The 56,887-nt window shown below is 38.3% G+C and overlaps 5 protein-coding genes across 7 annotated transcripts; 2 read left to right on the forward strand and 3 right to left on the reverse strand.

The window, feature by feature from the left end:
- Window positions 1-18,534: 18,534 nt before the first annotated feature.
- Window positions 18,535-19,901, reverse strand: LOC121781085 (F-box only protein 13-like). Its single transcript, XM_042178779.1, has one exon. The coding sequence runs from the start codon at window positions 19,846-19,848 to the stop codon at window positions 18,727-18,729; it is 1,122 nt and encodes a 373-aa protein (XP_042034713.1). The 5' UTR covers window positions 19,849-19,901; the 3' UTR covers window positions 18,535-18,726.
- A 7,132-nt stretch (window positions 19,902-27,033) lies between these two features.
- Window positions 27,034-32,604, reverse strand: LOC121781173 (formin-like protein 18). Of its 3 annotated transcripts, none has more exons than XM_042178888.1 (18): window positions 32,454-32,604; window positions 32,167-32,261; window positions 31,303-32,003; window positions 31,007-31,228; window positions 29,796-30,937; window positions 29,581-29,695; window positions 29,405-29,476; window positions 29,160-29,258; window positions 29,050-29,091; window positions 28,887-28,967; window positions 28,750-28,800; window positions 28,594-28,675; window positions 28,423-28,517; window positions 28,191-28,262; window positions 27,982-28,098; window positions 27,734-27,802; window positions 27,598-27,664; window positions 27,034-27,520 (listed from the first exon to the last, which is right to left on the reverse strand). In XM_042178888.1, the coding sequence occupies exons 2-18, from the start codon at window positions 32,237-32,239 to the stop codon at window positions 27,333-27,335; spliced, it is 3,288 nt and encodes a 1,095-aa protein (XP_042034822.1). In that variant the 5' UTR covers window positions 32,240-32,261; window positions 32,454-32,604; the 3' UTR covers window positions 27,034-27,332. The 3 variants fall into 3 exon arrangements, with proteins under 3 accessions (XP_042034822.1, XP_042034824.1, XP_042034821.1); XM_042178890.1 differs by having other exon boundaries at window positions 32,383-32,604; XM_042178887.1 differs by having other exon boundaries at window positions 32,334-32,604.
- Window positions 32,605-33,199: 595 nt separating this feature from the next.
- Window positions 33,200-35,889, reverse strand: LOC121780621 (chorismate mutase 2). Its single transcript, XM_042178232.1, has 5 exons — window positions 35,495-35,889; window positions 34,638-34,724; window positions 34,407-34,553; window positions 34,239-34,331; window positions 33,200-33,546 (listed from the first exon to the last, which is right to left on the reverse strand). Exons 1-5 carry the CDS (start codon window positions 35,675-35,677, stop codon window positions 33,325-33,327), a joined length of 732 nt encoding a protein of 243 aa, XP_042034166.1. The 5' UTR covers window positions 35,678-35,889; the 3' UTR covers window positions 33,200-33,324.
- Window positions 35,890-43,471: 7,582 nt separating this feature from the next.
- Window positions 43,472-45,223, forward strand: LOC121781662 (zinc finger MYM-type protein 1-like). The gene is made up of 2 exons (XM_042179377.1): window positions 43,472-43,931; window positions 44,094-45,223. Exons 1-2 carry the CDS (start codon window positions 43,472-43,474, stop codon window positions 45,221-45,223), a joined length of 1,590 nt encoding a protein of 529 aa, XP_042035311.1.
- A 2,371-nt stretch (window positions 45,224-47,594) lies between these two features.
- Window positions 47,595-53,855, forward strand: LOC121782366 (pleiotropic drug resistance protein 1-like). Its single transcript, XM_042180164.1, has 20 exons — window positions 47,595-48,075; window positions 48,149-48,269; window positions 48,397-48,570; window positions 48,638-48,797; window positions 48,915-48,991; window positions 49,125-49,269; window positions 49,341-49,642; window positions 49,728-50,009; window positions 50,103-50,419; window positions 50,497-50,657; window positions 50,750-50,853; window positions 50,939-51,089; window positions 51,174-51,370; window positions 51,442-51,774; window positions 51,861-52,151; window positions 52,271-52,488; window positions 52,567-52,794; window positions 52,884-53,055; window positions 53,125-53,379; window positions 53,450-53,855. The coding sequence occupies exons 1-20, from the start codon at window positions 47,732-47,734 to the stop codon at window positions 53,705-53,707; spliced, it is 4,290 nt and encodes a 1,429-aa protein (XP_042036098.1). The 5' UTR covers window positions 47,595-47,731; the 3' UTR covers window positions 53,708-53,855.
- The last annotated feature ends 3,032 nt before the right edge of the window (window positions 53,856-56,887 follow it).

The following is a 56,887-nucleotide window of genomic DNA, read 5'->3' on the forward strand; positions in this document are numbered from 1 at the left end:
CCAAATCCCCAACATACCCTAAGCCAGAAGCTTTCCTTTACTCTTGCCTTCAGCAAGAGCTATATACTCTGCCTCCGTCGTCGATAGAGCCACCACGGATTGGAGATTAGACTTCCAGCTCACCGCGGAGCCGAACAAGGTAAATATACCCAGATTGTGAGCGCCTATTATCAAGGTTAGCTGCATAATCTGAATCGCAAAACCCAATAATGCTATCCTTATCTCCTTCATTCTCTGATTTGAACATTATTCCCAGATCACTACTTCCTTTAGATACTTGAGAATCCCTTTCAAAGCCAACCAGTGCTCTCTTCCCGGACAGGACATGTATCTGCTCACCACGCTTACCGCATGAGAAATATCAGGCCTGTGCATATCATCATATACATCACACTCCCAACTATGTTGGAAAGTACTGGTATCTCTCTCATCTCTCTTTCTTCTTGCTGATTTCTGGGACATTGTGATTTGGACAGCTTAGTCTGTTGTGATAGTGGAACTGAGGTTGTTCTACTCTTGTCAATCTGATATTGTGCAGTACTTTCTGAATGTAGCCTTCTTGGGACAACCACACACCCTCTTATTCTGCACTTCTGAATATATCCATTCCCAAAATCTTGCTAGCACTCCCCAGATCCTTGATTTCAAATCCCTTTTTCCATAGGCTTTCACCCTATCTAGCTCCTGTCTATCTGGTCCAGCAAGCAAGATGTCGTCTACATATAATAGCAAATACACAGCAGGTCCCTCAGACTTTGATTTGAAGTAGACACAACTATCATATCTGGAATTTATAAATCCCATACTCTGCATATGTTCAATCAAACTTGATATGCCATTGTCTACTTGCTTGCTTCAAACCGTATAGACTTTTCTTTAGTAGACAAACCTTATCTTCACTCCCATGTATCACAAATCCCTCTGGCTGATTCATGTATATAGTTTCCCTCAAGCTCTCATGAAGAAAGGCTGTCTTCACATCAAGTTGGTCCAAAAACCAACTTCTTTGAGTAACTATAGCTAGCAAAATTCTGATTGAGGCATGCTTATACCACTGGAGAAAATACTTCATTATAGTCTATTTCCCTCCTCTTGTGTGAACCCCCCGAGCTACAAGCCTAGCCTTGAACCTAATCTTGTTCCCAACCTCCAATTTTTCTTGTATATCCACTTACAAACTCACTGGGTTTTGTGTGGAAGGTCTCTTCTTCACAAGCACCCATGTCTTGTTTTTGATCAGGGACTTGTATTTCATCTATCATAGCCTCCATCCACTGCTTGCTCTCCTTAGAACTCATAGCTTCCTTGAAGCTTGAAGGCTCTGCATACTCTATGTTTTCTGCAACACATAGTGCATATAGCAAGTATTCTTCTCACTGTATCTTGTAGATGGTTAGGGATTCTTCTGACCCTATCTCTGGCTAGAACATAGTCACCCAAATCCTGCTGCTCAGGGTTCAACACATCAGCAACCTGCTTCTTTCTTGTTCACTAGGATTCCCATCTGCTGTTCAGGCTCAGCAGTTCTATCTGCTCAGAAAACCTCCACCTGAACTGATTCCTCAGCCTCCTCAGGTTCTGGAACACCCATCTCCACCCTCCTCTCAGGCTCTGGTTCTTTCTCAGAATGAGATGGCCTCTTGGCTCTCTTGAGCCTTTTCCAGAAATGGCATCCTACTTCTTTCTTTCAAATTGCACATCTCTAGAGATAATAACTTTTCTGATTTCCTGGCTCTATGCACCACAAGCCTGTAGCCCTTCACTCCCCTTTGGTATCCAATCATCACACATCTCAAGGCCTTGGCTCCAACTTACTTTGCCTGATGTGTGCATAAGCCATACAACCAAAAATCTCATATATTCGAATAATCCATGGCCTTTCCATACCATCTCTGATCAGGAGTGTCAAAAGCTATAGCTGAAGAAGGACTTCTATTGATGAGAACTGCTGCCATACTCACAGCCTCACCCCAGAATCTCTTAGCCATTCCAGAGCCAAAGAGCATACATCTAACTCGCTCTAGGATGGTTCTATTCATGCGCTCAGCGACCTCCATTCTGTTGGGGATTAGATGGAGATGTCCTATGCCTCTTCATACCTTTCTGCTTGCAGAAAGAATCAAACTCTCCCACTCAGAAACTCACAGCCCATTATCAGTTCTTAAACACTTCAAAGGAACAACCCTTTCTCCACCTCCACTTCCCTACACCCACTCCTTGAATTTCATGAATGTCCTCTGACTTTTCTTCAAGATAAACACCCATAATTTTCTAGAAAAATCATCAATAATGGATAGAAAGTATTACTACCTCCACCCAATGAAGCTGGTGTAGCTGGGGCCCCACAAGTCACTGTGGGCATAGTCTAGTGGTGACCTTGAGCTGTGAATTCCTCTCCCATAGGGCAGTTTCTTAACTCTTTCCGAGCACACATTGCTCACACAAACCCAACTGCTCATTGGGATTTTCCAGCTTAATCAGCTCCTTCTTGGCCAATTCTTTGATTCCATTTTTCTCCCAAGTGTCCGAGTCTGAGATGCCACATTCTTAAGTCTAATACCAGATTCACAGATCCAGTAACCACACTTGCCTTTAGATAGTATAGGCTTCTCTTTCTCTCAGCCATCATAACAACATCACCATTCTTGACGATGTTCATATCCCATCAGACAATATGCAATTATATCCTGCTGCATCCAACACTCCAATAGAGATCAAATTCCTCTTAATCTCTGGAATAAACCTCACACCAGTGAGTAACCTGATGGAGCCATCATGAAGTCTAAGCCTGATGGACCCAACTCCTCTGATTCTGCATATCTGGTCATTTCTCCTAACAAAACTGATCCAGCTGCATTCTTGATTTCCTCAAAATGACTTCTAGTTGGACACATGTGGAAAGCCTACATCCAGAATCCATGATCCATGGAAGTTTCTTCCATGTCCTCAGTCACACACAGAGCCTCCGGGACCACCAACTCTTCTGCAATATCAGCATTGTTCTTGCCATTCTCTTCCTCGGCCTGCTTCTTCTTCCAAACCCAACAATTCTTCTTTATGTGGCCTGGTTTCTTGCAGTGATGGCATGATCTGGTCTCTTTCCAGTCAGCTGTCTTGTTTTTCCATGGCTTCTTCTGTGACTTTCTTTTCACATTCTTCTTGTGATCAGTAACACTCAGACTCTAGACACCATTTCAGTGGACTTTGGATTAGATTTCTGGATTTCCTTGAGCTTTAGAGCAGAGTACACCTCTTCATATCCAATCTTGGACTCTCTACCAAGAAGTATAGCATCCTTGAAATGCTCATAACTTGGTGGCAAGGAATTCAACAACATCAGAGCCTTGTCCTCATCTTTAATCTCTTCATCAATGTTCTCAAGATCATCGATGCACTTCCCAAATTCTTCGAGCTGTTCCAACACACCTTTTCCATCAGCAAATCTTGAAAGTGAGAAGTTTCTTCTGGCTTCAGGTGCAGCCGATTTGCCAAAGATTTGGCCATGTATAATGACTCCAACTTGGACCAAACTCCAGCCGCTGTCTCCTCCTTTGAAACTTCTCTGAGGACTCTGTCATTGAGGTGAGTATCAAGGTACTATATGCCTTGTACTCTCCTGTCTTGAGCCTTTGCCTTCTCCTTTTCATCAGGCTCGGGCTTCTTCCCCCCTCATTAACTGCCTCCACCATTTAGGGTTTCCCATAAACCCTGTTGCATCAAGATTGCTTTCATCTTCAGCCTCCATAGACCAAAATCATTCGGCCTGTGAACTTTTCAACATCAAACCTTGCTTGCACCATTATTCAAACAGGTTGAGCGCCTTCTTGAGGACAAAGAAAGAACTCCCCAAAACTTTGTGCCTTCTCGATCAATTCAGTGGGTGAAGTTCCCACAGACGGCGCCACGTTGTGAAGAACGAACCTATGGTTGTGATGATCGAAAAGGAAATTAATGAAATGACAAGGATGCAAGGAAGAACACAAGCGAATTACGTGGTTCGGCGTAAGCCTACATCCCACGGGCAGAATCTGGTGTGTGTTTCTTTATGATCACTCGAGAGATTACAAACACAAGAGCACTCAAAACTCTCAAGGAATTTACAAGATGGAAAACCCTCAACTCGCCCGGAAAACTTCTTGCTTCGAGAGCTAAAAACGCACAGCTGAAAGATAACACTTCCTCTCTTGAATTCTCTCTCTATCACTTTTGATTTCTGTTGTTGTTCGTTCTGGAATGAATCGCAACTTCCTTAAGTAAGTACCGATCAAGAAAAACCGCCGAACAGTTTCCTTTGCCGAACAGCTTCTTTTCCGAACAGCTTCCTTTGCCGAACAGCTTCCTTTGCCGAACAGCTTTCCTTTGTCCGAACACCTTTTGGCGAACACCTTTTGGCGAACACCTTTTGCCGAACAACCTTCTGGCGAACACCTTTTGCCGAACACCTTCTGGCGGACACACCTTTGCCGAACACCTTCTGGCGAACACCTTTTGGCGAACAGCTTCCTTTTGCCGAAAACGGTTATAACCGTTTCCAACGGCTAGTTTCTGTTTCGGTTCCCAACGCTATTTCCTGACTTGATTCTTCCACCAGCTCAATCCGATCTTGATGAGCTCAAACACTAACAGGATTCTTGTTTTACTTTGTGCTTCAGTGATAATAGGACCTAGAGCTGTCAAAATGCTGCAAATGTCAACTCTACTTTGCATCAACTCCACTTCGACTTCAATGTTATGGAATAAATCTCAATAACATCAGTGAGTATATGTAACATCAATTTACTTAATTAGCCATACAAGTACATCAACACTATTCCTAAAGCAATGGCGTCAGACATATAGGGACGTAAGATTCAACTTGCATTTATGAGTTAAACCTGAATAAATAGAAAACAAAAAGTTAGGGTCAACTTTTCATAACTCGAAATCTTAACTAGGTTCTTGAGGCTGGACCAAACTGCGGAACTAGTCAGCGGGCTGATCTGGGTAGGTCGCGAGTGATTAGTTTAAAATCCGAAAAATTTAGGGTTAAAACAAAAAAATTCAATCCGAATAGCATGATCATCCGAGTGTCCGAGTAAGAAGAATAACATATTTCGAATCATAAGAGAAATGCCACAGATATCCAACTTGCTGTGTAAGTTTTCAACTCAAAACTCGAACATTTGACGTTGCAAAAATGTCTAGGGAAAGACTACGTACCAATTTGCTAAAAGATTGTTAATAAAATACTATCAAACCTTTTGTGACAAAGCTTAGTATGTTCCAATTTATGGTAGTGTAATATTTTGTATGCACAATGATGGGTGTGAATCAAGAAAGTCAAGCACCGATCAAATTTCAATTTTTAAGAATAATACTACTATCTTGTAGTATTACGTACCCATGTTTCTCAGACATTTAAAATGAATATAAACAAATTAAAAGTAGTATAAATCAGGATCTATCATGCAGAATTGGTATTGATGGAGTACGTACTAAACAAGCCCAACAGCAGTAAAGCCCATCAGCCTAAAGCCCAAGAAAGAGTATCAGGTTCGGCATACTAAAGAGTATCAGTCCGGCATGACTAAGAGTTCAGTTCGGCACAACCAAAGAGTTCGGCCCCAGCCTACAGCTCGGTAAAAGCCAACCAATACAAACTCTGCTCTCAGGTCGGCATCAAGCTCTACTCTCAGATCGGCAAAAGCTGCTCGGCAATAATTCAGCAGTTCGGTCTCAGTATTCGACCGAAAACTAGGAGATAGTGGACTCATGCAGATTTTCCACCTCCACTACACCCACGATCTATTTAGTGGTGTCAAGCAGTCATTAACTCATGCAGGATAGTGGACCCATGCAAGATCGCCACGATCTCCACGACATCCACTACCTAGTAAATGGTGCTGCATGCCACGATCTGTCCTTTGTATAAATAGAACCTAGATCAGATAGATAGGGTGAGACTCTCTCGCTCTCTAGAGATCAAATATAAAATAGCAAGTCTGTATTGTAAGCTGTAGAAAACAGATCAAGCAATACAACTCTGCCCTCTTTTCTTCCCGTGGACGTAGATTTACCTCAGTAAATCGAACCACGTAAATTCATTGTGTCGTGATCTTTATTCTCTACCAGCATTCATCACCATCAAAAATTCGCCGATTCATCACTGGCGCCGTCTGTGGGAAACAGAGAACCAAATTTGTGATAAAGCGAATTTTTGACCCTTTTTCCACCCCAAAAAAAAAAAAAAAAAAATGCATACCAGATCACATAACACCCATAATACCGTTCGTGATAACCGTGAGGAAGCTAGTCCAGCTCGCAGGTCTGAAAAACGGCCTCGGGAGACATCTACCTCCGGTTCTCACGAAGAAGGAACAAGCCATTCCAGGAGTCATCGCAACCGAGTCTTCCAGCAGCCCGATTTAAATGAAGCTGTCAAGCTGTTCTTGGCCGAGAAGCCAGGAGGAGTTCTTAACCTTCCTGCAGAAGAGCCAACAGCCGGAGAAGACAACGGCGGGTTCTCCCTCCTCATCCAGACATGAAAGTCACTACCCGCAGTAGTGACGTGTCTTCCAGGAGAAAGAAATCCTCAAACCCCGACATGTTCCTGTTCCTCCTCGGTACCGGAACCACAGGAGAACTCCATCTCCTCCGTACCGAAGAGATGTCGGGTTTCACCATGTCGGAGCATTAAAGACTCCGTTCTCGGACGATATCACCCCGAACTCCTTTGCCGCGGAACTACCGGACACCGTCAATGACTTATGACGGGTTGGTGGATCCTCATGACTTCCTGGGACGCTATCAGTATAATATGGCGAACCAGGGGTCTCAATGAGGTCCATATGTGCAAGCTGTTCCCCGAGCTGCTCATCGGGAACGCCAGAAGGTGGTTCGACAGCCTTCCTCAAGGCAGCATTAGATCCTACCGAGATCTAATGGATGCTTTCCACAGGAGGTTCTTTCAGAAAGCGGAAGCCCGGATCACTTCGGCTCAGCTGCTTTCTATAACGTCAGGGTCGCGACGAAAGATCAGCGACTTCATGACGAGATTCCACAAGGAATGCCTACAAGTAGATGATCTCAACGATCTACTTGTCATTTCAGCTTCCAAAATGGAATCCTGCCTGGAGCTCTCTACAGAAAGCTCGTGGAATGCAGTCCGCAAACAGCTCAAGAGATGTGGGACATTGCGGACCAGTCTCCCGTGCCGATGAGGCAGACCGTCGAAAACGGTCTTTAGACAGCTCATCTAGAGGAGACGAAAAGAAGCCCGATCATAGCGATCAGAGGCTTCCTCGCCGAACTCCTTTTGAAAGAATTCAAAGGGCAACCGGTACAAGGCAGATTGGGACCACGTCTCAATCCTGAGAAGCCGCCCGCTCAGTTCGTACCATTGAACAAGTCAAGAGCGGAAATTTTCGAACTGCATTCCGATATGTTCGAAAGCCAAGGCGGGATGACGGAATCGGCCGCGCGCCGACCTCAGGATCAATATTGCTCCTTCCATCAAGACTACGGTCACGATACCGAGGAGTGCCGACATTTGGCTGCAGGTATTGATGCCCTTGTGAAAGCAGGGACGTTAAGAAATACCAAAGCAAGCAGCCGAAAAGGAACAAAAGCAGGGAGGTGCGAACTGCGCTCCTCAGGATCCGAAAAGGCAGCCGGATCCCGAAGACGATGACGAGCCGCAATATGATGGAGTAATCCTAACTATTGACGCTCTCCCTGCCGGGAAGACTAAATCGTCTCTGAAGTCATAGAGCAGAAAAAGGCTTTTGACGAGCTCAAAAGTTATTTAGCCGAGCTTCCAATTCTCTCTGCTCCAACAGAGTCCGAAGTGATTTTCTTATACTTAGCGGCATCCGATCAAACCATTAGCGCGGTGCTTGTACGAGAAGAAGGCCTAAAGCAGTTTCCCATCTACTTTACAAGCCGAGCATTAAGAGGTCCAGAAACAAGGTATCAACCTCTGGAAAAAATTGCTCTGGCGTTAGTAAATGCAGCAAGGAGACTGCGGCCATACTTCTATGCTCACAAGGTATGCGTCTTAACCGATCTGCCTCTTCGGCAAGTTTTGACCAAGCCAGAAGCATCAGGCAGAATCGCCAAATGGGCCATAGAGCTGGGAGAACACTCAATCGAGTACCCTACCTCGGAAAGGCCATCAAGGGACAAGCCTTGGCAGATTTTCTTGCAGAGGCCAAGTTCGATCAAGCAATTTCCTGTTATTGCCGAACAGAAGAATTCTGCCAATGCCGAACTAGCACAGCCCTTGGAATCCGAAGTAGAGCCGCCTGACTGCTGGAGCGGATTCGTAGATGGAGCTTCAAACAAGATGGGAAGTGGAGTTGATATTTTACTTGTCGCTCCCGACGGACACGAGGTAACCTACTCACTTCGGTTCCTATTCCCCACTACTAATAATGAAGCCGAGTACGAAGCCCTCCTGGCCGGACTCCAGTTAGCGCAAAGTCTGCTCGTCAAATCTCTCAAAGTCCATTGTGATTCACAAGTCATAGTAAATCACATGTTGGGTACAAGTGAAGCTCGTGACGAGAGAATGAAGAAGTATTTGGACAAAGCGCAAAGCATCAGCCGAAGTTTCTCCTATTTTCGGATAATCCGCATTCCCAGAGCGGAAAATAGCCGAGCAGATACTTTAAGTAAGTTGGCCTCAGATCCGAGCTCAAAGGCGGAAGAATTAATGCATCGAAGCATTGATGAAGCCGAGGTACATTCAGTATCCAGCTCGCCGAACTGGATGACGCCGATCTTGCAGTATCTGGATCAAGGACAATTGCCCGAGGATAAGAGAGAAGCTCGGAAGATCACGTGCCGAGCACTTCGGTACGAACTTCATGAAGGAGTCCTCTTTAGAAAGTCTTACCTCCAGCCGTTATTGCGGTGCGTAGGGCCGGAAGAGACGGACTACATCCTCAGAGAAGTTCATGAAGGATCGTGCGGTAGCCACATCGGAGCCAGAGCTTTAGCTAAAAAAGTTCTGAGATGGGGATATTATTGGCCAACCATGGTACAAGAGGCAGTGCAGCTCGTCAAGACATGCCCGAAGTGCCAAATCCATGCAAATATCCCAAGGATGCCGCAGACCGATCTATCCACTATGCAAAGCCCTTGGCCTTTTATGCAATGGGGTATAGACATAGTAGGACCACTACCACAAGCTCCTCGGCAAATAAATTCCTAATCGTTGCCGTGGACTACTTTACGAAGTGGGTGGAAGCTGAACCATTAGCTACGATAACGAGCTCGAAGGCATTGGATTTCGTCTGGAAGAACATAGTGTGCCGATTTGGCATACCCCACATCCTCATTTCGGATAACGGGACTCAGTTCACCGACAAGACGTTCAAGAATTGGTTGCCAAGAGCTGAATATTCAACAGCGGTTCACTTCGGTCTCTCATCCACAAGCAAACGGACAAACGGAGGTAACAAATCGTATTCTGGTGAAAGGGTTTAAAAGCTCGGTTTAGAACAAGCCAAAGGACAATGGGTAGAAAATCTCCCTCAAGTCCTATGGTCCTACCGAACTACACCCACAACCTCCAACGGTGAAACTCCGTACAGTCTTGTGTACGGCACTGAAGCCGTGATTCCGGTGGAGATCGGCATACCCAGTCCCCGAACTCTAAATTTCTCAGCAGAAATGAACGACGACGGACTGAGAGCCGAGCTATATCTTGCCGAAGAAAGAAGAGAATTGGCATGCATAAAAGCAGCCAAGTACAAGGAGCAAGTAGCCCGGTATTACAACCAAAGGGTGAAGAAGCTGCAATTTCAAGTGGGAGATCTCGTCTTGAGAAACAACGAAGTAAGCCGAGCAGAAAAGCTGGGCAAGCTCGAACCCACATGGGAAGGTCCGTATCGGGTGTCAGAAGTCCTCGGCAAAGGGTCTTACAAATTGGCTCACATGTCAGGAGAACAGGTACCCCGAACATGGCACATTTCCAACCTCAAGAAGTTCCATTTGTAAGAGACAGTCCGGTCAGTCAGTCTTGAGTCCTGTTCGGTCAATGTGCTTTATTTGGTTTGCTTGGTCTTTGTTTGTCTCTGTGCGTTTTGTCTGTGTGTTTTGTCTGTCTCTGTGCGTGTCGTCTCTTACAAATGTTACTGAGGTATCTTGTTCTTCGAAGGCTGATCCCCTTCTTAGAACATATACAAGCCAACGATTGTGAGTCAAAGCTTCTAAAGAGGATACAAGACCACAATTCAGCTTAAACAAGCAGTTCGTCTGAAACGAGCTGCAATAAGCCAACGATTGTGAAGTCAAAGCTTCTAAAGAAGATACAAGGCCACAATTCAGCTTAAACAAGCAGTTCGTCTAAAACGAGCTGCAATAAGCCAACGATTGTGAGTCAAAGCTTCTACAGAGGATACAAGACCACAATTCAGCTTAAGAATCAAGCACTTCGTCTGAAACGAACTGCAACAAAAGTCCGGTTCTCGCGATAAAACTTGCCTGAATCAGGACAAGGGAAAGTCCGATCCACGCGATAAAACTCGCCGAATTAGGACAAGGGAAAGTCCGATCCCCAAATTAGGACAACGGAAAGTCCGATCCGAGCGATAAAACTCGCCAAATTAGGACACAAGCTTAGTCCGGTCAAAGATGTTTATTTCATCAGACCAAAGACGAGTCCGGTCAAAGATGTTTATTTCATCAACCCAAAGACGAGTCCGGTCAAAGATGTTTATTTCATCAGACCAAAGACGAGTCCGGTCAAAGATGTTTATTTCATCAGACCAAAGACGAGTCTGGTCAAAGATGTTTATTTCATCAGACCAAAGACGAGTCCGGTCAAAGATGTTTATTTCATCAGACCAAAGACGAGTCCGGTCAAAGATGTTTATTTCATCAACCCAAAGACGAGTCCGGTCAAAGATGTTTATTTCATCAGACCAAAGACGAGTCCGGTCAAAGATGTTTATTTCATCAGACCAAAGACGAGTCCGGTCAAAGATGTTTATTTCATCAGACCAAAGACGAGTCCGGTCAAAGATGTTTATTTCATCAGACCAAAGACGAGTCCGGTCAAAGAAGAGTTCACTTCATAGACCGAGGACAAACATCAACTTACCCCGTACCTTTATCCAGAATGCCGAAGTAATTCACTTCACTTTCCGGGGGGGGTAGTGATGGAGTACGTACTAAACAAGCCCAACAGCAGTAAAGCCCATCAGCCTAAAGCCCAAGAAAGAGTATCAGTTCGGCATGACTAAAGAGTATCAGTCCGGCATGACTAAAGAGTTCAGTTCGGCACAACCAAAGAGTTCGGCCCCAGCCTACAGCTCGGTAAAAGCCAACCAATCAAACTCTGCTCTCAGGTCGGCATCAAGCTCTACTCTCAGATCGGCAAAAGCTGCTCGGCAATAATTCAGCAGTTCGGTCTCAGTATTCGACCGAACTAGGAGATAGTGGACTCATGCAGGATTTCCACCTCCACTACACCCACGATCTATTTAGTGGTGTCAAGCAGTCATTAACTCATGCAGGATAGTGGACCCATGCAAGATCGCCACGATCTCCACGACATCCACTACCTAGTAAATGGTGCTGCATGCCACGATCTTGGTCCTTTGTATAAATAGAACCTAGATCAGATAGATAGGGTGAGACTCTCTCGCTCTCTAGAGATCAAATATAAAATAGCAAGTCTGTATTGTAAGCTGTAGAAAACAGATCAAGCAATACAACTCTGCCCTCTTTTCTTCCCGTGGACGTAGATTTACCTCAGTAAATCGAACCACGTAAATTCATTGTGTCGTGATCTTTATTCTCTACCAGCATTCATCACCATCAAAAATTCGCCGATTCATCAGGTATACAAATTAAAGTAAGTTGAAACTTGAGGAAATTGAGTCAGGATATAAAAATATGGATGCAACGAACAAAATTAAGAAATTGAAGACATTATGAATGGACATTGAAAGAGGGAGTCACTTTAAAATGACAAAATGTAAGGTCACTTTCCGGTATAAGTGGGAGTGTGACATTATAATTTAGGGGGACCATATAATAATAAATTACTAGTATTTCAGTTTTCCCCACTTACGAATTATACATCCCTGCACCGCCCTTGCCCGCCTTTCCTATTCACCTGTCTATTTAACCAACCAAAAACGGCCTTCTAGCTTCATCATAAAACTTTACTCTATTTTGTTACAACATTGCCAATTTATATTTTTTTGTTTTAATATATGAAAGTGGTGTTCAGTTCGATAAAAAAAAATAGTAAGATATGAAAATAATAAGAGTGTGTGTTGGGTTCTGGGATTACAAGAGATACAATCGGGCGTAATACAACTCAAAAGAAGGAATACAAATGAAAACTGAACTGAAATTACAACTGAAAATCGAAACAACTAAACCGTGAAATTTGTTAGCCGAGTCGAGGAGTCCTCTTTCCGCAAGACGAGATACGCCCCGGTAGTGCTCTTCGGATTGGCGTTTCGTCCTCAAAGATAAAACGGCTACGTCTCTGGTGAAGCAGCACCGCAATCAACAGAGCTCCGGCGAACTGGATAGAGGAGAGGGCAGAGCTTTCGACAGAAAAAACTATGCAGAGAGAGGGAGAGAGCTTATGATGCAAATGCTTGTCAATATTGTATTGTCTAATGCAGTGGAATGGCTAGCCTATTTATAGGCCAAGCCACCATGCAGGGTTAACCAAGTCATGAAGGCTCATCATGGCTGATTCGTAACCGTCGGCGGTTACAAGCGTGTGGCAGGAGTGTGCCTTTCGCGTGTGGATTTCTCACGTGGCAGCCTTGTAGGCTTTGACTGTGCCACGCTTGACGATGTGTCAAGCCACTTGGATTGCTGACTCAGCGGTGGTCTAAAAAGATTACTACGGGTCCAGACACAAGCCCAAAGACCACCCAAAGACCAATTGTCAAGATCCAAGTTCAAGATCGGGATCGGATTTAATTAAAAAGCTAATTATTCTCAGCTTTAATACTAGTTAATTATTCCCTAAGCTCAAACTCCAAGCTTTAATTAAAAAGCTAATTATGCCCAGCTTTAATCCACAATTTCTCACTCATCAGAAATCGGATTTGAGAAAGTGAATATACTACATTTATCTACGTAAAATGTAGATCGACGCTATATCATTTAATTTCACAAAATTAGATGTCTCGTCACATTTATTATTTGGTCAAAATTCATTGACCGGGCATATTTATTCCATGATTTCTACAAGTCGTCGAGGATTAAATTAATTACGTGATTGAATATGAAAATAATTACTCATGAGATACAATTTAATCTTGGCATTAGAGCATTTGAGCAATGGGGGAGGCTGCGACGCTTCGGGCAGCACGGTGTGGGGCTCTCCTATTGTAGAAGGAAGGCGGGCGGGCGGGAATGGGTAGGGGCTCAGCAGACGCGCGACACCCATTGTGGGTTGCGACACCGCGCCAGAAGGGGGTGGGTTAGGATTATTTTTTTTAATTCCAAATTCTATAAATACTCACCCTTCCACATTTATGGTTTAAGCAGTTGTAATTCCTTTTGATTTTCTATGAAGTCGTTTGAATTTATGTAGTGTTCCTGCATATCAATTTTAGAAGTAAACAACGAATAGTATAAATTATCATGGCCGAAATTTTAACAAATATTTATTGAACATTCCCCCGTCCCATAAGAATATGCTCTCTTTCCTTTTTAGTCCGTCCCACAAGAATATGCACTTTTTAATTTTGGAAAGTATTTTCTTTCTAATAAGGTGGGGTCCATTCTCTACTAACAATACTTTAATTACTTTTTCTCTCTATATCTCTCTAACTTTATCAACTTTATATTAAAACTCATGTCATCCCCAAAGTGTATATTATTTGAGGACGGATAGAGTATAACTTATTGAACATTTTAATATTTTATCATTCGAAACACGATACCGCTGGAATGGTCACCCAAAGAAGGCCCAATAGTGTAAACCCATTCTACGGCCTATACTCACTGTCCCAAGGTGGATGACTCTTCCTTGGAGGAACGAGATTTTATACTGTTTAATTTTGTGGATTAGGTGGAAAGAATATAGTAAGAAAAAGTGAATAAAGTAGAGATGAAGAAGTTTCCATTTTTAGTAATGAGTCATCTTGGGTGAGACAAAATAAAAGGAAAGTAGGTCATCTTCGATTGGATTGAAGGGTAGTATTTATTTTGTGTCCATCTAAGGTTTTTATAAGCATACATATAACATTTGCAATCCATGGGCGGATCTAGTAAGGTATAGGAGGGGCATTTGCCCCACCTCATATTTTCTACTCCATTTATATATTACTAATTACTAATTACTAATTATAAAATTTAATTTTTTTAATTTCCCACTAAATGTCCCTCCTCAAAGTTTTAAATTTTCTTCATAGATAAATTTTCTCTCCTCCTTGTAAATTTCTGGCTACGCCCTGATTTGCACGATAATTTTTTTGTCCATTGGCAAAAGAAATTGACGTTGAAGAAGAATTTGGGTTTTTTTCTAGTTTTTTGTTACGCTGTTTATTGGTTTACTTACTGATTATTAATTTGTAAATTAGATTTGAACATAATATGTAATTTATCTAAAAACGAAAAGATTTTATTTAGACTCTATTTTTTTTATTAAGTTATATTTATATTTATATTGTATTGACTATTGAGACGAGGTGGGGTTATATATTAGGTCATAGCTGCGTGCAGTATCAAGTATGAATTGTATTTTTGTTATTTATTATGATGAATTAAGAGGGTGATAATATATAGTGACATCTCACAGCCACTCAACAACTGAAATTTTATTACTCCGTATGTTTTTTAGTTTAGAGTGAATTAATTTGATGCACGCACGCATCGCAGTTCTGGAATCACTGCAGAGGATACAGACAGAAAATGAACCATCAAGCCTTACTACATTTAATTTAATGTTTCAATTTCATTTTATTGCAGAATATTGAGGCTTCTAGTTCATTTGAAGAGTTGGAAAAATCATCATCCATTTGGTCACTTTATTTACTGATTTGATACTGGTCGATAGGGATGTCAATCGGGCCGGCCCGTCGGGTTTCGGACCAACCCTACTCGGGTTGCGGGTCAATCGGGTGCGGGCTAATCGGGTTGTGATTTCTTTCGGGTTATAAAAGCTCAGCCCTAACCCTAAAAGCTCGGGTTTCGGGCTAGCCCAGCGGGTTAATCGGGTTGCTACCGATAATATTAACATGCGATCAACCCAATAAATAATTATTAAAATTACTAATATTCATGCAATGTAAAACATTTAATTATGATATATTTGAGATATATGCTTAAACTCAATCATAAACATGATCAAATACTAATATTTCAGATATTTCGTAGAATTTTAATGCATGTTTTAGAAATTTAAATATTTTTCTTGTGAATTTGAAGTTTTTAATTTATTTATCAATTATTATATTAATAAAAATTCAATATATAATTTGTATATATAATATAAAATTGAAAGTTATTTTTAGTTAAAATTAATCAATAAAATGTCGAATTAGGAGTAAAAAAAATAGAATAATAGAAACTTTATCGGGTTTTCGGGCCAGCCCATCGGGTTTTCGGGTCTGGCCCTAATGGGTTGCGGGTTAATCGGGTGCGGGCTAATCGGGTTTTGATTTTATCGGGCTAGAAATTTCCAACCCTAACCCTATAAATTTGGCGGGCTATTCGGGCCAGCCCACGGGTTACGAGCTACATTGACATCCCTACTGGTCGATATGTAGCATATTTATCTGGGCTTAATAGGTTTTAAGATCACAATATCTTCTAAATACTACTCTCCCTTGTCTGATTTTATTATTTTGTTCTATTGGTCTATTGGCCATTACACATTTTATTTATAATTTATTATGTTTGATAAGTGAATATCACCTTCCATTGGAAGTTAAGACTATATTGATGTAACATTTTTTACATCTAGTTTCTCTTTTTCACACTTGCAAAATTCATAATATAATCGACAAATTACAAAGCACTATAAAACAAACAAACCAAATTACCATTGAAATACGAAATTAAAAATTCATAATTGATGCTCAAAAAGGATGGAAATTACACATCCAGTTTCAATTATTAAAATTTTTTCATATATGCTTAACCAAGTCATCCAAAGTTTTGTGAGATTTTTTATTAAAAAAGTTAGAGCTTTATTTTTCATATAAGAAACTATACTTACAATTCTATATGTAGAGTATATAAATAATGTATTTTCTTTTTCATTTTCTTCTTTTCTCCAATTTGGCGATTATTCCGCTCTTCTTTGTTCACATAGATCCGGAACATTTCGTAGCTTGCAAATAGTTTGGGGAAAAAAAGCAAATAGTTTATCATCCATAATAAACAAAAGAGTAAAGGCCAAAATTGGTCCTGAACATATAGCCATTTTACGATTTTGGTCATAAACATTATCTTTTGGATTTTTTGGTCCTGCACATATGGACATTTGATCATTTTGGTCCTGCACATATGGAAATTTGATCATTTTGGTCCCCCGTCAACATTTTCGTTAAAAACTAACGGTCAACATTATCTTTTGGCTTTTTGGTCCTGCACATATGGATATTTGATCATTTTGGTCCTGCACATATGGAATTTTGATCATTTTGGTCCTCCGTCAACATTTTCGTTAAAAACTAACGGTCAACGGCCGATTTTTGGCTAAAACAATGGGTTGGGTCGGGTCGTGTTTGGGTCGGGTTTGGGTTACACGTTAAGAAAAAAAATAATTATTTTTATTAATTAAAAAATTATAAAACTTTAATTTTTAGTTATTTTTGTTGATTAAAAATATTATAACGACTAAAACATGATGTTATTATACGATTTAAACATGATATTACACAATAAAATAAAAAATTATCAAATTAAAATAATCATTTTTAATCAAAATAATAAAATTAAAGTATATTAATATTAAATCTATATAATAAAATTAAATAATTAAAAAATTATTTTTAATAAAATCTAAGCATAATATTTTCTTCAAATTCATGAAAAAATTAATTAAAAAATACTATACTTTAATTTTATTAATTAAAAAATATTAATTAATTTTTTAAGAATATTATCCTTAGATTTTAACGAAAATATTATGCTTAGATTTTAAGAAAATATTATTTTTTTCTTAACGTGTAACCCAAACCCGACCCAAACCCGACCCGACCCAACCCATTGTTTTAGTCAAAAATCGGCCGTTGACCGTTAGTTTTTAACGAAAATGTTGACGGGGACCAAAATGATCAAAATTCCATATGTGCAGGACCAAAATGATCAAATGTCCATATGTGCAGGACCAAAAAATCCAAAAGATAATGTTGACCGTTAGTTTTTAACGGAAATATTGACGGAGGACCAAAATGATCAAATGTCCATATGTGCAGGACCAAAAAATCCAAAAGATAATGTTTAGGACCAAAATCGTAAAATGGCTATATGTTCAGGACCAATTTTGGCCTTTACTCTAAACAAAAAGAGATACAAAATAAATAAGAGATTAAGAAAAAAAAAGAGATTTTATGTGCAAAAGTAGAACAAATTTTGTCTAACAATCCAACCTCATTTAACTAAAAATAATTCTAAGAAAAATGATTAACTATGTAAATTATCTTAATTAAATGTGATAAATAATCTATTAGGAATTTAGGATGTTTAGTAGGTTCTAGAAAAACATCAGTTTTATTTATATGGTTATTTGATAAGGTATTTGTGTATGAAAATAGGTTTGTCACGTTGTGAAATTGGTGCAGAAAAACAGTCAGACCATGAAAACCAGAAAACTTTTTCACAAAATTGGAGTTTATTTTCTTGGGCTTCATAGGGCCAGCCCTTAATCATGGGCTTTGGAAAAAAATAACTTATGCACCAAATAATCAAAATGCAGATTAAATAAGCTAATCTAGAATTATTATAGCCACCACCCAACTATGCCTTAAATTAATAATATGTACAATATTTTACTAAATTTTTACACTTTTATTTCTTCACATTTTGTAAAATTTGGTGGATACATATTGCCGAACAAAGGGGTAGATAATAAATGGAGGAGATGTTATCTTATACTTACCGTTATCAATTGATAATACTGCAATTAGCAATATAAAATTTAATTTCACAACAAAAAACACATAGAAGCTGCGCAAATTCATATCTTATTGATGAACAACTTTGAAAATATTTAGTAATCTCTGTGGCCTGTACGGAAAGAATTAAATTACTAGCATTTATATTTATTAGGCATTTGAATTGGGCCATGCATTGCCCCGAGACAATGAACTTGGGCTGGACCTGAAGCTTGGGTAAGTAATTCAGACAGTTAGTAACAAAGCCCACTAAGTTCATAATTATAAACCTTTTGTTGCTTTATTGACAAGGTCTCAGTTTAAAGTCCCATAGAAAGTTTATGAATTATGAGATTTAATCAGTTTTAGTTTGTTTAAAGATTTTATTATATTAGTCCTCATTACTTTTCCAAAGTCGTTTTTTAGATTATCCTTTACAACGACAATGACCAAAACAGAAGCAAAATACTGGACTGTCAAAATTTGATTGAACTTTTAAAAAAGGAAAACTTTGTATTCAACGTACAAGCCGTTGAATTTTCATTCAACTCCTCAAATAAATATTTGTTCCAACTCAAGAAAACATTATCTCAAATCCCCTATGATTTCCAATAATGAAATAATAAAACTAGAAAACCTAAAATAAAATAAAAATCAATCAAACTTCAATCCTAGGCTCAAATGAAAACGCAGACACAAATTCCCTCCGGCCGCCGTCGACGGAGCACTCCGGCAGCTCCTCCCACTCATTCTCCCTCAAATCACACATCACATACCTGCAAATCTCCCCAGAATTCACACACACCAACACCTTCCCGTCGCCGCCGCCCGCGCAGTTCACATCCGCCTTCTTCCCATACAATCCGTGAGACATCCAAGGCGGCATCGCCGCCCTCTGCTCCCAACACCTCCCCCCCTCGTCCCACCCCCACACCCGAAGGCTCGCCGTCTCCAAAAACTCCGACAATAGCACCACGCACATCCTCCCTTCGACCTCCACCAGATCGATCGAGTACTCCGACATCGCCGGCAGCAGCCGCGGATACTCAAAGAAGGACTTCCTCTCCAGATCGCACGCCACCACCGTCCCGCCGGAGCTCAGGAAATACAGAATTCCGCCGATGAGCAGCGACGCGTACCGCTTCGACGCGCTCCTCTGAATCTGCGTGGTCACCACATTGCCGCATTTGGTTAGGAAATATGGCGTGTGTATTTCTACTCCATTTCTAATTAAAGAAGCCTCTTCTCCCCACCGCTGGGTCACGGAGCTGTATTCACTGAATCTGAGATTCGGAAGCTCGCCGGAGAGTAGAACGAGCTTGAAAATTTTGCCCTCCGCCGCCATCGCGACGGCGAGCATAGCGGTGGAGGGCGGGGGATCGATTTCGCGGGAGGAGGCGGTGACGGGGTTGGTGACGGTGAAGCCGGAGTCGGGGCGGAGGAAGCAGAGGAGGCCGGCGGCGGCGGCGACGGGGATTTGGTAGAATTTGTTGAGTTTCTTCCAATTGGACTCGGCGGAGTCGAAGATGATTGGGTGATTGTGGTGGTGGGGGGAGGAGGGGACCATGAGGAACCAGGGGCGGCGGGAGGGGATTTGGGAGCAGGCGAGTTTGAAAGAGGAGGAGTGGGAGACGGATTTCCATCGCTTGCAGACGGAGGTGAGGCGGAGGAAGGAGGAGGTGGGGAGGCATGAGAGGACTCTCTCGAGGAGGTCTTGGTTGAGGTCGTTGAGTGGGAATTCGGATGTCATCTTTCTCTTTCTAGAGTTGAGAGCATCCATTTGTAATTGGGGATGTGATGGTGATGGTGAAGGGGAAGGAGGTTCGAGGGGGGTTAAATAGGGGGGGAGGAAATGGGGTTGACAAAGAGTAAAGTGAAAGGTGTTGGCTTTGACAAACATGAATGATTAATAATGAGTCACGGGTGGGATGGAGAGATGGAGAAGAAGATGCTCTACGACAAAAGATAAAGCCGAAAAGGAGTTGTGCTCAAGGGGAAAAAGTGAGAGAGACGGAGACCCCCTCCTTCAATCCTTAATCAATTTCGAGTATTGCTAAACTTTATAATATGTTCCACTGTGAATAATATATCAAGAATTCAAGAACTACGACGTCAATGACATTATGAAGGATCACCCGAAGTTCATGTTGAGTTATGAGTTTAGCCGCCCAAAGAGAACCAAACTCAATGATGACGACAACTGCACCAATAGTTGTCACCCTCGACTTAAACTCAACTATGGGGGGAGAGTTTTGGCACACGGGTACCAAGAGAAAGTTGTCCCAACCACAACGATGCCAAAAAAAAATGTTAAGGGAAAGAGTGATGCTAAATGACCATAATGTGGTCGGCCATAAAGAGTTAATTTAGTCCATTTACATGTATAAAAAATTAGAATTACCGATATAAACTTATATGTGTGTGAATGGACTTGTGAGTTGATACTTATCTTTGATTTCCATTACGTAAAACACATTAATATCACGAATTACTGTATACGTTGAGCAACAATCAAGAAATGACAGTAGTAATAAGTTGAGCAAAAACTACGAAAGAGCAACACTAACATGTTGAGCAACATATTTGAATATGATATAAAAGTAAAATTAAGTAGTATTAAACCAAAAATTTTTAAAAAATCAATTTTTTTTGTTATTTAATTAATTTATGGCTGGCCATAATGTGGCCGCATAGCATTATTCTAAGGGAAGAGTGAAAATGCCCATCATCAAATAGCGCAACTGACTCTGCCCAGGACCAGGTCGACTTAGATCCCGATATGAAAGTGATGACTTTGGCATTGATGATGAAGACGTTGAAGTCCACGATGAAACTACGGACAAGACAGAATCTGAGGTAGATCACCAATGCATCATGACTTGATCTAGCTACTTTGCACAAATTCGGGACTTTAAGAGCATCCCCAACGGTGGTGGAATGCTGCCCGTCCGTCCTTGCCGCTGGCAAGGACGCGCTCCGCCGCCGCTGCGCTCTTGCCGCTGGCACGGACGTGCTCTTAGCTAAGAGCACGGCCGTGCCAGCGGCAAGAGCACAAGACGTCGACGTGGCATGCTCTTATTGGCCCGTTGATTTATCATTTTTTAATTTTTAGGAGTTTAATTATGTTATTTTTAATTTTTAGGATTTTAATTATGTCTTTTTTATTTTATTTGTAATTTGTATTATTTATTGTGGTTTTTAATGAATTTTAATATTATGGAAATGTTTTTGTTTAATTGAATTTTAAATTGAATTGTGCTCGTCCTTGTGGAAGAGCACAGTTGTGGGTGTTGTGCTCTTGCCAGAGAGCAAACAGAAAAAGTGGGGCCGGGCCCACAACCGTGCCGCTGGCAAGAGCACGGTTGTGGATGCTCTAATGTGTTCTTTCCAAGTTGTAATTTAATTTCATCGATGTACTTTTATTTGTTTTAAATTTATGTAATCTTCAGTACTTTCAAATTATGTCATTTTCTTCATATTTTACAATTTTAACTGTTTTACAATTTGAAATATAAAAGGAAATAACATGAAAAAATAATACTAAGAATTAGTCAAATAAGTTGGATTTGAAATGAGGTTGGACTTGCTGCAGGTGTTCTGACATAAATAAAAAATGCTAATATAACCGGAGTAAAATGGATGTTGACTTAAAATAGAGCTGATTTTGAGGTTCTCATTGTGGATACCCTTAATTAAGGTGATTAAATTTTAATTATAATGTATTAATTGCGGTTTCCTGTTTCGTGTTGAGCAAAAAGTGTTGAATGATTCTAAGATCATTCATTCACAACCAAGACTAGTTTTCTAGTTGTAGTTTATAATGTTTCATTCAGAAGAGAAATTTTAGCATATGATTTACAACCAAACGACAACTAAACTATACTTACGATTAATCTATACTCACATCAACTCAATATTGGCTGTGAATATAAAAATATTAACGTACAATTTAACATTCAATTACGATGAACAATAACAATGTGGTAGGTCTTGAATTTAGTCCAACAACTTTCGAATACAAGTTTATGATGTGATCTAGTATGGTATTCCATAGCAAATAAGGACTTGATTTTTATTTCAACTTAAAATCTGTTTAGTCTCTTCATTAGGGTAACAAGTATAGGCTGTACCCATAATCTAGCAACGAATACAAATTAAAAAAAATTGAATCATCAATGGAGATAATCTGTAGCCAGTTCTTTTGTATGAATAATGACGCATTTATTTGATAGAATAAAGAATTTAGTGTATGTAATCACAGGTCAGCTGATGGGATTGAGTTCTGACTGTGTAACAGGTGAGAGGGAGATGGGACCCTATCATTTATGTCAAATAAAACATACGACTATACATTAGATAGGGAATTGTGCCTCTTCATTTTCTATGTATGATGAGACATGGCTACAATTCTACTATCTCCATATTTGGTTTTGTAGTCAAAACATATTACACTTTTTTAATTGTTTAAATGGTTTTATTTGGGTTTGTAATTTCCATGATTTTTAAATATTCAGATTACAATATTACATTTTATTTGGATACACACCCCGAGGGCCTAGGCTCCCCCCAATCACTTATTTTTCAAATTTTCACATTTGAAAATTTTGTGATTCATTTCGGTTAGAATATGATCGAGTATTTTAAAAGAAAATGTATGTAACATTATTTTTTAAAATATGATCGAAAAACTCAAATATATTAATGCAAGTGTCGATCCACATTAACAGACACACACACACAAGATGAATAAGAAGAAAGAACTAACATTCTCTCGCACTTTGAGAATGATGGTTGCCAAGATTTTTTAGATATGGGCCTTGATTTGGTATTTTTATGTGCTTGCTTTTACTAGTGCTTTTTTAACTAAATTTTGTACAACCAAAACAAGATTATATTAGTAATTTTGATATATTAATTATATATTAAAATAATAAATATAGTTAGTGGACAAGTTAAAAAGACTTTATTAGTCTTTGGCCTCATTTTCAATTTTTTATTTTTATATTTGAATTATCTCTCTATTCCTTTTCTAATTTGAATTAAGGTATGCATTAATTACATTTTATGGTTAAAAAAGTAAAAAAATTATATACAAATTATTAATATATGATCATAATATTATGCACGGTCCATGTACTATACATGTGTCCATATATTTTAATTAAATGCATAAATAAACTAATTTGTTTTTCAAATAAACTAGTTTTTGGTTGTACAAAATTTGGTCATGAGTTTTTTTTTTCTTTGATTTAATAAACTTGTTTCTACACATCAACTTTCCAAACTTGATCACACATTGATTTGAAAGACAGAAATCATGAGACCCCCTTAATGATTTCACAATTTCTTTTCATTTGCCTAAATCAAGGAAAACCAAATGTCAAAGGAAAAGGTGCTCATGGCTGACCTATGTAAACTGTAAAGTAAAAGCTAATAATTCCCATCTCTGTAATTTTAAGATAAAAAATGAAAAACGAAAAGGAAATAAAAACACAAAAGTTGACATTGTACATGTGGAATCTTAGTAACCCTCGTGTACACACACACACACACATTTGTTAATGTTGCAAGTCAAATGCAAGAATCCAAAGCTCTGAAATTGTGTTCATGAATAGTAAAATTGGGCTTAGGATGCTCTTATTATAATTTGATTAAATAAAAAAAGGAAAAAGCCATCAATTACGGCCTCCTCTTTTCTCGTGTGGTGGGGTGAAATTTTAGAGTGGGGACTTGGGAAAGTTGGTTTTGGCTGTTATGTCTAATTATTTAATTATTCCCTTTTATTATTAAAGCAACTGTCCAGATTTCAACTGGGGCCTAACCTATTAGCTCTTCTGCCTTTATTAGGTCAGAATTTGGTTGGTTCTTGTAGTAGTATTACATAAATTATGAAAGGTAACTCATTGTATTTTATTTTCTGTGTGGTGTTCACAAGGGATTCATTTTCAATAATGAAAATTATGTAATGAATTTGCGTTTGATTATATTGATTTTTTTCATTTTATATACTGTATACTTCTATCCAAATTTCTGTTGAATACTTGAGTGAATAAAGAGTACCAAGGAACACCTACTTATATTAGGTAGATGAATTTACAGAAATACATGTATCTATATTAAAGTAATAGTTACATTGCATTAATACTAAGGGCTCGTTTGGTAGTTACGTCATGTTTCGACTGGACATGATACCATTATGATAGTTATCATAGTTTCGCTTAGTTAATTTACATATATTGGGTGTTTGGTAGTTTAAGACAATTGTGAGTTATTATATTATAGTGTTTGGTACAATAAGTCACAAGCAAGGATTAAAGTTATGATTGCTAAAGTTATCCTCATTAATTTAAGTTAATTACTAAACTATCCTCCTTACAAAAATTAGCATCTTTTCAAGCTAAATTCCTTGCAAAAAATAGCATATTTTCAGACTAAACTTCTTACTTGTCAAAAAACGTATATTTATTTTACAAAAAAATATTTTATTTTGGTATTCTATTTTTGTAAGCATTGATTATTTTGGTCAAATTTTATGAATAAGAGCATCTCTAATGGCGGACGTCCGGTCGGACGTCGCGACGGGCGACCGGGACGTCCGCCATTGTGGCGTTTAGGGTCGGATACGGACGTCCCGTGAGGACGTCGGGTGTCCTCGGACGTCGGCGCGACGGGCGGGCGGACGTCCGCCATTGTGGCGCCCAGTCGGACGTCCGGTCGGACGTCCCGTTTTTAATTTTTTTTTTTAAACTCTATATATACGGCTCGTTGAATTTTATTTCCGATGAAGTTGTTAATTTTTCCCGTTCGTATTCTCGGTCAAATTTTATTTCCGTAAATGTTAATTGTTTTATTTGTTAATGTATGATTTTTTTTAATTGCGGGATGTCCTAGTGGGAAGGGCGATGGGAAGGGCGGATTGTGCAGGGGATGTCCTAGTGACGTTGCAGTGGGATGGGAAGTCCTAGTGACGTGGCAGGAGGTGTTTTTGGGATGTCCTAGTGGGATATCCGCCCACTGGAGATGCTCTAAGCATTGATTATTTTGGACAAATTCTATATGAAAATATTTTATCAAGTGCCGAATTTTGTAAGTTCAAATTTTTTGAAGTTTAAAAGCGTTTGTGGATGGAACAAAATCGTATATTTTTGTTTAAAAAAAGCAATTGCATTCAAGTATTACGTAATTTTAATTAGAATATAATATAATAAAAATAAAGTGAGAACAACAAATTGACATCAACAAAATTCATAACATGATTTAATAGAAAAATGACGTCTTTCAGTACAACAACATAAGTAAAACCAACACATATTTTGGTTTAGGGTTAGAAAATTTGATGGGTAAAATTGTATTTTGCTAAAATTAACTTAGGCTTCCATGATTAATAACATAGGATTTTGGGTAGTTACAAATATGAGTGAAACATTAGGATTTTCAGTGGGCTTTGTGCGGGCCGGATATAAAACACGGGCTATTAAGTTTGGTAACATAACTATCAAACACATAAATAAACCCAGATTAATCTCTTATCTAGGCGTAACATAGCTACCAAACGGCCCCTAAGAATTAGATCATTGGTTCATGAACTTCAGGAAATGCATTAATCTTCAAGACAATGGATCCTCTGCTGTGTTAAAAAAACACAGCAGAGGCTGCTGTGGTTGAAACGCACAGCAATGCTCATGAAACGCAGCCAATCTTACAAACTAAATTCTTTTTTTAATTTACTGTGGGCGGTGGGCCCATATACAGCCTTTAGCAAAATAGATATACATGTACACGTACTCCATGCTATATACTTTCCTCCTTTTCTAGTTATAATGCAAAATATTATTTTTATTTTACATATTTCTTTTATTTAAATACTAAAATATTATGAAATCAAATATTATATATGCATATTAAAATACTTATAAATTGTAACTATGATGGAATACATATATTTCATTTTTATATATTAAATACTTACTAAAAATATAATGAAATTAAATATTTGTATAATTGATGTCTACTAATTGTGGACCGAGAGTATCAAATAGGAACATCTCCAAATAAAATTAAAAATTTTATTTGAAATATGAAAGAATAAAATATTTATAAATGAAATATACAAATATTTAACTTCATTATATTTATAGTAAGTATTTAATATATAAAAATGAAATATACAAATATTTATTCCATCATACTTACAATTTATAAGTATTTTAATATGCATATATAATATTTGATTTCATAATATTTTAGTATTTAAATAAAAGAAATACTCCTTTCGTCCCATAATAGATGTCACACTTTCCTTTTTTGTTTATCTCACAAAAGATGTCACGTTTTTATTTTTGAAATTTTTTTTCTCTCACATTAATATAAAAATTATATCTCATCTCTTAATTTAACACATAAAACAAAACTTTCTAAAATCCCGTGTCAACCCATAAGTGTGATATTTTTTGTGGGACAGAGGAAGTATGCAGAATAAAAATAATATTTTGCATTATAACTAGAAAAAGAGGAAAGTATATAGCATGGAGTACGTGTAGATGTATATCTATTTTACCAAAGGCTGTATATGGGCCCACCGCCCACAGTAAATTAAAAAAAGAATTGAGTTTGTAAGATTGGCGGCGTTTCATGAGCATTGCTGTGCGTTTTAACCAGAGGCTGCTGTGTTTTTTAACACAGCAGAGGATCCATCACATCTTCAATAATATCAAAATATTTGTTTGGAATAGATTTGAAAATTTTCAAATAATTTGGCCCGAAGTTCATGATATAATAAAAAATGAATGATACTTATGAATTTGATTGAGATATGTGTTGTTTAATAAGTATGGTGTTCAAATCTTCTTTTAACTGTAAAAAATCATCCTCTTACTGTAATAATTTTCACATATAATTTGTTGGACAATGTTGAAGAATATGCAAATTAGAACATTAGAATATTTACGTACACACTGTCTCAGACTCTCAATCAAATTTCAGACCATTAAAAATCAGCAACACAAAAACCATTCCATATTCCAAATTTCTCAGCCTCTCTGCATCAGAACTGTACTAAATAAAAATGGATTCTTGATATTTACATAGAATCTATTAGGTCAAGATCACTTCACTCCATCTCCCGGGTCCCATTGATCGGCCGAGCTCTCGAGTCTCATCAATTTGCTTTTGTAGTCAGGTGGGGGTAACACACACACACACACTCACTTATCTATCATAAAAAAAAAATTCAACTAAGCTTGAACAATGACTTTGGTTTTTTCTTCATATAAGTTTTGGTGCAGTTTCTACACCATTCTCATTTCCCAGCTCTTTGCTTGAAGCATTTGCTTTAGGCATCTGATTTTCCGCTTCCTCCTGCGCCTTCTTCTTCTTCTCGAGCTCCAGTTGCTTGCAGTTCTCCTCGTGAGCCTTTTGAAACATCCTCACAAAGTTGAGCAAAGTTGACACAACTGCACAACCATCTCAAGCTCTCATTTTCATGAAAAAAAGTGTTGACCAATATGCCTATCCATGATGATTCGAATACCTTGCTCGAATGGGCAACGTGCCGGATCTTCTCCAAAATATTGAGCCAACGAATCCGCATTCCTTCCCTAGAAAACCTCAAATTCATCAGATTATGCAAGAAGTTCAGAACCAGATTAAAATGGCTCGGAATTTACCACTCCGGAATAAAGTGCAGCTAGAGATCTTACTTCAGCTTCAACAGTGACCAAAAAGTTATTCAAAATCTGAACAATTCAACACGAATATTAGAAACTAGGAATCCGTTTGAGCAAGAAAATGACAAACAATAAAGAAGATGCATTTATAAGATTCTTAGCAACAATTATGCGTTCATTTGATACTTGACAGAGCTGAATAGTCTGCACAAGCTAGCCTAGGAAAAGAACATATTCGACTGAGTTACCGTGCAGAAGGTCTCTGATACAGCTCCATCGTTTTGAGAAGCAGTAAGCTCCTGTACAACTTTTTCATGCCCTTTGGTAATGGCTTGCATTTCCTCTGCTAAGTACTTGAGTTGAATCTGCAGTTGAATGTATCCGACATAGTTAACACCTAACAACTCCGAGTCATACAAAAGCAAACGACGGGAAGTTAAGTAGGATGTATGAATACCTTTGTTGCTGCCTCTAAATCTACTAGGTCTTTATGAAAATCTAACACTTCTGGCAACTTTTCATCAATCACCTAGAAGTTGCAACAAGATTCGATTATGACTATGTATAAGAAGAGGTCACCTTCATCAACATTAACAGTATAATGTAAAACACTCCACAAAACATTCATCTGTGTGAAAAAAAATAAAAATGAAAGGCAACATTTGAGTGTTAGAAAACGATGATACTACCTTGCAGAGATAATGAATAAGTGTCAGCTTGTTGTTTCGAGCTCTTGTTTCAGCGAGTTTTGGAAGGCTATCCAAGCGGAATCCAACTGCAGAACCTGAGGAGTGGAAGTATTATTTCAGTTCAAGACTCTAAGTGAGTAATTTTCCAAAATAAACGTCGTTTACACCCACCTCGCGCAGTTCCCTGATTTAATGCATTACCCAATGAAAGAATAGTTTGCATGATCCTTTTAAGTTTCACAGAATTCTTGACCTGTTAAAACAATTCTCAGCAAAATAAGGTAATTTATTGAGGCAAAAGAAAGGAGAAAGAGTAAAATCACTCGCCTCTTTAGATATAGAATTCACAATGTTTAAATTTTGTCTCAAATCTGATACCTGCACGACAATGTAGTTACGCAAATTGAAAAAAATCACCAGGAAACTCAATCAACTGAATAGAGTAAGGTATATTATTCTCTGACCTGGGACGAAAACTGAATTTTAAACGAGAAAACTCTTAGCTTGGCTTCAACCCTTGGGACTTTCATCAACTCCATGAAAAACTGCGATACATGAACATTAGGATAATGCTGCAAGGTAATTAACTTGGCTTGATATGAGACTTAGAAGAAGTAAGTTAGTCACCTGCTCGCACTTGCCAAGATTCTCCATGTCACCTTTGTAGTTCTGTAAGAAAAAGTTGTAGTCACTGCGTGTCTTGATCTATTGCTCGTACATATAAAAGATTTAAATACCTTGAGGAGTTCTATTTCTTCCTTTGTTGGACAAAATTTTATGAGATTTTCGACTTGATCAGCATCCAGTGCTGAGACATCTAATGCAAGGACTGAATTCTGTAGAAAAAAATACAACAATCAGAGGAAGCAAATGATTGCTACTTCGGAGGGCATAGCTGATGATTTTAAATCGCGATAAACCATAAGTAGGGAGATTGAACAAAGACATTCACATAATGAATACATCTGAAACTTTAACCTACCATCAAATCAGAGACAGGAATTTTAACTTTTGTCAGCATGATTTCACAGTTATACGCTCTACGGAGCTCAATCTGCAGGAGTTACAGAAATTTCTTTAAACCTTCATTTTGTACACCCTTCAGAGCAAATTTCATTCTAGAAGATGCTCGGTTCAAAAAGTTAAAAGGAGTCATACCAGATGGACTTTCTCAGATTTGACAGTTGAGCCACGCATTAATTTCCGACCATCTGAATTTGGAATAGTAGCTGAGAAAAGACTCTCGATTTCACACAAGTCTAACTCGGGAGCTCTGGAAAGATGACATAAAGTGAACACGAATATAAAAAAAATACTTGCATAATCTGATGAGACTAACTCAGGTGGAAAATATAAATGGTGTAGTAACATACTGTGAAGCCTCCTCGGGCTTTTGTGTCTCAGCCCATAGGCTGCCCTGCATAGCCCTTGTTAGCTTCAACCAGTGATATGGTTTGAGCGATGACCTTTTAGTCAGGGCTTTTGCACTACCCCTTGGAAACTTCTTTCCACCATTTACAGCAGTGGGAGATGAAAGCAGCGATGAAGAAGCTCCAAGTTTTGATGGAGCTGGTGGAGGTGGAACACCTTTATGGCTCGTAGCAGGCACTTCCTTCTGTTTTTGAGGTGGAGGTGGTGGAGGTGGGGTCGCCCCCATTGGAGGAGGAGGGATTGTTTTAGGAGACGAGGGTGGGGGTGGAGGGGGAGGGGAAGGTACCGATGGCAACTGTGGAGGCTCGGCTGTTACTACAGTAGGAGGTGGAGTGGGAGGTGGCGGAGGGGAAGGAGATACACGAGGACTAGACTGCAATGGTGGTGGAGGAGGAGGAGGAGCAGCAGCAGCAGCAGCTCCTGATCCCGATTTCACTAAACTCGGAGTGGCTGCTGACATAGAAGATTCCATGTCAGCATGGTCTTCTAGCAGAGCTGTAATCCCAACGGCTGAGAGTGGTGCACCACGGTACCTTGTGAGGGCTCCAGGAAAACCTTGTGGTGAACTAGCATACGAGGGTTGACTAGATGGCGATGTCTGAGAAAATCGGGGTGATATTATTTTGGACTGAGCAGGTCTCTGAACAGAAACATGAAGTCCACTGTACTTGGTATAATTTTCCAAGTCGAAGGACGACTTAGAAGAAGCTGTAGAAAGCGCTTCACTCAGCCCAGCCGGTGGAGAACTTGCCTCGTTTTCAGCAATTGCATGAAAATCACCAGATGAAGTAACCTTCAAATCTTCTACGTGTTCATCTGTCTCAATCTGGCCAAGATTCTGCCAGCTCCCTTTTCTGCCAATTGGAAAACCAGTATAATCGACCTTCTCTTCAAGGATACTAGAGACAGTCATTTGTTGGATAATGTTAAGAGCATTGTCTATCTCCGTGTCCCCCCAGTCTAGGTCGTTGAATATATCATGAACTTGAGAAAATGCCTCAATGGGAAGGCCTTCTATCTCTTCGTTGGTCGGTGAATCAAGCATCTCCATTGAAGAAGTGGAGTCCATGTCCGAGAAAATAACCTAAATCCGACAATAATCCATAGTTAGAACAAGTTAAGCATTTGTTCGGTTACAGGTATGGGCTCTTACCTCGGCTCTGAAGTCCTTGGGAAAGTGATCCTTAGCATCCCACACTAAATCAAGTTCGTCACAGGTAAGCATCAGTACGTTTGATCTGATAAACGCTGTATTGAACATCACACGGAACATTATCTCTTCGTGTTCCAGGTAATCATCCAGAGTTATGCACTCGAGCACAACGTCCCCTTGTACATGGCAATTGAGATCAATTTTAACAATTTCATGGTCTGCCTGTATACAAAGTTTGAAAAAGATACACATTAAGATTTGAAGATATGAAGAAAAAAAATTCTTGAACAACATACCTGTCTAAAATAACACACATCTTGGCATCTTCTTGGCATAGAGAAAAGCATCTTGGTGTTAGGATCAGAAGCCATCAACGGATCCGGTCCATATAACCTAAATATAGGATGGCAACCGCCCTTTCCGTCCATATTGGGAATGGCTCGAAGAATGACACAGTCCAATGTGAGAGCCCTGTCCAAGGGGGGCCAACGGGTGGCTATGTGCCTCCTGGACACATACTGCAGATACCTCAACTGTGAAGGAAACGGGTCTATAGGCGAGAGCGTGTGCATAGCATCGTGAGGGGCTTGCTTGTACACCATATCCAACGTCTTCTTCTCCACGCTGTACTGCTTCCTATATATCAAGAACGCTGATAGCATGAAGGCGAGCACAGGGTAGGCGCCACTCTGGCAATGCATCAAGAGCACGTTCCTCGGCCCGATGCAGAGCCAGCTCTCGCTCGACCTAAGGAAGTGGTGGATCATCTCAACCGTGAGCACCGGGCAGCTCGCATTCTGGCTTGGGTAATCAACCACTGTTATGCCATGATCAGCTAGAACACTACTGATCTCTATCTGGTAATCCCCATCCCCAAAACTAAACACTATGAACGAAGAATCGGGGAAGTATTCGCGCAGCTGATCCACGATACGCCCTATATACGCCTCATACTCGTCCCCGCTCAAAACATTCGTAGTGAAACAGCAATCAAACACTACAAAATCACCACAATTCAGTCATTACCATATCCAACACTACATACTAATACTGATAATGAGCTGGAAATCATCCATATTTTGCCCCAAATCAACAAATTTTCAATCACTCAATCCAAAATCAAGAAAATTCAAGAAATTCCAAAAAACAAAATCACATACCATAAACCCTTTCAGAGATCTCCAAGAGGCCTTCCGGCGGCTTCCGGTAGAAAAATTTGCGGAGAAGAGCCATCTTTCAACGTCAATCACGAAACCTAATCCCCAAAATTTGTTAGATTGCAAAATCTTGAAAACATGAATCAGAAACAGAAGTATATATGCATTACATCCTTAAGATTGAAGAAAGTGGAATCAGAAACAAGAGAGGCCAGCTACATTTTGCTGAGGGTGCAAGAAACACTCATTTCCCTTTCCATGTGGATATATTTCTTCAAATTCACACTTACTCTGTGTTGTGTGTGAGAGCTTGTATTTCGAAAGAGGGGAAAATCAAAGGCTGCAGCAGAGAGCGTGTGGGGAAAAAGGGCATCCCTTTTCATTTCTTGTTAGATTTTTCGACAAGATTACATTTTTTTTGTTTGATTTAGAGAATGTTGGGATCTGACTGTTTTGTCTCAATCGATCAAATTATGGAAACAGATGATTTAATTTATATTGTTCCTTTCATACTCATTCTTTCTCCCATCACTTTCAATATTCTCACGTGCACGTGTTTCCACGACAGTTAGTTAATGTAGCTTTCGAGAAATTAAGAAATCTTGATGGATTATGATTAATCATTTGATTCCAATTTCCAACCTTAATACTGCTAATTAAAGCTCTAACGAATCTTCCTTCCCAAAAAATTCCTTTTTTAGTAATTTAGTGAGATTGGGCAGCTAATTTAACTGAAAACATCATGAACAATAACTAAGCTGATTTTATTATGTCACAACAATTAATGCCTTGATTGAAAATAAAAGGACCCAAAACTAAAGAAAAACTATTTTCTTTGTCACAAACCAATGAAACATTATTAGATTAATTTTCAAAGATTTTGAACAGCTACGCTTTACCCAAATTGTAGCATCCTCGAAATATAAAAGCAGTCTTGTTTTCGTTTATAAAAATGCATTGCTTATTATATATACCAGTAGTATATTTTTAATTGGTAATATAATAAGCAAGAAATAATAGATGCAGCACAAATCCAGGAACAAGAAATTAGACTTTATTTATTCTTCCCACGAAATTAGTCACATAACAATCAAATAATGGTGATCTAGTGTTGAAGTTCATCAAGAATGAAACAGAGGAAAACAGAGTTATGCAACTTAATCAATCGAGACGACGAAGAAGATACTCGACTTGAACAAATTTAGTCAAAGGAATCACCCACTCCCCATAGAGCTGAGAAACCACTGCAGGTTTAACCTTATAGGTGCCACTTTCTGGTTTCTCCACATCTTGCCCAAACACCATCGCCTTCTTCTCCACGCGCTTCTTGATCGCCTCTTCCACACTCTCAAACGTCAACAACGCCATCAAACCTTCTTTGTCCTGCCATCCTCCAACTTATTAGTGCTTAGGGCTGGGGAAAAATACCGAAATACCGGCCTTATCGTACCGAAAAAATATCGAAAATACTGAATTTTTGGTATACCGTGACTTTCGGTACGGTATGAAACCTTACCGAAAAATTTCGGTAAGGTAACGGTATGGATTTTCAAATACCGCGGTATACCGCAGCATACCGAAATTCGGTATATACCGTAAATTAAGGTATATACCGCAAACTAAGGTATATACCACAAAAATATAAACACAATTATATATAAAATATATTTTATATATTTTTAAATTATAAAATCTATTGTGAAATATAAATAAAATTATGAATAAATTATATTTAATTTATTTTTAAAATTATAAAATATAAATAATATTCTAAAAACTCTAATTTTCTATTTTAATTGATGTTGAAAGTCAGGTATACCGAACTTCGGTATGGTATACCGAAAATGAGGTACGATATCGGTATGGAAATTCGTCATACCGAAAATAAGGTATACCGAAGTTCGGTATACCGAAAACTTTGGTAAGGTAAAGGTATGATTTTTTCACATACCGTATTTACGGTAAGGTATACGGTATGGTGGTTTCGGTAAGGTATACCGTACCTACCCACCCCTATTAGTGCTACCATAAATATACAGTCGAAAATATTGAAATGATCAAACTAAATAGTAGACCTTAGCAAGTATAGCAGGTGTATAGTCTTGAGGGGAGTCTCTGAATTTCACCTCAGCCACGAATTTCCCAAAATGAATCCTTCTCGAAAGAGCCTAAAAAATGGCGTGATAAAAATTTTCGACGTGAATTTACAACCAAAGAGAATGCACTTTTAGTATTCATGTTACCTGCAAACATGCTAGATCACTGGCTGCAGTGGTGGCGTAGTTCCCGTCGTCGCTGCCCTCAGCAGCAACGAGAGGGATCAGCGTCTTGAGGTAGTGATCGAAGATCTTTTCGTTTATGTTGATGGAAGCTCCTGAGGGATGCAAGACCTAAAAAATTCCAAATGGTTGGCATATAAATCTGAAAGTGCTGTAGAAATTTACGAAGAGAGTTTGAATTGGGATTAGTTTTACAGGTTTGTGTTTAGGAGGAGGCAGCATAGGAGGAGGCAAACTATCTGGGAAGAACGCGTTTTCTTCCGGTGATATGTAACGACCAGCCTACAAACGAAATCATCATAAGATTAAGTAAATATCCAGTGATCCAGACATATTGGCATAGTATATCTAGCCGATCATAATGACAGAAAATGAGAGAAAAAAAGGAGGAAAAGGGGGTTTCTACTATTATAATTGGTTGGACAAATCACGTGTCAATATATATACAAGTAGTTATAGAAGTTATGTAGCTATAATCACGAATACCAAATTTGCCCGACATTATTTTTAGGATATTTCAATTAGTTTTGCATAGAACATTTAATTTAGTTGTTTAAATGTTTTATGTGAATTGGAGTAGTACTTATTCTAAGCTAATGCCATAACTCTCCTATTTTTGAATAAATTTGATCAATTCATTAAGGATTTTGGGGAGACCTAGAATTTGCAATTGATAATTCTGGCTACTTCTAAAGTTAGTAATTTCAACTACAAGAAGAATCGAGAAGCTAGTGTAGCATTATTTGCACGCATACGCAATAACACAAATTGAATTAAATAAAAATAAGATCCTCACGCACTAACAAACAAAGCAGTTGTTGGCAAAAATTCAAACTAATTATGCTCAAATTAAAAGAAAGAATCATTTAAAAAGCATAATGCGCCAATTTCATATTTTCACATTATATTTTACTCCAAGGAGTATATAATTAACGACCAATAGCTTCCATTAACCAAATAAATTAATAGTAGAAAGGTAATAAAAGTCAAATTTGCAAGATGTGAAATTTAATCCAGTAGAAGATGAATAGAGAAATTTAAGAGACACAAACCTTAGCTTGAAGAGCTTCGGATTCGTTGATGAAGAAGTGCAGCAGAGAGGGTTGATGGTACAAGCGCGAGTTGATAGGGTATTTGGAGCGCTCAATGAGAGAGAAGATGATGGTGTCTTCCTGCCTCACCAGACTCTTCCTCACTGATTCCAGATTCAGCAACCTATCCCCTTCTTCACCCATGTTATTACAACCAAATTTGAATAAACTATGACTGATTCTGGAACCCTAACCTAAATTCTCCTATTGCGGTTGGGTTTTGTGTGTAAATGAACTTTATTAATGGCGATAATGAGGAGGAGCTGGAAAGTCAAAATTGAAGGGTGGATTGCACTGCTGGTTTGCTTTTGCAGTCTCTTTCATGGTCGTGCAATCCACGCAACCAACTTTATAATCCAACACATTTTGTTGCAAAACTCAACTCACACATTTGAACTAGATTATATAAATATGTCCCCAAATTTACTATACTATTAACAAATTAGTAAGTCGATTATGTCTCCATATAGAGTTTTACTGTCAGCTGATTTCGTAAGTTAATAATGAAATATGAAGAATAATTTTTTTATTAGATGGAGTATTACGTGGTCACTTCTGTGTATTAATTTTAGGAATCATCATCATATATGCTATGAAAGAATATGATATCAATAAATATACGAAAATAGAGAACGAATAATTAATATACTTGAAACGAGGTGTTGGCATTGGTGGTAGCGGTGTTTGTTCGAGAATAAGCCGTGAAACCACATGAAAATATCACTATAAATAACAACAAATTTGAGGCCATTGATATATCACTTACATTTCCACTTCTATACATGCTTCTAATGTATATATAATATATGCTTGCGCCTTGTGTTCGTGTAATGCATTGATTTTATTTGGTTATGATTGCAATTGTATCTTTCAATATTTCTACACGCTATAAATGTGGGACTCCCGCACTTTTCTATGGTCGAATGTTAATTGCATTTCATTGGTTTATACTCTCCTTCTCCTATAATAAGACTAACATTTTACCAATTCGTTATCCATGAGAAGAGTAACATTTTATTTTTATCATAAATAGTAAATAGGTCATACATTTTACTAACTTATTTCACTCACATTCCATTATAAAATAATACTCTCTCTGTCCCACTACAAGTGATCAATTTTCAATTCTGAGTTGTCCCCCATAAGTAATCAATTTTCTTTTTTAGCTAAAAATAAAACTTCAACCATCTCTTACTTTATTCTCTGTTTTTCTTACTGTATTCTCTCTTCATCTCTCTTACTTTTTCCTCTCTCATAATTTACTCTCTCCACTATAACTCAATATATATCATTTTCTTAATTTCCGTGTCCAAAAGAAATCCATCACTTGCAATATGATGAAGGGAGTATAAAAAAGTGGACCTCATATTCCACTAACTTTTTCCACTATTCTTCATATTTCTTAAAATTTATGCACACACCAAATGTGACTCTTATTGTGCGATACAGGGAGTATCAAATCTTATCCTTATTTTCCTCTCTTAATGCAAATTTCCTTTCGAAGCATGGGAAAATTTGTGATATTACGAAGTCAACACTCAATGATCCAAGTGTTGGTTGAAATACTATCTTACAAAGTTACACTAACCGGACGTAATACAACCCAATGAAGATTAAGATATTACACAGAAGTAAACTGAATTGAAAATACAATAATTGAAACTGTAAACCGTAAGGATGTAAGCCGAGTCGAGGAGTCATCTTTCTGCAAGACGAGATACGCTCTGGTAGTGCTATCGGATTGGCGTGTTGTTCCGAAAGATAAAACGGCTTCACCTTGTTCGTTGTTGTACCGCAAACAGAACAAGCTCCGACGAAGTGAATGATGGCGAGGGCAAAGCTTCGGCGGAAGACTATGCAGAGAGCGGAAGAGAGCTTTGCAATGCTACGCTTGGTGTAGTGTGTAGTATGCAATGCATAGAGTGACTGCCTATTTACAGGCCAAGTCCACTCATTGAGTATTGATGAAGTCAACAACCATTATGTGTGTCATGATGGTTTGACTGTATCCGCCGAGGGTTACCAGCCGTTACGGAGCTGGAGAGACATGATGCATTTGGACACGCTACACGACGGAATTTATCGTGGACCTTTTGTCACACGATGCGATAGGGTCCATCAATGACCTTTTGTCACCCGCTATGCGTCGGGATCCGTCGTGGATCATTTGGGACTCGCTATGTGTCGGGGTCCATCGTGGACCTTTTAACACCCGTTGTGCATCTGGGTCCATCATGGACCTTTTGGCACTTGCTATGCGTTGGGTCCATCGTGGACCTTTTGACCCATACCGCTTGCACACGGTAGACGGGGCCAGGGCACGGGTCATGAGACACAGTGCACTGAGCACGAGTCATAGGGCATGGTGCATGGTGCGCGGAGCACGGCTCGCGGCGAGGCAGCGTGCACGTTTGGGCTCTACCGCCCATCTTAGTCCACGATAATTACTACACGTAATAATTCATCTTATTAAATACATGTTTAATAAGGTTCTCTCTATTAATGTGAGATAATTAACACTTTTAATTAATCCGTTGTTTTATCTCATAGCTCCTTTATAGCTCACAATTGTGATAAACTTTAATTTATAATTTCCCACTCACCGGGAATCGGTTTAGAGAAAATAAATATACCACGGTCATCTACTCATAATATATATCGACGTTATTGCATTTAATTTCACAAAATTAAATATGTCACATTTATTATTAGTCAAAGTTCATTGACGTAACACGATTCCAACACCAAGGTCTTTTATTTTAAATCCTTGTTCACAAGGCTTAATTCCAAAACTTGGGATATCAATGCCCTACATTATAATATGGTCTATATGAAATATTAGGAAGAGGTGGTTTTCCAAGGCCTCAGCCGAGAATGGGAGACATAGAACAAAATGCTTTTATGGCGCCTGGACACGGGGTGATTTTACGATTTCCTCTTCTCGCTTGGAAAAATTCGAAGAAAATTAGGAAACAATCATAAAGACAATTTTTATATTGGTTTTGATTGTTGTCATGAACTATGCTTATGAGTAAGATCTTAGTGTTAACTCTGAGTAGCGAACATCAACATCTGGTCATAATATAAGTTGACTCTCTCTTTGCTACAAAGAGATTGAATACTGTACCATTTAATTTAACACAATTGCTCATTTATAAATAAACAAAAGAAATAAAATTGAACAATTTAACACAACACAATTTGCTCGCCCTTGAGATGCCCAAGTTTTAAATATAGGTAATGAGGAGCCCAAGTTTCATGGGCCGGATTAATAATAACTGTATTCTGAAGCCCAATTTGTTTCGTTGGGCACCCATATTTTATATTAATCATCTGAAAGTAAATTAATTTTATCGTAATTTTGTCGTAAAAACTAAAAAGTTTTAAGTTCATTTACATTCATTTAGCAACAAAGCACAAGCACCGTTACTTTTTTCCATTTTAACCAGAGTCTAGACCTTAAGGTCTACTAGATTATTGCATTTACAAAATTTAGTATTCCACTAACTCAATTCATTTACTTTACTTCTAAAATTAAATATTTTCCTAAAATTCGTATTATGTTGAAAGAGTCTTTAAATTATGGATGGAAGGAAGGAGTATTTTTTTTCCTTACCATTAATGTGGTGCATCAATAATTATGCACTATATCAATATAGGCTCTGAACATAGAGGATTTCGATTTATAAAATTGGCAATAAAATACAAATATCTTGCAACAGGAAAAAAGATACGATGGCCATCTATAAGCACGTTAAGGCCATCTGCAACGCTGTCTCTTATTCGTACCTTAACCGTCTCTTAAATTACGATTCATGGGCCCCACTGTACTTTTTTACTTCATCTCTTAACTAAGAGACAGAACCTGCAACCCTCCATCTCTTATCCGTCCCTTAACCGTCTATTAAATTACTATTCATTCAATTTCATTTTTTATTTTTATTTCCAACAAATTCAGTTAATAAAAACACACTTCATTAAATAAAATAAAATTACAACATAAAATTCGTAAAATCCTAAAAAAATTAAAAATACATAATTTAATAATTTTCTCCGCCAAATTTTGCTCAAATGTGCTCCATTAGATCATCTTGGAGTTGGGCGTGGGCAGTAGAGTCACGTGTCCTTGCCCGAATAGACAACCGTTCTTGTATAGATGGATGCACTCCACTGCGAGGCGGACTACTTGCGGTAGAGCTTCCGGAGGCTTCAGGGTCGAACCAATTTTCCGCCTTAGGTCATTCGTCTTGGAAAATCATGTTGTGCAAGATTATGCACGCATACATGATGTCGACCATACTCTCCATGAACCATGTACGAGTCGGGGCTTTGATTATGTTGAAGCGCGCTTGGAGAACCCCGAACGCCCTCTCCACATCCTTGCGAGCAGCCTCCTGCTTCTGCGTATAAGGAGTCTGCTTTTCGTTCACAGGCCTGTTGCACGTCTTCACGAAGGTTGGCCACTTCGGGTAGATGCCGTCGGCAAGATAGTACCCCATTTTATACTGCCGGTTGTTAGCGATGAAGTTCATGGCCGACGCTTTACCATCCAAAACTCCGGCGAAGAGGTCGGATTGGTGGAGCACATTTATGTCGTTGTTCGATCCGGGGACCCCGAAGTACGCATGCCAGATCCATAGCCGGTAGTCGGCAACAGCCTCGAGTATAACGGTGGGGTGAGTGCCTTTGTGGCCGCTAGTGTACTACCCCCTCCACGCCACAGGGCAATTCTTCCATTGCCAGTGCATGCAATCGACGCTGCCAAGCATCCCGGGGAATCCGTGCACTTCTTCGTGAAGGTGGAGCAGAAACTGACAATCTGTCGTGCTTGGCCTCCGGAGAAATTCGTCGGTGAAGGCTGCCCGGACGTCTTTGTAGAATTGGATCAAGCACATTCTCCCAGTGCTTTCTCCAATGTGGAGGTATTCGTCGAACACATCCACCGTTTGTCCAGTCGCAAGTTGACGGATTGCTGCAGTACATTTCTGCAGCGTCGTATGGCTGGGACGGCCGACGACGTCGAACCTTTCTTGAAAGAACTCTTCCCGGGCTGCCAATGTATTTGCAATGTGGCGAAATAGTGGTTTCCGCATGCGGAAACGTCGACGGAAGTAGGTATCTCCCCAAACCGGGTTATCGCAGAAGTAGTCGCGGACTAACCTTGTGGCAGCTTCCTCCCGGTTACGATGGATGTAAGTCCGGGAGCGTCTATGGGGCGGCGCGGCTTCCTCCGCCTCCCAGTGTCGATATTCTTCAAGTGATTCTTCCATTATTCGACGCATTTGCTCATATGGATCCATTAGATCGATTAACTTTGGGGGAAGAATAAAAGAGTTGATTTGAGATGAAAATTGAAGTTGAAAGTGAGATGATTTGAGAAGAATAGATGTGTGTTTGTGTGTGAAATGATGATGAAATAAAGTATTTATAGAGTAAAAAAAAATAGGAAAACGGTCGAAAAATGGTAATATTACCGTTTTTCGAATTTTTTTTTATATTAAATTCGATAGTAGCATTTAGCATTTGCCCTTATCGATCTTTCAAGACTTTGAAGGCAGTCACGATCGCACACATTTTTTTTATTCGAATGACGAAAATCAAGATAAGTTTAAACTTTTAGGTCTACTTATATATGTCTGTTCTCACTATTCGTGAAATTCCCTTTTGTATTTAGGGTGTTTGGTATAATAAATAATTAATATAATAATATTTTAATTTTGTATTCTTTGTTTAATAAGTTGAATACTACTAGTATTATATTATTTTATATTAATTATTTCATTTTAATTCCAGCACAATTTCAATTCCGATTTCATTATACCACACACCCTAAATAAAAAAAGGAAGCTACTTTTTAAATTTTGCACCTTTAGAAAATCGGGAAATTAGATTATATTAGATTATTGCAATTAATAACGAACTTTAAATGATTTGGAAAATACTAAAAAAAGTAATAGTCCGTCAATAGAAAATTAAATAAAGTAAACAAAACGACTAGGAAATACGCTCAGACTCATTGGCGGATGATATAAACCAAACAAGAAAACCCATCTCAAAAGACTAGCTTGTTAAGAGAGAGCGCTCATTTAGTCTATATACTCTAGACCAGTTGTTCTCACAACCGATGTGTGAATTGAGTCCTTAACAACAGAGATCGTCCTCCCCTTGGAAGACCAACTTGTCCTCAAGTGTATATCAAGGAAAGAGCTAGTTTCCAAGTAGCATTCCCCAAACCACCAATGGACCAAGTATCCGACCATAGTTCCTTAGGCACACTATACATAAAAATGGTTCGACCTTGAATGGCTACATTATGCGTAGAGAAAAGCTACAATTTCACAACCTCATGCGACAATGTGTTCTGAAGTGGTGTAGGATGAGAATAATCCAGTGTTTATTATTCTCTCCGTTCACGAATGAGAGTCTCGTTTTGCCATTTTGGTCCATCCACGAATATGAGTCCCAGTTCATTATCTCTATAAATGGTAAAATGTCTCACATTCCACCAATTCATTCCACTCACACATCATTTAAAACTAATATATACAAGTGAGGTCCATAATATTCCACTAACTTTCTTTCACCCCAGGCAGGGCTCTATTGTATATACACAAGGGGCAATTGCCCCACCTCATCATTTCATTTATACATAGGTATATATATAATATTATTATAAAATGTGTATTATGTAATAGCTTTGCCCCATAGTATTTTAATAGAAAAATCTTTATTGCCCCACCTTGGAAAAAAATGAAAAGTCAAACATGTATTTTAATTAATATTTAATAAAACTTAGTTGTTTTTTAGAGAGAAAATCAAATGTCATTTGAGTGTTGAAGAAGCCAAACATGAGTCCCTCTCTCTACTCTGGAACTTGCAGAGAAAAATGAGAAGAAAGTTATACAAAAGAAATATCACAATCAAAATAGATATTATACAAAGTTCTTGCAAGTTGCGACTTGGTTCTTGGAGGAAACGAAATTCATTCAATCTAAATCCAAACAGAGATTGGCCCGCCGTCCGCCGCTGCTGGATTGTGGGAGTGGAGGAGAAGTTGCTCAGCTGCTGAACTGCTAGAGGAGAAGCCGAGAGGCGAGAAGGTATGTATATTTAATATAATAAAATGCCATCTCTTTTATATGGTTTAATTGTTGTCTCTAATTTATCATACTTTATCATATTTGTGTATACGGTACAAATACAATCCTAAATTCTTTAACTTTTCATGTTCTTCTATTAGAGTGTTAGTTATTAGTAATATTCCTCATTTGATTAAACCTATGACTAAATAAATTTTAAAATTTGATTTTCAAGTAACAGATGGAGAAATTTCTCAAAGAAAAGAATTTAATAGTAGAAGGAATACCATCAATTGGAGAAGGAGCAAGTGACGATCACTCTAAAAGAAGACATGTGGAAATCAATTTGGAAGACCTTCCTTCTGATCCCGGGCTTAGAAAGAACATTTTCAGTTATCATCCTAATGACCGTGATAGAATTAGAAGGCATTATCTGCAACAAGGCCCGTGTCAACCGAAGGGACACGATTTTCCTCAGAAAAAAATTGGCAACATATATCGACGCTTTGTTCCAAAATGATTTGAGGAACATGGAAATTGGTTGGAATATAGTGTTTCAAAAGATGTTGCATTTTGTTTGTGTCGCTATCTTTATAGGCCTAATACTAGAGCACAATCAAGTGGTGAAGTGTTTGTATCAAATGGATATACTAATTGGAAGAAAAAAGAAAATTTCAACGAGCACGTTGGAGGTCCAGATAGTGCCCACAATAGAGCATGGAGAAGTTGTGAGGATTTGATGAAGCAACAACAACATATCCAATTTGCTTTTGCAAAGCAATCAACACAAGCATGGAAGGATTATCGCATTCGCTTGACGACTTCACTTGATTGTATTTGTTTGCTTCTATCTCAAGGTATGACATTCCGTGGTCATGATGAATCAATAGAGTCTACAAATCAAGATAATTTTCTTATGCTCCTACGTTTTCTTGCTGGTCATAATGATGATATAAAGAAGGTTGTCATGAATAATACTCCGAGAAATCAAAAAATGATAGCCTCTGATATTCAAAAAGATCTTGTCCGTGCTTGTGCTATGGAGACCACTAATGCTATTCTTCATGAGGTAGGTGATGAATACTTTTCTAAATTAGTTGATGAATCTCATGATATATCAGTCAAGGAACAAATGGCCCTTGCTATAAGATTTGTCAATTCAAAAGGATGTGTGGTTGAACGGTTTATTGGTATTGTTCATGTGAGAGACACCAAAGCTTCCTCATTAAAGGCGGCTATAGAAGTTTTGTTTTTGAAGCATAATTTGAGCTTGTCGAAAATGCGAGCGCAAGGTTATGATGGAGCAAGTAACATGAGAGGTGAATTTAATGGACTCAAGCATTGATCCTATAAGATAACTCTTCTGCCTATTATGTTCATTGTTTTGCTCATCAATTACAACTAGCTCTTGTTGTTGTGGCAAAGAAAAAACCACAAGTTGTTTCTTTTTTTTAACTTGGTGAACAATATAACTACTATAGTTGGAGCTTCATGCAATCACAAAGATTTACTTCAGGAGAAGCAAATAGAAAGACTTTTGGGAGCATTTGATTGTGGTGAACTCTCAACGGGCACAGGTTCTAATCAAGAAAGAAGTCTTCAAAGAGCTGGTGATACACGTTGGGGGTCTCATTATAGGTCACTGATAAATTTGTCGATGGTGTTCACTCCAGTTATTGAGGTTCTCCAAATCGTTGAAGAAGATGGTACTGCAGAACAAAGTGGTGACGCATGTTTGTTATTAGGTGTTGTGCCAACTTTTGAGTTTGCATTCATTTTGCACTTGATGACGACAATCTTGGCAATCACGAATCAACTATCTTTGGCATTGCAAAGGAAAGATCAGGATATTGTGAATGCGATGGCCTTAGTTGAAGTAGCAAAACAACATCTACAAGATATGCGGGATGAAGGATGGGAGTCTCTCATCAGCGAAGTATCTATATTTTGTGAGAAAAATGATATTGAAATCTTAGATATGAAGGACATGTATAAGACTCCTGGTCGAGGTCGTCCTCGAAGGAAAGGTGAAGTTTTGACGAACTTGAATTATTTCAGGTTTGAGCTTTTTAATGGTGTGATCAATTGGCAACTTCAAGAACTCAACAATCGCGTCAATGGGGCTAACACAAATTTGCTTCTTTGCGTGTCTTGCTTAAGCCCAAAGAGTTCCTTTGTTGCTTTTAACAAATCCAAATTGATTGAACTTGCTCATTGTTATCCTTTGGAGTTCTCTGAAGTTAGTTTTCGGTTGCTTGACAAACAACTCGAGACTTATATTCCCGACATGAGATCACATGAAGAGTTCTCAAATCTTGAAAGTATTGGAGATCTTTCTCAAAGGTTAGTTGCTACAGGAAGACATATTGTCTATCCATTGGTCTATTTGCTTGTGAAGTTGGCTTTGGTTCTACCTGTTGCGACCGCATCAGTTGAGAGGTATTTTTCGGCTATGAAAAATGTGAAAAGCCGTCTTCGTAATAAGATGGGAGACTCTTGGATGAATGATTGTTTGGTTACATATATTGAGAGAGAGATATTTTGTAAGATTGATGCTGAAAGAATTTTTTATAGTTTTCAAGTTATGAGACCTCGTCGGGAACAATTGTAATTGTAAAGTTCATGCTTAATATATTTTAGTATCTTTGTCGTTTTATGTTTATTCATTTATTTGTATATATTTATATTTTTACCCCCTCTCGTACAATTTTCTGGCTCCGCCCCTGACCCCAGGAGCGGAGTCAGGATTCAATTCAACGTGGGCAAAAGTTTGAGGTGGGGCATTTATAAAGGAAATCAAAAATTTTAAAATTTTATATAACAAAATAGTACTACATGAAATATATTGAGGAAAGGCAAATTCCCTTGTCTTCCCATACTAGACCGACCCTGTTTCACCCATTTTTCTTAATATTTCTTAAATCCCGTGTCAAAAAGAAATGAGAACATGGACCGAGGGAGTAGCATGTATGTGCATGCTATAATATCGGATTTACTTCGTCATAGTGCATATTGCGGAAATCATGCTATATCCAACATGAATTATAGTAATATATATCACAACTGATTTTGCAGTAGTTGAAAAAGATTACTCTCAACTGTTACATACAAATATGTTGCATACAAAATATACAACGTTGGTTTAATCACAGTCGTCTGATTTCCAAATCCTAAGAGATTGATATTTGCTCTTAGTTTTTTTTTATATAAGAGGGCACGAACTCGGCACCTCCTCATGCAATAATGTCTAAGCTCCTTGCCGCTAGGACAAATGCTCTGGACATTAAGATATTGTTCAAAGTTGATTGGAACTTTTTATATATAGTAGAGGTGTGTTAATGTCACCACCAATCTTACATGTAAAACGTCAATAATATACATTATACACACTAGTAATGTACATTATATATATATATATATATATATATATATAATTATTAATTTTTTTTATATATAATGTATTATTTTTAATAATGTACATAAATAATATATATTTTACGGGATAGTACATTATGTTATGGTACATAAAATGTACTTTAAATTGATATGAATACATTCTTATAGTAGTATATCATGTCATAACTATTAAAGCTTTACTTTCCACGCAAGATTACTACACTATTATAGTGTTCGAAAAATACACTGTACACAAGCGGAGTCATCACTCTACAATAATTTGGGAAAATACTACACATTACGCTGCTATGATGTGATAAAATACTACATCAAACACAAGCAATATTTAAACCTAAAACTTCTTATTAAATATAATATTATGATGACTCAAATTAGACATTCTGAGTAAACATCTAATCTTTCTTCGAATCACTAGGGTAGAGGTCAAAATTCAAAACCCTTAATAGAAAGAGAGAGAAACACTACAATGAAAGAAAAATAGTACAATGAAACTTTGCTTTCAAATAGTGAAAAAATCAACCTATGCAATTAAACTAAGGTTCACCAAATTAAATCCTACTCATTTATCATGTTATGTCAACATTCTATTAATTACACCCCAACTCTCAAGCGATCCAAATTAGAGATTATATTATTTTGAAAATAACAACTATAGTCTATAGTAGATCATTATGTCTTACATAAATTTATCATTTACGATATATACTGCCTACTCGTAGAGAATGACATATATATGTTGTATCCATCCCCTTAATTAACCCAAATGTACGTGATTAATTTGTGCCACTTAATGTCTAAGGACTTATTTTGTAGTGTAGGAGGCGCCTAATCGCTCCTTGCTCTTGCTTTTATAAGTTTATTTGGTCTTAATTTTGAAACTAATTATTTCTTGCCAACTTATTAGGGCTAAAGTAAACTAAAAGATAAAGGACAAAAATTGGCCTAAAGTTAGAGTGGTTAATACATTATTACATGAAATTAAAAGTCTCAGGTTCAAGTCCATTATTCTGTTATTTACCAATAAGAAAAGGTTAGGACAAAAACTGTATGTCCTCATGATTCTATGCTATGTATGTTTTCTTTTCGGAACATAGAGATATAACCAGAAAATCATAAAATACTACAAAACAAAACGAATCAATACGTAGAAATATACTTATCATGGCATTGTCATAGTTAATATATGGTTGATAATAGTCTCTATTTCGAACAAGTTTATTAGTCATTTAAAAGATCATTATAAAACAATTAATATCACAAAATTAAGAACAAAAATTCCAATATGGGAAGAGTGAATTTCTATTTGTTTTCCATTGTGAGTATTATTATTCACGTGTAGTTAGGAAGTGTTATTAATGAGTTGTTTAGTACACATTCTAGACAGTGTGTTCTAGAGGCTGAAAACATTTAACAAAGCCAGATAATCTACAAAATAGGCATTCGTTTTCCAAAAAAAAATAATTAAAAATCTAGAAGGAAATCATTAATTACAGGTTCATTTAAAATTAGCATTTTCAAACTATAAGGATATATAAAAAATTCATAACTCTAAACTTCCAAAACAAACTAGCCCCAGTTTCCAGCAGGCAGATGTGTAACAACACAAGATCATAATGTTTATGAAACAAAGCAAGTAGAAACAATCTTCAACTTAAACATCATCTCCATCCAAAAAGGAAAAAAAAAAAAACTAGACTTGAGAATGGAGATTGGAAGCATGAGAGCAAACAGTAGGCCGAACTCGACCTTGAGCATGAGCTTGAGGGAAGGCAGCAAGCGGATATGGAGGGAAACAGACGATGGAGTATTTAGGCGCTCAATACATGAAGAAGACGACGAAGAGGCCTTGAAATGGGCTGCCCTGGAGAAACTGCCAACTGTTGCTCGTCTCAGGAGAGGGATCCTTGTAGGATCAAAGGGCGCGCAGGACGTTGATGTTCATGATCTCGGAGACGAGGACAAGAAGAAGCTGGTGGAGAGGTTGGTCAGGAACGTGGAAATTGATAATGAGAAGTTCTTGAGAAGGCTCAGGAGCAGAATTGATAGGTAAAGAGATGGTTTTGATCAGTTTTGAATAATCTTGGTAGGTTTAGAGTCAATGACATATTTCATTCTACAGAGTGGGAATTGATTTACCAACGATTGAAGTGAGGTACGAGCATCTGAATATCGATGCAGAAGCCTACGTAGCAAGCAGGGCTCTGCCTACTTTCATCAACTTCTACATCAACTCTGTAGAGGTAATATATATATATATATATATATATATATATATATGCCTTTCTTACAATCTTACCTTATCTTGTATTGCATTTTTTATGAATCTTGAAGTGCCTGAATTTGATCTGTGCTCCACTTCATTCTTAGGGGATTCTGAGCTTTCTCCGTATAACTCCCAGCAGAAAGAAACCGTTGAGCATTTTGAAAGATGTCAGTGGGATCATCAAGCCCGGCAGATTGACCTTGGTTTTAGGCCCTCCGAGTTCTGGAAAGACGACCTACTTGCTGGCTTTGGCGGGAAGGCTTGATTCTGATCTAAAAGTAAATCAAACTTTTTCATGAATGCCAATTTAAAACAAACATGATTCTAATTGACATACATGACCAGTTTTCAGGAAGAGTGACTTACAATGGCCATGAAATGAATGAATTTGTGCCCCAAAAAACTGCAGCGTATATCAGCCAAAATGATATGCATTTAGGAGAATTGACGGTTAGAGAAACCTTAGCATTTTCGGCCAGATGCCAGGGAGTTGGCTCACGATATGGTTGGTAAAATCTCTAGATATCTCATAGTTGTACTCTATAGTCTAGGTTCTGAAATCAAAATTTCGTTCTTGATACTATTATTTACTGTCGACTTACTGTCTTTGTGGCTCGGGCAGAGATGCTGGCAGAACTAGCAAGAAGAGAGAAAGTAGCAAACATTAAACCAGATCCTAACATTGATATGTTCATGAAGGTAAACCAAATTTACAATACATATAGCTAGTTGTTATTGTTGTCTTGACATGGAAATCAATCCATAACACTTGAATTTACTATACCAGTGTCAACGCAGAAACTTTCTAATGTTACTATTCGTGATAACGTAGGCTGCTGCCACAGAAGGAGAAGAAGCAAATGTTGTTACAGAGTACGTTCTTAAAGTTTTGGGGCTTGATATATGCGCTGATACTTTAGTTGGAAATGATATGTTAAGGGGGATTTCTGGAGGGCAGAGAAAACGCGTCACAACAGGTAAACTAACCAAACAAAGTGATCCACTAACTAACACAAAGTAATACAGAAAGCTATGGGAAAACCTGCAGGAGAAATGCTTGTTGGACCATCTAACGCACTTTTCATGGATGAGATATCAACTGGACTGGACAGTTCTACAACATATCAGATCATCAATATGCTTCGACAATATGTTCACGTCATGGAGGGAACTGCTTGTATATCACTCCTGCAACCAGCGCCCGAGACATATGACCTGTTCGATGACATTGTGCTTTTGTCTGAGGGGCATGTTGTCTATCATGGTCCTAAAGAATATGTGCTTGAATTCTTTGAATCCATTGGTTTCAAATGCCCTCATAGAAAAGGAGTGGCTGATTTCTTGCAAGAAGTAAGCAATGCAAAAATGTTAAACACCACAAAAAAAGTAACAAAGATATCTCTGATGTGATGATAAATCTACTAATATTATGCAGGTAACCTCAAAAAAGGATCAGCAACAATATTGGGCAGATAAGGAAAAGCCATACCGGTTCGTTTCAGGTAGAGAATTCGCAGAGGCGTTTCAATCATCTGTCGTTGGCCGGAGGCTCGGGGAAGAGCTTGCAGTTCCATACGATAGGAGCAAGAACCATCCTGCTGCATTGACAACTAAAAAGTACACTCTCGGGAATAAGGAACTTCTGAAAGCCTGTGCTCAAAGAGAATTCTTGTGGATTAAGAGAAACTCATTTGTCTATCGCTTCAAAATCTTCCAGGCAAGCATTTGCAAGCTAGATAGTAGTAATACAGTGGATTATATCAAATCAAATACTTCACTGACATCGCCTTCCTGATAATTGTTTCTTCAGCTCTGCGCCATGGCATTGGTATCCATGGGAATGTTCTTCCGAACTAGAATGTCAAAAGACAACATCACTGACGGAGGCATATACACCGGGGTACTATTTTTCACAGTGACTATAGTCATGTTCAATGGAATGTCGGAGCTTGCGATGACAATTAACAAGCTTCCAGTCTTCTACAAACAAAAGGATATGTTCTTCTTCCCCCCATGGATATATGGTCTTCCGCCATGGTTACTGAGCATGCCAATGGCCCTATTTGAAGTTGGTCTATGGACATGTTTAACTTACTATGTATATGGACTTGATCCAAATGTAAGAAGGTAACCAACCGTACACAAATAAATTACTTTTGTCATCTCTTTCAACTAAGATCAATGATCCAGAATTTATAACGCAGTTTTGTGAAGCAGTACCTCTTGCTCTTTTTCGTAAACCAGCAAGCAGGAGGACTATTCAGATTTCTCGGAGCAGCAGGAAGGAATATGATTGTAGCAAACACAATTGGCATGTTCAGTCTTCTCATGCTTTTTGCACTAGGCGGATTTATCCTGTCACGAAGTATGTATTATAGATAATTTGTTCATTCACATCCATCTCACATGAAATAGTGGGTCGTTGTCTCATTACGTTTATTTTGGTTGGAAACACAGACGATGTAAAGAAGTGGTGGTTATGGGGGTACTGGTCCTCACCATTAATGTATGCTCAGAATGCAATTCTTGTTAACGAATTCACAGCACACAGTTGGAGTAAGGTTAGCCAACACATCAATCATTGCTCTTAGATTATTACTAGCATTTGGTAAGAAAACTACTCACAGTGATATGATGATTTTCCAGAAGATTAATGGGACTGAATTAGGTGTCCTTGTGATGGAGTCTAGAGGTTTCTTCCCAGAATCTTACTGGTATTGGCTAGGATTGGGAGCTTGCATTGGATTCATGTTTTTATTCAACTTCGCCCACTTGATCTGTCTTACATATCTCGGTGGTAAGTTCTTTCTACTGTGAGAGATTTCAGTATATTCCTGATATTACACTCCAGCAACTAAAATATGGCCATAAAATACTGCAGCATATGACAAGAAACAAGCTGTATTACCAGAAGAACAAGAAGAGGGTGTCATCCGAGCTAGGGCTCAGGCTCAGGTTGGTGGAACCTCATCTACAGCAATAGAAGCCAATGTGAACCAGAGTAGGGGAATGATCCTGCCATTTGAACCACATTCCCTTACATTTAATAACATCAGCTATGCAGTTGACATGCCAGCAGTATGTTTGACTTCTAATGAAGATATCCATGTTTCCTTCAGAAAATAGTATACTTATAGATCATTTTGCAGGAAATGAAAGCTTTAGGAGAAAATGATGATAAACTGGTACTCCTGAAGGAAGTAAGTGGGGCGTTCAGGCCAGGTGTTCTTACAGCTTTGATGGGCGTTAGTGGAGCTGGTAAAACTACACTGATGGATGTATTAGCTGGGAGAAAAACAGGAGGATATATTGAAGGAGACATCAAAATCTCTGGTTATCCGAAGAAACAGGAAACGTTTGCCCGGATTTCTGGATATTGTGAGCAGAACGACATCCATTCTCCAAATGTCACTGTCCATGAGTCACTCACTTACTCAGCTTGGCTGCGCTTGCCTGCAGAAGTGGATGCAAAAACTAGAAAGGTCAACAGTTATACTTTTACAGCATAGTTCTGTAGATTACACACGATTCTTTTATGAGGCTTATGAGTAGATCAACTAACCAACAGATGTTCGTTGAAGAGGTGATGGAACTTATAGAACTTAACTCTCTGAGAGGAGCACTAGTTGGGCTGCGTGGGGCTACTGGTCTCTCAACTGAGCAGAGAAAACGGCTGACAATCGCAGTTGAACTTGTAGCTAATCCTTCAATCATATTTATGGATGAGCCAACATCTGGGCTTGATGCAAGGGCTGCTGCAATTGTGATGAGAACAGTCAGGAACACGGTGAACACGGGAAGAACAGTGGTATGCACTATCCATCAGCCAAGCATCGACATATTTGAAGCATTTGATGAGGTATGCCCCATATGAAAAGCTAAACCTGCAACTTCTATTTCTCTCATTCATTTTTACATATATACTACAGTGAGAAGACACTGTTTTGTTTACATGAACTCATCCCATGGTTTTGGCAGCTGTTTTTGCTGAAAAGGGGAGGTGAAGAGATATATGTCGGGCCGCTGGGCCGCAACTCGATCCATATGATCAACTACTTTGAAGCAATAGAAGGAGTAGCAAAGATTAAAAATGGATATAATCCAGCAACCTGGATGCTGGAAGTCACTTCTTCGGCACAAGAGCTTCAGTCGGGATCTAATTTTGCAGATCTTTACAAAAATTCAGACTTATACATGTACTAAAAAATATGAATATATATGGGGCCTATTGTTGCTATGACAAGCTAATAATCTCTACTGTACCAATACTGTAGGAGGAATAAAGCCCTGATCAATGAATTGAGCGTCCCTCGCCCTGGCACAAAAGAATTATATTTCCCCTCGCAGTTTTCTCAATCCTTCCTCACTCAATGCAAGGCTTGCTTGTGGAAACAACACTGGTCCTACTGGAGAAATACCACATACACAGCAATCAGATTTGCTTTCACAACCGTCATAGCCCTTTTGTTTGGCTCAATGTTCTGGGATCTCGGCTCAAAAACGTAAGTCACTAAAGAAACTCTTGATATTTCAAAAAACTATGCCATTAAATTCATGCTCGTTATACTATATATGGGGTCATGAATTGCAGGGAACGTCAACAAGACCTCTTCAATGCCATGGGCTCAATGTTCACTACCATCAGCTTCTTGGGATTCCAGTATGGCTCGACAGTCCAGCCGGTAGTTACCATTGAACGGACAGTCTTTTACAGAGAAAAGGCAGCAGGAATGTACTCAGATCTACCATACGCGCTCTCGCAAGTGAGTACTCACAAACATGAGTTACCTCTGAAGTTTGGAGATACTTAAGAGCACTTTTTTCTGTTGCAGGTCCTCATTGAGATTCCATATGTCATTGTTCAATCCACTATATACGCCCTTATTATCTATGGAATGATTGGATTCGATTGGACTGCTGAGAAATTCTTCTGGCTCTTGTATTTCATGTTCATCACATTGCAATTCTTTGTTCTATACGGCATGGTGGCTGTGGCAGTCAGTCCTAATCAAACTGTAGCCAACATTAGCTCTTCTTTCTTCTATGGACTGTGGAATCTCTTCTCGGGCTTCATCATCCCACACCCTGTAAGTTACAGAAATATTTTTCAGTTATTCTGAATGTTAACGGATAACTAACTGTTTCTGCTAATGACAGCATATGCCAGTGTATTTTCGATGGTACTACTGGTTAAGCCCCACGGCTTATAGCTTGTATGGTGTCCTTGTTACTCAATTCGGGAAAAACCAGAATGTGATGGCCTCTGGGGAAACTGTTGAACAATTCTTGAGGAACTACTTCGGGTTCAAATACAGTATGGTGGGATTCGTGGCATCCATGCTTCTCGTGTTCGTCGTCGTTTTCACTTTCATATTTGCATTTGCAATCAAGATACTCAACTTCCAGAAAAGATAAACAACTTTGTATCAGAGTCCTCAAATATGTTTGTTGCACTGTTTGTTGGACCTTCAGAGTCCTCTTAAATTATAGGTACTAGTATTTCAACAAAACTTTTCTTGTTGAAAGCTGCATTTCCTTTTATATATCTTCAATTTCATTACTATCCACCCATGTACTTCATTGCACACCAACCACAAATACAACAAGACTTATTCAAGTGTTCACTAATATCGTATAGAAAGGTCAAACAAATCGACATTCTTTATTAACTATTTTTAGTGAGCTTTTGTTGGTTCAGTTTTAGACCAACATGATAACGCATATTTACAGCAATAATCTATTCAAAATCGAAACCCAACTTCCCAAATCTCCTATTGCAGCTCAAACCTAGTTGGCACGAGTTATAATGTCAACCAGTTTGCAATAAAGAAAATGCAAGAAACCCAACTTACTGCAATGGAGCCACAGATTCACTATTTGTCGTCGCCTGGTAAAAGAATTGAAAAATTAAGCCCAATTGGGGAATTGCGGACGACAATTTGGGAATTAGGGCAGAGCAACGGCGTCGTTCCATACCCCTTTGTTCCCGTTTATCGAAATTCACCACAATCACCATTATACCCCTCCAACTATCTAGAGATCTTCAATAGAGCGACTTTTATTTGATGCTGTCTGGTCGAACAATCAGGTTGAAATAATTGAACTTGGGCTCGATTCTCAGTTCAACCCCATGGCTAATGAAGAGGAATTTCGCAAGGTATACAAATTTGCCAACAATTATATCGATCTGTACCTAATTGAAACCTCTCTGAAGCAACGATTTAGACTGTTTTTAGCTTGGCTGTATTTGTACATGGTGTGACTGAATTTCAATCCAATATATTATACCCTTTTCTCGGTTTTTAGGACTCCAAACCAATTTGTTGGTTACCAAATTGTTTATGCAGGGTGTGAATTTGTTGAGTTCTTTGAAAGTCAGTGGGTGTTGTTTTGGTTTTAATTGGCAGTAGCACATTGTTTAGGGATTATACACAACATTTGGGTAAACTGATATATAGTATGGTTCGTTGTTGTTTTGTGTGTGTTTCTTCACCTGTAGGCGTGAGGAGATGAGCCCTGAACATGTAAGATATTGCCGTGCGTCTTCACTTTCACACATCCTTGGTTTTTTTCCTTCACTAGGTTGCCCGTAGGCGTGAGGAGATGACATCCGTCTTGATTTTTGCTAGAGGAGATATTAAGGAACTACCAAATTAATATGTTTGCCATGTTGAAGATGCGATGGAGTATACTCCGGTCCGCAAGTTTCTACCCAATTGAGGTACAAACGGGCTTGATTATCGCATGTTTCCTACTTCACAATTTCATTCGTAGTCAAATGCCGGTTGATCCGATCGAGACGGAGTTGGGCAACCAAGATGACAATGAGGCCGAAACGGATCCTGAACAAGCGGTTGGTGACCAAGAGGTTGGTGATCATATCAAGTGTGTGGAACCTTCGGGAAGGAGGGCCGAGGGAAGGAGAACAACACAAGACGTACCTGAGTAGGTCACGACGAAACGACGGATGGCTGGCAATCTTGCCCGACACAGCAGCTGCACTCGGTGAAGTGGAATGTGGGAGAGGCGCGCGAATTCAATGTATGCGGGTGTTTAAGTTGAGCCAAAAATGAAATAGGGCTTGCAAGGATAAAACTGTCACTACAATAATCTTAGAAGGACAAATTTGTCTATGTATTTTGTATCAGCAGTTTCTGCAATCCAAATTAAACATAATATAAGTTATCATGGAGTTGCTGTCGGTGCAACCAAACATCGAAGTGAGATACATATCTCACCACACTATCATGTAAAATCAATGTAAGGAGGTTATCTCATATAACACTGTCAGTGCAACCAAACGAGGCCTAAGGCCAACATAATCTCAAATAAGTTGATAAAATTATAGTAAGTGACTCTTTTGTTTATTTTGATGGATAAAATTATTATAAGTGTCTCTTTTGTTTATTTTGATGGATAGAAATTTAGAGAAATCATAGTAATGAATATTAAAAAATCATTCATCCATCTTATTATTCATAAAAATTATATACTCAGTAATATTCCATATGACTAGCAACTACCTCTAGCCAAACTATTGGCTAGTTGTTCAGACATTAGTTTTACAAGAATTTGGGCTGGATTATTAGAAGTTGTAAAATAAAATTGGCTTTTAATTTGGTCGGCCCATATAGACCAAATCGTACTGTATTTACACCTTCTAGAATGTGAAAAGATTCCATAGTTTTTCAAACCCAAAAGTCCAAATTTATTTCAAGAGAGTCTCCTTCAAATAAAAGTCTTTCTATACACATTTGATAGGTTAGTTTCCATATTTACTTCTTAACTAAACCGTAGGTTAATAGCGTGTTGTCTAAAACTTTAGTCTAAAATGTTTCTCTCTTTCATAATTCCATCAAATGTCTCCAACTTTCAGCATTTTTCATAAAATATCTCGTTATATAAAATATGGTGATGAAAATGTGATTTATCTCGCTGTAGTTTGAGGTGATTTTTTCCTTTTCAACACATTAAACAATATTATTTTAGCGACAAATAAGAATATAACATTGTTTTGTCTCCCTAATTTTTACCGTATTTAAAAAATATCCTAATCTTTTGTTTCGTACTTAAATTAGTGTTCCTCATTTTATGTTGTGATAAAATGATACTCCATAGTTTAATATGTTGAGGTGAAATTTTTATACAACATGACATTTTGTAATATTATAGTATGCTAAAAGTTTGTGATATTTGATGAAAAATTAGAAATATTTTTTTTAAATACAATAAAATTAGGGATATAAAAAACTATTAACCTAGTATGTTTTTACTTTAGTTTTTTTTTTTTTTACTATTATCAATTACTTTAATGAACTTTAATGCATAGGATAGGAGGATACTAGGAATATAGTTTTTTTTACTATAATTACTTGAATGAAACTCTTATGCGTATGGTTCTAGAACAAAAAACCAAGTTCACAAAATGAAGAATTAAAGTCAAACACGACCAGATTCACAAAATGAAGAATTAAAGACAAACTCAAAAGGACAAATTCATCCACAAAAGTCGGTTTGCGATAAAATGCAACTTAATTACTAAGACCCTTCTCTTCTATTTAATGAGTTAGGGATTCAAGTCATCACCCGATAAAT

Source organism: Salvia splendens, chromosome 20 (assembly GCF_004379255.2).
Source record: "Salvia splendens isolate huo1 chromosome 20, SspV2, whole genome shotgun sequence".
Lineage (NCBI taxonomy): Eukaryota > Viridiplantae > Streptophyta > Magnoliopsida > Lamiales > Lamiaceae > Salvia > Salvia splendens.

Bases quoted from the DNA above. Each gene is read 5' to 3' on its own strand.
- LOC121781085 (XM_042178779.1), bottom strand. From the start codon at position 19,848: ATGGATGCTCTCAACTCTAGAAAGAGAAAGATGACATCCGAATTCCCA.
- LOC121781173 (XM_042178888.1), bottom strand. From the start codon at position 32,239: ATGGCTCTTCTCCGCAAATTTTTCTACCGGAAGCCGCCGGAAGGCCTC. The intron at 29,477-29,580 runs GTATGACTCCTT...TAACTCCTGCAG, and splicing joins AATCTGAGAAAGTCCATCTG to ATTGAGCTCCGTAGAGCGTA. The intron at 27,521-27,597 runs GTATTCGAATCA...ATGGTTGTGCAG, and splicing joins ACGTTGCCCATTCGAGCAAG to TTGTGTCAACTTTGCTCAAC.
- LOC121780621 (XM_042178232.1), bottom strand. From the start codon at position 35,677: ATGGGTGAAGAAGGGGATAGGTTGCTGAATCTGGAATCAGTGAGGAAG. The intron at 34,725-35,494 runs GTTTGTGTCTCT...TTTCGTTTGTAG, and splicing joins CCGAAGCTCTTCAAGCTAAG to GCTGGTCGTTACATATCACC. The intron at 34,332-34,406 runs GTAACATGAATA...GCCATTTTTTAG, and splicing joins GTGATCTAGCATGTTTGCAG to GCTCTTTCGAGAAGGATTCA.
- LOC121781662 (XM_042179377.1), top strand. From the start codon at position 43,472: ATGACATTCCGTGGTCATGATGAATCAATAGAGTCTACAAATCAAGAT. The intron at 43,932-44,093 runs GTGAATTTAATG...TAACTACTATAG, and splicing joins TGGAGCAAGTAACATGAGAG to TTGGAGCTTCATGCAATCAC.
- LOC121782366 (XM_042180164.1), top strand. From the start codon at position 47,732: ATGGAGATTGGAAGCATGAGAGCAAACAGTAGGCCGAACTCGACCTTG. The intron at 49,643-49,727 runs GTAAGCAATGCA...AATATTATGCAG, and splicing joins TGGCTGATTTCTTGCAAGAA to GTAACCTCAAAAAAGGATCA. The intron at 50,854-50,938 runs GTTAGCCAACAC...ATGATTTTCCAG, and splicing joins CAGCACACAGTTGGAGTAAG to AAGATTAATGGGACTGAATT.